We start from the raw sequence: 72,089 nt of genomic DNA, 5'->3' as shown, positions 1-72,089 counted from the left end.
CAAGTGAGAGCATAATTATTATAAGTATTCCAAGTTAGCAATGTTAATTATAGAAAACAAAAGTTTCAATTCGCAAAGTTGTGGTTTTGAAAAGTTGTTTTGTTATAATTAAGGGAGAGGAATTTATACTTCATTTCAAATCTAAAAGCTTAGATTGAGATTTTAATCAACTTTAGTCAAATATATATATATATATATATATATATATATATATATATATATATATATATATATATATATAAATGTTATGCTGGAATGGTTCAACATAAGGAAATTTTATATATGGAAAGGTTAATTGCGTTCTCAAAATTGGTTATGGTTACGGCATACCTCTTCATAATCAAAATTATGAGAACATGGCAAATAAAAAATATTGTAGCAAAAGATTGATCAAGTATCATGTCTTTATGTTAGACATTATGAATCATATCCCATATGCTTCGAGTATAGGATCGATTGCATATGCTATAATATTCTCGTGTTCTAAATTTTCCAAAAGCCCAGGAATTAAGAGGGAAAAATAAATAGAATCGGATATGACTAAAATTTGTTAAACAACTGTTAAGGACAATCTAAAGTTCGCCAAAGATTGGTCGCTTATGGACAGTTGGAAGTAGAGTAATGGAAGGACCATATTGACATTATTATGAATAGATAGGAGTCTATTAATAATGAGTTGTTATGTGGAAAATATGAAATGTTTCCATATTGGAAGTTGAAGAATAGACGAGAAATTCAGAACCTTTTATGCAAGAAGGATGTTCAAAGGAATGTACTTTGAATTTGAGACTTCATTTCCATGGAATTGTCTTGTAACAATCTCCAAAGGAATATTTTGTAATATCATCGGTCAAGTCTCTGTGACTGTCACAACTAGGAATTTTGATGCCTTGTAAACATTGAACAATGATAACAAATGTGAACCAACAATGTGAAAGCATGTAGGATTCTTATTCAATAACAACACAATTTCAATCAAACACTTCATACAAGCACTGCAAATGGTCAACAAAGAATTGGAAACCCCAGAAATCCCGGTTTAAGTCCATTATGGACTAGGATTTCCTTATTGGGTCCAATGGGCCGATAAGCTTCCAATTTCACTATCTTGGGCTTAGAACTCTTAAATGGGCTCTAATTGGACCCACTTCCATATATTTTAAATATTTTGGGCCATATTGGGCCTAGAATGAAATAAAATACCTAAATGGACCTTATTGGGCCATAACTAAGCAAATTTAGCCCTAATAGGTCATAAAAATCATATTTATATTTATTTGGGCCAAAAATCACCTAACTTAACCATAAAATGGGCTTAATCATTCAAAGCCCAAAAAATTTTCTCTTTCCCTCTCCATTTTCAGCCCAAGCCCACAAAGAAAGGAAGAGTTGACATTGTGGTGCCAACTCATTTTTACCTAATGGACTTCCATGCAAGCTCTCATACTTCCATGCAACAATCCCATCACTCTCTCTCTCTCTCTCTTCTTCTCCCTTTCTTCCTCTCGGCTGAATCCAAACAAACACACACCCACACTTCACTCAAAAATTCTCTCAAGAAGCTCTCTCCAAATTTTCGAGATCTAAGAGGTTTTCAAAGAGTTTCTTCCACAAAAATCATCATTCAAGGTAAGTTGGTGCTTAAATCTATGATCTAACTCACTTCTTTTCATCAAAAATCACCTCTTAATCCATTCAAATTCATGATCTTGCATCTTAGAACCCACTAAGTTCGAGATCCATCCAAGGAACTTGCTAGGAGCGAAAATAGCACCAAACTTCTCCCAATCTTCTTCAAAACCGAAACCACAACTCAAGGTGAGCTTCATACCCCTTTCTTTTCGGTTTTTAAGAGTTTTATGGGGGAGAATACAATAAATGTGTATATCTATGTGTATGTGTATGCTAAGTGTGATTTGATGCATGTATGTGTGTGATTTCATGTGTTTTGTGATGAATATGTTACCAAAAAGGGTGTAAACCCGAGATCTAAGACATGAGAAAGGAAACAAACATAACATAAGCTATTTTACACTAAACAAGTCAAGAATAATAGCTTATAAGGTCATGATGAACATATTCTAACATAAAACCCATTTTTGGGCTTAAATTGTCAAAAATACAAAATTTGGGGTACAAATCGACAATTCACGGTTTCTTGAGGGTCAAAAGGGTCAAAACAGTTTCTATAATCATTTTTCTGAACATTTGAAATTTCAAGGGACTTAAAATGTAAATTTTTAGCTTAATGGGCTAATTTTGGGCTTTTCGGCCCAATAAGCCTCAAAATGCAAAAAATGATAAATATTAGGGGCTGAAATGAAACTTTATGTTAAACAGGGGGTAATTAGCATGAAAAAATCATTTTATGGGTCAAAAATGCTTTTCACTATCAAAAGGGACCAAAATGTAAAGTTTTTAGATTTTGGGCCAAAACTGTAAAAGTTGTGAAAAATGGGGTTCTAACCGAGAAACACTATTCTGGAGGGGCTGAAGTTGTCAACAAAATAAATTTTGGGTTAAAATCGTGTTTTCATCAAATAAATGATAGAAAAGTGTCAAGAAAAGGTTTTAAGGACTAAAAATGAAATTCTTTTATATAAAAGGACCAAAAGTGTTATTTCTATAAAAGAAGGGTAGTGAAAAGGTCAAATTCCACTTTTAAACAAATTAATTCATTAATACAAAATACAAGATCCACGGCTACTGACAAAACGGAAAACAAATACACTCTCTCAACAACAAATATCCTTACAAACGAAGTGATTCGGTCTCGAATCAATACAAAACAACTAGCGTTAAACCAAACCATCTAAATAAATACGCGATAACTACGATGAGCAAACTGACAAACTTTGGGTTTGGAAGTTTCAAATCATGCTTGTTGGGCCTTGCTAGCCCATTAACATGATCTTTGGGCCCAAAGGGAATATGCTTATGTGCTATCGGGCCTCCTGTGACCCGATTGCATGTAAAAGGACTTTCAATAGCTCTAATATGCTATTGGCCCTAGTGGCCCATTACTATTGCTAGTGAGGTCAAGAAATCAAATGCGAGTTGGGCCAACGTGCCTTTCGCATTCCCGACAGCCTAAATAACTCACAGAATATAAAGGGACTTCGTACTCCCCTTTTTCCTCGTTCGTTAGGCTTACGAGTAATCAAGGTAAACAGATTCAGGGCGTTAATCAAAAGTAATCATGGTTGTTGGATTTAGTGAGTAGTGACGGACGACGCCTCTAAGGATCATTCGAAACCTGTAGTTATAAACTAGACATTTCCAAATGCATGATTATAACGACTCACAAACCCTAATAAATCCAAAGCCACTCGAGAAATCAATAATCAAATGTCGTGATGGTATAACAAATTGGGAATTCACTGTGTTTTATGTAACGGGAAAACATCGGGTTCTCCTGCGAAGTTCAACATTTTCACTTGTGAGATCATTACAGAAGTTCAACAATTATACATGTTTTGAAAATCAACAAGCATATATTCACGGATCTTCACACTTTTTATAAACAATGATCTTTTCAGAAAATATCGGATTTTCTGGGTTTTACAAACTACACCAAATCATTTTACCACAACATTGCTTATGAACTCACCAACATTTCATATGTTGACGTTTTTCAAAATTAACTTGTATTCTTAGGTAACAGGTAAACCGGAGTATAAGTACCAAGTAATGCCAGGGTGTTTTGCTTATGATATCTATCAAACAGTTTATGTTATGAAATTGTAATGTGTAAAACAATGTACTGGATGTAAACAATATCAGTTGTATCATTTCGATGCTTGGTGATGATTTATGTTATGATTCATGTATATTCATTTTGATGGTATTCAATTTAAGTCACAAGAGCCCTCGGACGTTTCCGCCGTCTGGTTTGGGGGTGTGACAGTGACTTTTGGTACCTAGACATTACAAAGGAATCATTGCATGATAGTTTAGAATCTAACACTTTCTAGCAGTGACAAGAATTTTTGGAATTCTTACACTTGCACTGAGGATTTAGAATTGTGAAATGAGCATCACTGAAATGTTTTTCAATTGATCTATATCACATATTAAGGACCATAGACAAACATAGTGTGCGTGCTTGGTGCATGGCGTAACTATTGTTTAGACAAAGGTAGTGTGCATGCTTGGAGCATGGCATAGCTATTGTTTTAATTCAAGTATTAAGTTGATTATTCGAAACATTATACAATGAATAATGAGTAATCAATATGACTCAAAAGTTTTTGGGCCATATAGGATTAGTATTATTCTTGTGTTTCACTTTGCATGTTTTGACTACCCGAATAACTAGGTTATTCAAACCATCCACAGTCGATCATACTTTGGAAGTAGGTATTGAGGCAAGACTGTCATGAATGGGTCTGTAGTTTGTCTAGGACAAAGTGGCTGCAGTGTTCATGGGTACTCCTAGAATAAGATTCGAGTATTGGATTCAACCCATGCTCATTTGAATCACTTCATGGATTTTATCACGAGTGATCATGAGACGATAATATCTTATATTCTTCAAACGAAGACGTGTGAGTTTTAGTTGTGAGTCGGTTGCACATTGACATATGTAAACGCACCAATAACTTGGATGTTATAAAACATATCGTTGTGTGTAATTTGATGAGTATGTACAAGCGAGCATTTAGGTCGAATTGTATCCGTTCCTTTTATCCCATGTGGATAAAAGTGATATGTGTGGGCCCCTCAATGATTTAGTGATGTCATCAGGCCTAGACTGATTTGATTTGTTCAATTAGTCCATCGTCATAAATCATAAATCGGGAAACAACAGATGGACAGAGAGAATGATTAAAACCCATGTCTCATTCCATATGATATCTAGAATGAAGGAATATATGATCCCTTATCTAATGGACACATCATTGACTAGATCAGAGTTCGACAGCGGCTGTTGAGAGCTACGATTGCTAGTCGGGTTGGAGTCATGCTTGAAATAATAGTTATTAGACTTATCCAAGTGGGAGACTGTTGGATTAGTTGTCTAAGCCCATAATTATTATTGGTATGTACTTGACCCGAGAGTAACATGGTCCATTTGTGTTGCATGGCATCGGAACAATTTGGATAGACTTTTGTAAGAAGATGATATTTATGATTTATTAATATATTATAAGTTCTAATATATTAATATGAAATCATATTATTTAATTAGTATTGATCAATAATTAGTTTGGAATTAAGTTTGTGATTAAATTAGAATTATTAAATAAATGGGGATTAATTTGGGAAATCATTCATTCTTATATAGTGGGCTTATTATTCATAGTTCTTCATGTTGGGCTAAACCCATGTAGTAACCCATGGATACTCCATGGAGGTTAAAACCCATGGATCATGAAAAATATGGAAAGTCATGAGTTACATGGTGTAACCCTAATGTGCACACTATATAAGAGGCTTCATAGCTCATGAAATTGGCACTAAGGAGTGACTAGTGATAGACACATGAGGGCTAGCCGATTTTGAGTGTAGATATTCTTCTCATAAGTTATTCTAATTGTTGGTGGTGTTGTGTGAACCATTTGAGGTGCAACACTTTGGGAACTAAGCTCTTAAAGCTCCAAGGCTTCCAACTACAAGAAAAGGTATGTCATCCAACTTGTTTTATTACCCAAGTATTAAGCTTTTGTATGCTAGTTAGGGTAATACCTTGGAAAGTTCAAGTTTGCATGTATAATAGAGAAAAAAAAATAGATCTACGGTATTTAGGGTTGCATGTACACCTTAGGAGTGTTAGAATGCTCAAAACCCAACATTTCGATTGCATGGTTTGGTGATCAGGTTTATGAGCTGCTGCTTAAGAGTTATGATAGATTGCTTAGGAATATATAAAACATAGTTTTCATTTGTAATTGCATTGTAAGGAAAAGTTTTCTGCATTTTGTAAATAAAATTTTGATTTTGTTACCTTACAATGGCATTTGTGAAAATGATGTTTGTGTATATTCTAGCAATGTTCAATATGGATTTGATTCTTTTGTTTGTGGTAGTGTCATAATTTACCAAATAAGGAAAGATTCTCATTACCCAAGTTTCAATTGGATAGAAACTTCGAATAATGCAACTTGTATTGAATGATGGGTGAGAATTTTAATCTTTCGGAAATTAAGACTAATTCCTTATTCGCATGTATATGTGAGTCAAGTAAAGGACTAGGTGATCAGGTACACTTGGTTGTACGCTGGTCAGGTCCACCACAAAGAACAATAAGACTATTCATTATGATTTACTAAAGTTTAGTAAATATGGTTAGGCTTACAGGTTTAAGTGTAATTCTAAATTATTGAAAAGTTTTCAATGTATAGAATAACGAATGAGAAGAATCAAATTAGGCAGAAAGATAAAAGTTTCTCTAAAAATGGGAGAGCATGTAAGTATTGTGTTTTATGATTATCTTAGTGATTATGAAACCATATCACAATTGATTCTCTAAGGACATTCTTGGTGCATCGTGAATTGTTGAAATGGTTAAATCAAACAAATGAATCATACTTCGTTCCAAAATCAAATCCTAGAGTTGTGCTCCAAGATTGTAACTTGAGTGACATAATCTTAAGAAAGGTTTATAACACTTATGAAATGCAGAGTATAATGTTTCTTGCTCTTATACATTTGCAATTGGTAAGTTGTGATGTTTTGGATAAGACAAAGACCAACCAAGACCAATTGTGTGAAGTGTTTGTCTTGATAAGAAACCACACTAACTCTTGAATATTTGTTTGTCAAGTAGTATTCCTTGACTATGTGAATCTTATATGTCAAGAGGTCAGTGGGAGTCTTAAGATTCTTGAATAGTTTCAAGTACTAATCAAAAGTAAAACTGTTAGTTATCACTAGCACACGACTTGAGGTTTATAACCTATCGTGTTGACATATTCTTGTTTATGTGCCATTCCGGTCAAATTTGAATATGCATGTGAGTTATATGAGTTAACATTTGAATGCATAGGGCAAAGCACCTTAATCAATGGAAAGTACATTGATATGTAAGGGTGAGATGCTAAACAACTTGGAAGACATGGTAGGCCCTTGTGCTACTAGATGGCAAGAAATTAAGATTAAGCAAGTTCAGTCCATATGAGTATGGATTTGTCATAAACCTTATCTTTGGATAGTGGTTGGGAATGACAGATTTATATGGACAAGATCATATACACCATAAGAATCTAAGTTTCATAAGGTTTCTCTCCGACTCATGAAAATGATGGTGAGGAAACGCTTTCATTAAGTAGATTTTAAAGGATTAGAGTTAGCAGTTGTGATGGTTGCATTCTCAAATTTGTTTATGATTAAGGCATCCCTTTTCATAGTTAGAATTGTGAGAAATGGGAAGGAGTTTGAACATTCGGGACTTATTCGTTTAAGTTCTGAAAGGTTCAAACACACACTTGTGCTAGTTAATCTGAAAGTTGTATGAGCTTGAGAAGTCTGAAAAAGAATTATCAAAGCACAAAGTATCAGAAATCTGAACTTTAGTAAGAAAGTCAATAAGTATTGATTTCTAGAAGTCCAACTGATTTATGGGTACATGTCAAAGCTAGTGGGAGCATAAGTGTTATGCTGGTAAGGATATAATTATCATGTTAGTGGGAGCATGATTATTATGGTAAATGTTGCGAGTTAGCAATGTTAATTATAGAAAACAAAGTTTCAATTTGCAAAGTTGCAGGGGTTTGACAAGTTGTTTTTCTATAATTAAGGGAGAGGAATTCATACTTCATTTCGATTCTAAAAGCTTAAATTGAGATTTTAATCAACTTTAGTCAAAGATATATATGAATGATATGTTGAAAAGATTTGACATAAGGAAATTCTATATGTATAGCAAGAGACTGGTAAAGTATCAGGCCTTTATGTAAGACATTGTGTATCGTATCCCATATGCTTCGGGTATAGGATTGACTACATATGCTATAATATTAATCCGTTCTAATTTTCCAAATGTCTAGGGCATTAAGAGGGAAAAGGGATTAGAACGAGATATGACTAAAATGGTTAAGCAATTTTCGAGGACAATCTAAGGTTTACCAAAAGATTGGTTGTTTATGGACAGCTGGAAGTATAATATAAGTTTTGGAAGGTCCATATTGACAGGTTCTGAGAAGAGGTAACTCTTGTTTAGAAGTGCCAGTCATATGGAATTATGGAAATGTTCCATAAGTGGAAGTTAATTGTAAAATCTGTGTAAGATTAGAAACCATAATGCAAGAAGGATATTCAAAGGAATGTACTTTGAATATGAGACTTCACTTTCATGGAATTGGTTCAGTAACCGATGTCCAAAGGGAATACTTTGTAATATAATTTGTGACCTTTGTGCATTGACATTACTAAAGCAATATTGCATGTAAGTTTAGAATCTAACAGATTATAGTAAAAGGCAAGAATTTGGTATTCTTACACTTACTATAAGGTTTTGGAATTGTGAAACGAGAGTCATTTCAAATGTTTACAATTGATCTATTTCACAAAGATAGGACCATAGGCAAACATAGTGTACATGCTTAGAGCATGGGATATCTATTGTTTTAATTCAAGTGTAAAGTTGATAATTTGAAACATTATACAATGAATAATGAGTAATTAATATGGTGATTAAATAATAGGTGTTTATTTACTCTCACAAGTTTTGGGGCCATATAGGACTGGTATTATTCTTGTGTTTCACTTTGCATGTTTTGACATCCAGACTAATAAGATTATTCAAATTATCCACAGTCGATCATACTTTGGGAGTAGGTATGAGGCTAGACTGTCATGAGTTGGCTTGTAGATGTCTAAGGTGTTAGACATAGCAAAATCTGCTACACCATTCATGAGTGCTTGTGAAATAAGTATTTAAGCATTAGATCAACCCGCACTCACCTGAATCACTTCATGGAATTTATCACGAGTGATTGTGAGATGATAATATCATATAATCTTCAAACCAAGATATATTAGTTGTTGACTACGAATTGGTTGTGCATTGATGATACGAAAACGCATCAATAACTTGATGTTATAAAACGTATCGTTGTGCATGATTCAACGAGTAGTTAGTACAAGCATATAATGTCGAAATTTATGTGTTCCTTTTATACCAAGAGGATTAAAAGCGATATTTTGGGCCCCTCGATGATTTTGTTTTGAGTTATGTGTCGGGCCCAGTCAGAACTAAATCTATGTGTTCAATTATGTTCTATGTCAAACATATCGGAAATCGAGAAACAAACTGCTGGACAACAAGTATGACATTGTTCCATGTATTTGCCTGACTGATATATTGTAGAACAGAGGATATATGATCACTTATCTAAGGACAGTCACTGACTAGGTCAGAGTTCGACAATGGCTTTTAAAAGCTTACGATTGCTAATCAGTTCTTGAACTCGTATCTGTAGTTATAGTTATTAGACTTATCCAAGTGGGAGACTGTTGGATTAGGTGTCTAAGCCCATAACTATAACCGGTATGTACTTGAGCCGACAGTAGCATGGTCCTTTTGGGTTGCCTTCACCAGTGCAATTTGATAGGATGGACTTTTGAGAATAAGGCTATTTATGATTTATTAATATATTATAAGTATAATATATTAATTAAGGAATCATATTATTTAATTAGTATTGGTCAAGAATTAATTTAGAATTAATTTAGTGATCAAAAGAGACTAATTAAATATATGGGGATTGATTATGTAAATCAACCATTCTTATAGTGTAGGCCAATGATCCATTAGGATGGGCTAAATAGCTCATGGATAGTCCATGGTGCTTTAACCCTAGGAGCCTAAGGGATATGGAAGGTCATGGAGCTTTAGGTTTTCATGGATGAAACCCTAACCTTTGCAACACTATATAAAGAACCCCTAGAGCCAAAATTGTTGCCTAATTTATTCTTAGAGAGTGAGAAACGATTTTATGCAAGATAACTTATTCTCTCAAGCCTCCTCTTGCATATGGTGTTTGTGACACATTAGAGGCATCATACTTGAGGTGCTAAATCTTTCAAAGGCCAAGAACTACAAGTCCTAATAAGAGGTAAGTTATCTAACTAGTTGAATTGTTCAATTTGTCATATTATATGCTAGTTTTAGGCTTAATGTTTTGGAAACAATATTATATGTATAATTAGAGAAAACATAGATCCAAGGCATTTAGGGTTCTATGTGCACCATAGGATGTTGTAGTATACTAAAATCCAATAGGAACCTCATTGTTCTTCTCTGTTGAGCATGTTTGCTCTAGTAGTGATCCTAACAAATGGTATACTGCTACGATCGTACCTCGGGTGATGTGGTAGGTGCAGGTGGCACAATCCCCAATAATTCTTAGTCCAGTGATATTGATCATGAAGCCTTGTATCGAATGTCTTCCTGATGGCCCCAGGTAGGGCTGTACGTGGGTTAATTTGGGTTGGTTTTGGACCCAAACCCAACCCAACCCAACCTATAAATGGTCGGTTTCTAGTTTTCAGAACCCAATAGGAACGGTTTTTGGTCGGCTCGATTTCATGGGTTCTGAGGTCGGTTTGGGTGGTTTTTCGGTTTCTTGGGTTCAACCCATACATTCACGGGTTTTGGGTTTAAACCTGTGAGTTTTGGGTTTTAACCCATTTTCCATAAATGAAGCAACAAGTTAAATACTTCAAAAAACACCAAATTTAACTTAAATACTTAAAAAAACATGAGTCTTACAATGAATAGTCTATTACAAGTTACAACCAAAGCCCGAAATAGTCTATTACATGCCAAAAAACAATCAAGTATGGATCCGTTTCTCGGGTTAAATGGGTCGGTTTCTTGGGGAGGTTTGTCGGTTTTAAGTATGGGTTGGTTTCTTGGGTTGGATGGGTCGGTTTCTGGGTAAAAACCAAAGCCAAACCTAATTTTTCGGTTTTTAAAAAATTCAAACCTTAACTGTCGGTTTTGCTTCGGTTTCGGTTTCGTCTGTTTTTGTCGGTTTCTCGGTTTCTTGGTTTAGGTTTGCTCACCCCTAGCCCCAAGTCAGGTGAGCGTTCCCTGAGAGTAAAGCAGTATGAAAAAGGATTGGATCTATTGAACAATCATTGAAGGGGAGGCCAAGAGCAGAACTTGGGTTTGAAGTGGGATTGTTGGGGTGAAAACCCACTCCTATATCGATAAAAGGAGAAACTAAATGCTAGAACATGAGGCAATTTCTAATCCCTTCTATCACCAATTGGTTTTAGATTTGATTTTGGAAATTCCTGTTTAGGTGGTATTCGCTATGAGTGGGTCGTTGTTGCAGTTGAGTGTTTCAATTGACTAGGTTGGTTGTTAGAATCATTTGGGTTCTTGATGGTCCCCCAAGTTCGTTACGGATGTCTTGATTATACGAAGTGGTTGGCAGGATCGGGTAGATTGTGTTAGTGCAGTTAAAGTTCGAACTGAATCAGATTTTGACGATGAAATCTAGTGTAAGTGGGGGGACTTGTAATATCTAGTCTGCATGAATTATTTTCTTAAGTTAATCATTTTAAAATTTGGAATTTTGTATGGCCACGGCGTTGAAGGGTTTTGAGCATTCTAACACCCCTATGGTGTACATGTAACCCTAGAAACCTTGGATCTATGTTTTACTAAGATACATGCAAATTTGATTTTTCAAGGTTCTTAAGCTAACTAGCATGGCATGGGGAACTTGAAACATAAAAGCTAGTAGAAGAACATACCTTTCTTGTTGCTTGGATTCCTTAAGAACTTTGTGAGCCTAGCACCCCAAATGTGATGCCTGAAATGTTTCCCACAACACCACAACTCTTGGAATAACTTTGAGAGAAGCACACTGTCACTCAAAATCGGCTAGCCCTCCTTGTTCTTCACTTAGTGCCGATTTTGGTAGCCTATAGGGTCTTTATATAGTGGGTCACAAGTAGGGTTACACCATGTAAACCCTAATTGACATGGCTTTTCATTTCCTCCATGATCCATGGGTTTTAACCTCCATGGACTATCCATGGAGCACCATATGGGTTTTAGCCCAATCCAATAAACCATGGATCATTAGCCTACTATATAAGAATGGATGATTTACACAATCAACCCCATATATTTAATTAGTCTCTTTTTTATCACAAAATTAATTCCAAATTAATTCTTGATCAATGCTAATTAAATAATATGATTTCATATTAATATATTATAACTTATAATATATTAACAAATCATAAGTGTCCTTCTTCTCATTTTGTCTATCCAATTATCATGATCGTATGCAACCCAAATGGACCATGCCAACCGGGTTAAGTACATACAAGAAATAGTTATAGACTTAGACAACTTGTCCAACAGGCGTCACATTGGGTGGGTCACGGCGTGGCATTGGACGAGGAAAAACACGCATCTGTGCAACACCACGATGTGGTATATAGTAGGCCACAACATGGTGGCTTTTTGGGCCAAAACCCTAATTTCAAGATTGGGGCCTTATTTAAGGGCATTAACTCGATGGGTTTCTCATTTTGGCTGCCTCCACTATCTGAAGTCGAATACCCTCCAAACCCTAGCCTACATATGTATGTTTTGAGTGTGTGTGTGTGTGTGTGTGTGAAGCAATTCTTGTAAAGGATGAAGAAATAAGGAGCTCATTTTGGTGCTTGGTTGCTTGGTTCCAACATAGATCTTGCATCTTCACTTCGTTCCTGACCATTAGGAGGTATAAAATCTCAGCCTTTTTCATTAAAGCATGCTAGATCTAGGTTTTTGCCCAGTTTTCTCAATGTTGGGCTGAGTAGAATGCTTGGAATCCATAAAATTAGTAACTTTATGGATTATTAAGGTCCCTTAGTGGACATATGTTCCAGATCTGAAGTTTGATGTTATTTTGTGCTTCATGCATGTGATCTTTAGAGGTATTTCTCCATTTTGTCCTACGTTTGAGTATTATACTTGCATTCGTCATACAAGACTGGAAAGCTCCAATCTTTCTGAAGTATTAGGCCTTAGGAAAAGGTACTTGAGAGCTTGAAGGAATGGCTTAACAAGTTTGGAGCTAAATATGTTAAATTGCTAGAACCTAGTTCCCACGATGTGGCATTTTGGAGGCCACGACATAGCAACTGGGGAGGCTGCCCGACTGTTTTTTCTTTTTGTGCCCATGACGTGCCTATGGGTGGCCACAACGTGGAGTCTAGCTGAGGTTGACCTTGACATTGATTCTTGACCTTTTCCACGGTTGACTTTTGTTTAATTTTGCGGTTTTAGGGTGTAGACTAAGAGGGTACTTCTTTATTGTTGGTTGATGTTTCATTATACCTGTCTACCTGGTGTGTGAAATTTTGTGTGTTAGTTGTTATTCGCAAGGTGAGTCTTCTCACTATACTTTCCTTTGTGGTAGTATATGTTGACCATAAGGGTCCTATCTATTGATTATTGTTGTATAAGAACCGATTTGTTGATAACTCTTGGACTGTTGTGAGTCCATGGAACTGTTGATAGTCTTCAGGGTTGCTGATAACTCGAGAGGTGTGTTGTTAATCCACATAACGTGTTGTTAGTGTAACATCCGATATATCAAGGTAAAATTTTCATTTTCAAAACCAATCCAAAAACCATAAATGTTTACAAAACATAGTTTCCAAAAGTTATAATTGTGAATCAAAGTATCCTAAAATTAGATATCATAAAATACGAAAGATATGCATGATCAAGCCTTCGTCTTGCTCCTGTCCTCTAAAGTACCTGAAACCATAACAATCAAACTGTAAGCTAAAGCTTAGTGAGTTCCCCCAAAGTACCACACACATCCATAAAGATAACAACATGCATAAATGAGCCTTCAGCCTTACTGGACTGCCTCATAGGGCCTACAGCCTATTTGGACTGCTCTTCGGGCCTTCGGCCTAACTGGACCGCCTCGCAGGGCCTTCAGTCTATCCGGACCACCATGGGTATCGTGACCTTCAATACAAAGTAGGACCGCCTCAACCCAACAATCCATAACATGTCGACCTATAGAATAACAATCAATAACCAACAAGTACAAGTTATCATACAGATCTACCAGTCTATCATATAACCAGCATAACATCAATCCATTATACAGGGATACATAATCAAGTAGGTAGACATCGATTCCTTCGATCCAAAAGTACACTCAAACTACTATTCAAATTACCCAAAATGCCCCTAAGTCAAACTTGATCAAATTCCTAGTCAAATTCAAGGTTAAAAGTCAAAGGAGGTCAACACAGACTGAGTACGTTTGGCGTACTCAATTACTATGCTTAGCGTAAATGATCCCTTCCAGATTATGGGACTCTAGCCTGGACACTCAGCATACCACTAGGTACGACCAGCGTACTCGACGAGTTTCATTTTCCTTCATTAAGTGCATGGATGTGGACACTAAGCATACTTCATCAAATATTATGAAAATGATTATTATTGTACTCAGCACCATCATCACGCTGAAAGATTTTGATTTTTGACAATGTATGTTTTTTACGACCATTATTCACATATATTGTATGTTTTGGACAATGTGTGTTTTTGACCACCACCACCATCACGCTGAAAGATTTTGATTTTGATTGGATTTTAATTTTGATTTTTGATGCAACAAACAACATTTTTCTATGATTGATTTTGGAACATACATTGTGTGGATTTGATGGTTTGAAAAAGAAAATTTTTTATTAGTGTTTGTTGGGATGTTACATTAGAGTTACAAGATTATGAAAATGATTATTATTGTACTCACCACCATCATCATGCTGAAAGATTTTGATGACACGATTAAAATGATTTGTAACATTAGCTCGGAAGAGCACAACTTTGTCAAAGACCTCTGATTGTTGCTTTGAGAGGATAAACCCATAGATAGTGTGAGAATTGATCAAGAAACAAAACATAGTATTTATAACCAAAATTACTAAGAATCAAGGATGTCCAAACATCATAGTGCACAATTTCAAAAGCAAAAGACACAATTATATTGGATAAACTGAAAGGTAGACGAATATGTTTTCCCAACTGACATGACTAACATAAGCTATGACTTTTATTGTAACACCCGTTTTCCGAATTTCATCAATTAAAGACTAAAGGATTTCAAAGATAAGGTTTTGAGGAAAAACTTTTAGCCATGGTGTGGTAGGATGTGGGTCATGGTGTGGCAATGTCATTTAAATGTGGAACGCGTCTAAATGTTGACCACGGCATAGTCAGGTATATGTTACGGCATGGTGGTGGTTATTTCCTAAACCCTATATTTTGGGCTTGGGCCCTATTTAAGAAACATGTTGGCTAGGGCTTCATCCCATTTCAGCCTCCCTCTCTCCAAAAGAAAACCTTTCCCCCTTCTTAGAGTGCTTTGTGAGAATCTTGGTATTTTGGAGAATTATGGTGGAAGATCAAAGTATTAAAGGTGCCGAGTCTTGCCATTTCTTCACACCTCTCAAACCTTCTTTCTCTCTCTACACACACACACACTCTCTCTCTCTCTCTCTCTCTCTCTCTCTCTCTAAGCTCCCTAACCCCCCTAAAATCCTAGGTAAACCCCCTAGCACCCGAAGGAATCCCCGAGGCTCCCGGAGTCCCGAGAAAAGAGCCTTTCGGCTCGGGAACGTTGCTCCAGTGAAGCCCGATTTTTGCGAAAAACCCGCTGTAAGTGAGCTACGCCTACGCTATTTTTAATATAGCTTCTAATTAATTATAGTAACATTATTAGCACCTTAAAATAATTATTTGGGCTATTATTATGAGTTATATTGAGTGTTATTTAACTCTTATATAATAGTAATAATAGCTAGACTATTAATTAGTCGCGGTTAACGTTAGAGTAAACTCTGGTGGTAATGATACTAGGTTTCGTCAAGGGATAATTATTTTAAGAGTAACAAAGTGCTGTCCGAGTGTCGACTCACCACCTTACCAGGCGAGTGCATAGTTACTTTCATCTTACACATAGATATGAAGTATTTTATATAAATTACGTGCTATGTGTGCATATTATCTGAATACTTGATGTCTATGCTGGATGAACGATTTTATACATGTTTTAAATGATTTAAACTGTATATGTATTTTATATCTACGATAATGTTGGGGTAAAACATGGGTAGATGTAATAGATGGAATATGGGTTGGATGATGAGTTGAGAGGTGTTATAGACCACGAGGTGAGGGTGAGAGGTGGACGATGTGAGAAGCCTTTTCCCAAACGATGGGCTCGTCATTCAGCAGAGTATGGATGACAACCACGGAATATTCTAGACAATCCAATGGAACACTAGCAGGCTCGCAACCTGTAGGTGTTGTGAATGATGTGTTCACCCGGTGTACTCTAAACCTAGGTGATCATGCAGACTTGATGCCTAAACCCTGGTGATCATGCAGACTTGATGCCTAAACCCCGGTGATCATGCAGACTTGATGCCTAAACCTTGGTGATCAAGCAAACTTGATGCCTAAACCCTGGCGACTATGCAAACTTAGTGCCCGTTGTGTAAACCGTGGCAACGATGGACTTCGTGCCGATTCCTTAGGACGATCCTTAGGAATGAGTGAATGAGAAGTAGCTGATTCTTAGGGTAGATCCTTAAGAATAAAGAAGATAATGGGGTTGGGTAATTTGGTTAATTGCATGATTGTTTAAACATAATAATTATATTATTGTGGGTTGAAAACCCTATGTACTCACCAGGTTTCCCAACCTGACCCACTCAGTTTATTTATATCACAGGTGTCGATATGAAGTGACATTACACTGAGAGATTAAGGAGATATAGATCACTAGTGTAAATGAATGTAAGTTTTGTTTATACTTATGTTTCTGTATTGACGATGACATCCCAAACGTTTTAAAATGAATAAAATACGTTTCTTCGAAAAGGTTTTGATAACGTATTTATCGTGTTTTCTGGGAACAAATTCCACACCATTTTTATGAAAAGAAGTACTCTGATTTTTAACAAAGCATAAACAAAATCGGTCTTTTCTAGCCGTGGAAAATGGGGATGTCACAGATTGCATGGCGGATGAGATCTGGTACTAGTTAACGATGTAGAGTCAGTAGCAATGATGGTTGAGAGCTAATAGCAATGTAGTGGCAAATTGTCAGTGAATGATATGTATGGTTATTATGTATGATGTATGCATGTTGATAGGAGAGTTGGAAAATTGGCGCTAGACCCGAAGACTTGTTTGTATGTATTGTATGTATGGTGGAATATGTGGCATATTGGGGAAATCACTAAGAGTTATGCTTATAGTTGTAGATTAAATTTTTTGTAGGTTGTTTATGGAAATAGCTCGGTGGAACTATACACACACATCGAAGATATTGGTTTCTGTTGTTTTGTAATTCAACTCCGTTAATCATATGGTTTTAAAACAATTGGATGTTACATCATGTTTTAAAGTTAGAGGTTTTTAATTGTTCAACCTAATATAAATGAAAATCTCTTTTGAAATATGGGGTATTACAAGTTGGTATCAAAGCCTTAGTTTGAGGGATTTGGGCATGCCCTACGGTGTGTCTGAACTCAAACTGGGGGCTATGATATTTTCTAAAGTAAGCTTTTGAAAAAGAATACTTTTATTTAAATATACCTAAGGAAATAGTTGGGTCAGAAATATGAGCTCGTTCTTTTTTCCATGTTCTTGTTTGATTGTTGTCTTTCGATTGCGAGCATGGTTACTTGATCTAACTTCAATTTATTAAAAATGGATGCAATATGTATGGTCAGTCGAAGCTTAGGAAGTAAGTGATTCCCAATATAGCCATATGGTTATGCATTTGTGTTATGGATTGATATGCATGCTAGATTATAGGCTAAGGATTTGTTCAGGAATTACATGCTAGACTTTCCTGATTGTATAGATACCTTGTAAGCCGTATTTGTGTTGATTGTAGTATTTGTTATGGAATCTTTGACTGATACTATTGAATTGTTGATCGAATGCGTTAAGGGTTATACATGATTAGAATCTGATAGCCTTAGAATTCCTTATCCAGCCTTATTACATGTTCCTTGTCTGGTTGTGGTTTTAGGGTAGAGACACTAAATCAAATGTATATTATAATCTAGAATTATGTACGGTTGTATATTCCTGAGGCATTTCAGTGATATTAGTGGAGAATCTGTTTGACTTGCAGATATGTGGGAAAGGAAGAATCCTAGATAGAGTCTATGAAGTATAGTATTATGCATATGGCTAAACGTATGCATGTGTTCCAGGAGTTTAGTGGAGTGATGTGAAGTGACTTGGGAGTCTTGGAACAATCCTTGGTGCAGGAATGCATAGGTGTGGAATATAGTATTGGGCTCATACTACTGAAAGCACTGGATCCATACTTGAGTCAAGGAAGTGTTACAAGAATACCAAGGAACTTGTAGGTGTATATGCACAATGTGGGTTGGCACTGTGCATTGATTTTGATATGTTCCTATTATCTTTCAATATGGTGGCTATTCGTGATGGAGGTTATGGTCTGATTGAGAAGGCTATTCGCAACATTATCGCTGCATATGCTTTGAGGTTCATGCTAGAGGATTTGTCTGGTATGATCAGGTCATTCAGGGAAGAGTTGATTTTGGTGAGGGCTGAGCGCTTTGGGATTCTACGGGTCGAATTGGAGGCCAATCGGCCATGGGCTCGTGAGGTCACCTTCAGGGAGGTTGATGCTTGTGGGTATCCTCAGTCCATGGGAAGGAGGAAGCCTACCATCAATATACATTTGATCGCTAATGTAGAGAGTGCCTTTTTTGCCAGCTTTTTTCCAACGGAGGCCAAGGTCAGATTTGCAGTGTGTCTTCTATGCAATAGAGTTAGGGATTAGTGATGTGAGGTTGTTTGGGACCTAGAACTAGGTGCGGTCAAGTCTATAACCTGGAAGGATTTTGTTACTAGATTCAAGAGAGAGTTTATGTTGGAGATATAGGTTCATCAATTAGCTCGGGAATATTGGCACTTGAGTAGACTAGAGAGTCGATGGCTAAGATCACCGTCAAGTTCAGATAGAGAGTGATTCTTTGCCCACAATATGCAACGAAAGAGGGGATGGGAATGATTTGATACCTGATATATTGAGGACGGGGATTGTTGAGTTTGTAAGCATTTGTAGTTGCAAGACTCTCCAATTTGGTGGAGGTAGCAAGGGACAGAGAGCTGGAGTTGGAAACCCAATAACAGAAACATAAAAAAGAATCGTATATTAAAATAAGAAGTCAAGAAGACCAAAGTAACCAATGATCGGCTAGGATACCAAGGGATTCACAAATTTTATGGCAGGTGTGGTTTGGCACATGGGTTATTTTTCATACACAAGTTTTTAGGTGTTTCAGACGCAGCCTGGAGGGTCACTACATCCGGGAGACTATAGTCAGAGAGAGTCAAGAGTATGTTTCATCTGCAATCAGCCAGGCTATGTTAAAGTTGATTGTCCCTAGAGGATGGATGGGATGGTTTTGGATCCAGCACCTTTATCATGGCAGTTACCGGATGGACGACATGGGACAGCTGGAGTCCTGAAGGCCATGGATTGAGTTATCAGTTTTCTTTAGTATGGGTAGGTGCAACATTTGTTGGTGTCATCATTACTTTTCCATTTGTATTTTAATGTTGATTGTAGACGGTTTTTATTTTTATTTATCTTTGGTTATATATTAATAATTAATCTTGGTAGGATTTCTTATTGTTGTGGGGTTATAGGTGTGAGTTAAACTTTTTGGCCATTGATTGACTGATTGGACCTTCCTTAAGCCTTGTGAGTGATAGGTTAAACTTTTTGGCCATAAATTGAGTGATTGGACCATCCTTAAGCCTCTTAAGTGATAGGTGTGGTTGTTAGGAACCAGCTAGTGTAGTCATATTGATTAGTTGGTGTAGTCATATTGATTAGTCTGGAGCTTTGATTGATTAAGCAGACATCAGACTGTAGTTAATTCCAAGTGGAGAAGAGTTGATTTATCATAAGGAAATATTTCAAGGCTATATGTTGTGCTGAGGTTTTGTAGATTTAAGGATAGAGGGTAGCAGATTCATATTGTTGTCAAGGATGAAGCTTGTGTGAGGAATATTGTTCAGCAGACAGTTGTGGTTAAAGAAGAATTTGCCAATGATTTAGTGTCATCTCGTCTAGAAAATTAGAAGCATTGATGGCTGCGTGGGATAAGGTTAGTGATTAGGCTCGGTTTGAGGATTGTGTTGAAAGCCTTTATGTATGTTCTTGTTTGACGAAGACCTTGGGTTTCGAAACATGATCTAAACACCTGATAAGGTCTATTGGACTAGGGGTTTGTTTTGTGTTGGTGTCTACTAGGTTATATTTGTAGTAATTGCATGAAAGACCATGGGTGGACCATGACATGAAATACTACATTTGGACTATAGAAACAGAAGTGATTGTAAGACAATGGGTGGACCATAGCATTCGCATGGGTTGAAATAGACCCGTTGGCTAAAATAGGGCATTGGATTGAAACAGGCTCGTTGGGTTGAAATAGACTTGTTGACTGGAATGGGTCGTTAGGTTGAAACATAGATGTTACTGTTATGTATATTTTTTCTATGTTTAGACGAGAGAGTTGTTAGAGCATAGTGGGTGTGTAGACTAGTTTAGTCTTTATGTGATTAGTTACTCGTTTGGGGTGTCGCTCTTTCGTCTGTATGTAAAGTTTGGTAAGACGACATAAGACCGGGAAATCTAGGATCTATCGAATTGGTAAGATATTAGTCAGCATGGTTGATGTTGGGATGGCTTTGTCTGCTAGGAAGTCAACCAATATCTAAGAGTCTTCAATCTTATGATTAGGAAATTAGTTCCTATCGATGTTTGTTTGTTATTTGTGGTGTGTAAAGTGTTCGCCTCATCTTTGGGTCGTGTGTTTCTCGCTAAGTATTGACTTGGAATTTGTTTCTGAAGGTGGTCATCTTTTTAGAGTATTGCTCTAGTGCTACAGTAAATGTGATTTCGATTGTTGGACTCTTTATGCAAGAATATAGTGTGTGCCTATTCATGGAGGCCTTAAGAACATTAATGGAAAACTTTAGAAAGGGGAGGTATGTCGGCTCATGGAGAAAGGAGTGGGCTCGAAAAACCCACAAGAGGATCGTAGGGTGTTTTGGAGTAATTTATAACGATAATATTTCGAGAACGAAATCTAATTTAAGTGGGGGAGAGTTGTAACACCCATTTTACGAATTTGGTCAGTTAAATATGTAAGGATCTCAAGGAAAAGGTTTGGGGGGAAAACTTTAGCCTCTGTGCAGTAGGATGTGAGCAGCAGCATGGTCACGTCATTTAAATGAGGAACGTGTTTGAATGTTAACCACGACGTGGTCAGGTATATGCCACGGTGTGGTGGCGGCAGTTTCCTAAACCCTAGAGTTCAGGCCTTAGGCCTTATTTAAGTAACATGTTAGTTAGGGTTTCACCCCATTTCATCCCCCATCTCTCTAGAAGAAAACCCTAGCCCCTCTTTGAGTGCTTTTTGAGAATCTTGTTATTTTGGAGCATTTGGGTTAAAGGATCAAAGTGTTGTGGTGCAAGCAAATTAAATCTAGAGATTGTGCAACCTTCTCTTCAGTTCTAGACCTTTGTAAGTATCAAAGATCCTTTCTTTCTTGAACTCCATGCACAGATCTATATTTTGTTGGTTATTGATAGTTTTTTGGTCCCATATCTTATGATTTCTTGGAGTTTGGAGAACTCATGTGTAACATCTACTAGTTAGGTATTGCTCTCAGGATTAATTATTTTCAATCTTTGAAAATTTTAAGGGTTTTGGTTGACCACGGCGTGGTGATGGAGAATCACCATGATGCGGCTACGTAATTCAATGAGGCACGCATTTTAATATGACCATGGCATGGTAATGTATTGGCCACCTCGCGGTGGAAGATGGGTTCAAACCAAGGTCTCGGGCCTTGGGCTATATTTAGCAACCTATGATTAGGGATTTCTTTCAACTTCAGCCTAAATCCCTTTGAGAGAAACCCTAGTATGTGTGTATTCTTGGTGATTTAGTGTGTGTTCTTGGCTTTTCAAGGATCTTTGAAGAAGAAGAAGAAGAAGAAGAAGGTGATCAAAGCTAGTTTTTGGAGTTGTTATTGAAGGGTTGTTTCTACAAGCATTCTTAGGCTCTAGAAGGTATAAAGTTTATACATTTTTACCTTATGAGTTATTTATTATGTTTTAGAGTCCGTTTTTGGTTGTTAGAAGTGAATCCTTGGAGTTTTAAGCAACTCTAGGGCCTTGGATGGAAATCATAGTAATTTTTGGACCTTAGGGTCCCATAAAGTTAGGAACTTGCTCAATAATCAGCCATGCATAGATCTCTTACGTTATTTGGGTCCCTTTTGTGCTAGGGTTTGAAATCTAGGTTCCTAGAGGTTTGGAAATGGATAAGTTGGAAACTTTATCCATGCATGGGCTTAATCGATCCAAATCTGAGATTTAGATCACTGGAAATAAGGGTTAAGAGCTTAATGAGTTAAGCTGAAATGGGTGATACCACGGCACGGCAGAAACCTTTCCATGGTGTAGTGGACGCTGAGTCTTGCGACTGTTTTGTCTAGTGTTTCCACGACGCGATCATGGGTTGGCGACAACGCGGTGACTCGATGGTTAACTTTTACTGTTGACTTTTGGCTAAGTTTGACTTTAGGTCAAACTATAGGGTTTAGGTCATAGATTGAGGTTTAACCCTTATTTAATGTTCAAGAGGGTGTTGTACCTGTATTTGCGTGTAATGAGCTATAGAGATTTTTGTTTCATCTGTGAGGTGAGTTTTTCACTATACTTTATACTACAATATAGATCCTCTATATGTTAGGATGTTGATATGTTGTAGTGATCTATTAGACATGTAGATTGTTAATAATTGCATGTGACTGTTTGTTTGGTTATTGTTTGTTATTGGTATATGTCAACATATTATGGGTGGGTTGAGGGTGGTCCAGCTTTGTGCTGAAGGCCAAGATACCCGGGCGGTCTTTTTGATGCTTTAGGCCCAAAGGAAGCGGTCCAGCTTAATGTTGTAGGCTCAGGAGGCGGACCAACCACGTGCTAAAGGTCATGGTGTGAATGCATTGTATGTGTATTGTTGTGTGGGGTATTTTAGGAAAGTCACTAAGCTTTGGCTTACAATTATGTTTTTAAATGTTTCAGGTACCTCAGATGATTGTGGCAAGGCAAAGGCATGACTATGCACACTATCCACTAGATTTCATGATTTTGAGAGATGTTATGTTATGATACTTTGATTTTATTTCCATATTGAGAAACAATTACTTTTATGATGTTAATCCTTTATGAAAATGGCTTTTATCTCCTTTGGAAAAATTGAAAATTTTTCCTTGGTTTTTAGGATATCTCATCTTGTGGATATTATTGGCTAAGCTTAGCTCTGGACCATTGTCATGCTAGAAAGTGAGGTTCTTGAACCCTTTCCAAACCATGCTTGCCTTGATGGTCATTTTAAGTCCATTTGAGAGTTAGGGTTTAAGTTTTCGACTTTTCTTGGTAGTGTAATTGATAAAGTTAAGACCTTTATACATTAATTCTCTTAAAAGCTTCATATATGACCTTTTGGGCTTTGGGCGTTAAGCGTAAGCTCTTAACAAAGAAAGAAATTCTGATCAAGACCACGGAACAGTGAGTAGCTGACCACAACATGGTCAAAAAGTTGCATTGCGTCTGCTTTGTCTGGACTTGGCCACGATGCTGTCGAGGACTTACCACGACGTGGTGCCCATTGACTTTGTTAACTGTTGACCATTGACTTTGACCAGTTTGATCTTGGGTCAAACTGGAAGGATTAAAGTTGTAGACTAAGGTTTGACCTTTATTTGGTGCTAGACGATTCATTGGTCTGGTCAGCGCAAGGAGTTAAGGGTGTAGCTGGTCTTATTCGGTTATGTGATTCAGGTGAGTCTTCTCCTTATACCACGTGTGACATTGTATATCCTTTATATGATAGGATATAGGTACTGTTAGAGTACAAGTATGCTAGTTGACTAGGATAACTCCTTTTCATGTATGAGCAGTATGGGGCACTTGGTGTCATGGTATGCTAGACTAGTAGGGTCTTTCCTGTGGATTTTATGATATTGTTAGGTGTCATGATTGGTTAGGGTTTTGATAGTATTGTTTGATCGTTGAGTGGATACCCTAGGGTTCGTATGTAGTTTAAATTAGATAGACTGGGAACTCTTGGTCTAAATCCTTATTGCATGGTTCTTGTTTGATTTATTGTTTTCTAGTAGGATCATATGTTCGATTATCTACCTGATCCCCGACTACATATGACTATGTGTTCGTAAGGTGGTCGTCAATATTAGCATCATCCCCGATATGATTATTGTTCCGGCTATAGGATGATGATTGCAGGGTGGTTGAGAGCCAATATTAGTTAACGGCTGAGAGACGTTAGTTGTGGTAGTTGAGAGCCAGTAGTAGTGTAGTGGCAGAGTGTCAGTGAATGATGTGTATGGTTATTATGTATGATGTATGCATGTTGAGAGGAGAGTTGGCAGATCAGCGCTAAAGTCGACAACTTCTTTATATGCATTGTATGTATGATGGAATATGTGGTATAATGGGGAACTCACTAAGATCTATGCTTAAGGTTGTGGATTAAATGTCTTGCAGTTTGTTCTTGGAAAGAGCTCGGCGGGAATGTACATATGCATCAAAGATATTGGTTTCCGTTGTTTTGTAATTCAACTATGTTAATCATATGGTTTTCAAACAACTGGATGTTACATCATGTTTTGAAGTTAAAGGTTTTTAATTGTTCAACCTAATTTAAATGGAAATCTCTTTTGAAATATGGTGTGTTACATTTATTGTCTTTATAAGGAATTAAATTTTGTGAAACTAAATGATTAAAGGCATCTTGACCGCGACGACCAAGACGATGATGCCAAGTGGTGGATTTCGCTGAGAAAAGGCTTGAGGTGTAGGAAACATGACAGGGTACAAGTCGTCATGGATATCACATCCGAGGAGAATTTGCTTGGTTTGAAAAAATCAATCATAGAAAAACCATAAGCATCAAGTTCAACAAAACAAAGATTATCACGAATAAACTTACAAATGAAAATAAATTTTTTTGATGATTTGAGGTGTGTTGATATTTTTTAGAATAAGAGGACGATATGAATTATTATTGGAAAGGAACGTGTGGCTGGAATCACTTACAAAAATTTTAGAGCCATTACCAACCAAAACTTTAGGCAAATTATAGCTTTTATCGTTAATGAAATGGAGTATACATGCATTAGAATGAAGATGCGAGGTTGCAATCGTATCCATTACCCAACCGTCTTGAGAAGGATTATTAAGTGACATAACATTGAACATTTCCGAAAGGACAATGGGTTGAGGAGGACTTGAATTTGATGCATGTTGGAACCAGGTCCAAGGAGGAGCATCGCCAGTTTGTTGGGCAAAAAAGCCTATTGAGTAGTGGCAAGATGTTGGATTGAAAGCTGATGTTGAGTTGGATGAAGTAGATGGAACGAGGAAGCACACTAGTGTCCTTGGGTCGACTGCCAATGTTGTTGAGTAGGACTTGGAAGAAGCATGTGACCTAATGATTTTAGATGGTACCATCCGAAGCGATAACTTGGTGGGGTTTGAAGAGTTGGTGTCGGCGATTGAGACCAACGACCACCACCATGATCGTCGCCATGACCTCCGTTTTGTCCCCTGTTACTGCCACCATGATTGTTATACCACCTCGATTGGAGTAAGTGTTGTTTTTTTGTTCAGTGACAAAGACGGTAGGGGAAGAGGGCTTGCAACGGTTGGAGAAGATTGATTTGAAAATTGATGTTCTTCGAGAAGTAACACGGACCTTGTTTCAAGGAAGGACGAAAGAGGCCGACTACGATGGATAATGCTTGCAACATGGTCAAAGTTTCTATTGGGGTCGTTAACAACATACATTACAAGATTCTTTTCAAACACTTGCTTCTTCATTGGAGCGGAAAAGAGTTTCAATATCTTGTCACATCCATGCAGTAGAACACGGTTTTTTTTTTTTTAAAAAAACATCTGAAGAAAAGACTCATATATGGTTTCATACATCCACATCTGGACAAATGATTGAGTCTATGCGCTTACATAATTTTTTATCATCTCGTGGCTCAAGATGGACACCGAAACTTTTGCAATGGGTATCAAAAATTTTGATGCCATGCATTATAATTGAGTTTTTCTGTCAGGAATGATGGGGATGGAAGCTTTGATATTTGTTGTGCCATAGGGTTTCTCTGAAGATGTTCTAGAAGATGGGGAGTCGGCCATGAGTACGTTTTAATCAAGAAAAGAATAAGGGAGAAGGAAGATGCAGGAAGCAGCAAACAAAGAAGAAGGGAATCAAGCTTGTGGGTGAGAAAAATAAAATAGCTCTGATACCAAGTTATTTGGTATAGTTCCATATGGATTCCTTCTTATTAAAAGGTCTGATACCAAGTTATTTGGTATAGTTCCATATCGATTCCTTCTTACTAAATCACAGATTATATAGTACAAATACAAGAATAAGGCCACATACAACCAAATATACCGGACCTATAATACAATCTAATAAACATATGCACACTGACTGAGATGTATAACTTATATCCTGCATTGTATCCGCTGTATGCACACTTTTATTTTGTTCTCATTTGTATCCAATATATGCACACTTCCATGCTTTAATAAAACGAGTTCTATTTTGTACACATGCTGGCAGGTGCTCATTTTAGCAAATAAACAAACGTATTATGCTTCTCAAATCTTCAATACAAATAAAGGCTTCAGATTTCTTAGAGCGCTTAAAAAGCTGAGAGTTGTTTCTCAATATAGATCCTTGTAAAGTCATGAATAAATTTGAAAAAATATATGTTCCCACAAACGGAAGTTAACAACCACTTGTAAAACCAGGGAGACAAAGTCAAACTAAATAATTAAATAATTGAAAAAAATATTCTTTGTCAACAATTATGTATAACAAACATGTTTAAATGGTGATTCCAGCATAATAGCATTAATATGATTGTAAGAAATGAAATGAAATGAAATTGAAATTGAAATACAATACAAATCCCATATTACTTGTGTTGAATACTTGAATCACACAAAACATCACACAAATTTTTTTACCTGAAATCACACTGGTTCTTGACGGAAAGCAAGACTTTTGAGGAAAGTAACAACTGGTACTCGATCGTACTGATACTGATACTACATACCATACCAGAACAACTATAAACATTTAACATAAAATCACAAATATTCTATGAAGAATCGTCATCTCCATTTGAAATTTATAACAGAGCTCGTTTTTTTTTTTTTTAATTTGCTCGGCTTCTAATAACATCAAGCCCAACCTCGGTAGGATCGGTTGCTTGCAATTCAATCTGAATGCCATCAAGCTCTCTCTTGAACCTGTCCTTTGAGCTTGCATAAATCATCTTGCTCCTCACTCTTGCAGTATCCGGTGACCTTCCAATTTCAATTTCAATTTCATGCCACATTTTACACAAGTATTAAATTATGCGACAAACCCAATATTACCAAAAAAATAAAACATTTATTTTATGCAGTTTTGCGGTTTAACCCCTATAAATTTATTTTTTCCAACCAAACCATAAACTTTCAAATATCTGTTCTGAATTAACCATTTTGACCTGTTATATAAGGTTCACAGCTAATTTTCCAAACTAAACATTTTCAACTGTCATATCAAGTCAATATGGTTAAATTGGAAAATGTCTTGAATGAAACTTTTAAGGTTTGATTAACTGCAAAATTGCCCCCAAAACATAATAGATTATTCTGTAACTTCCCTGTATTAAACTTCAGAAATAATAAATCATCGATTGGGGGGTTTAACCCCTATAAATTTATTTTTTCCAACCAAACCATAAACTTTCAAATATCTGTTCTGAATTAACCATTTTGACCTGTTATATAAGGTTCACAGCTAATTTTCCAAACTAAACATTTTCAACTGTCATATCAAGTCAATATGGTTAAATTGGAAAATGTCTTGAATGAAACTTTTAAGGTTTGATTAACTGCAAAATTGCCCCCAAAACATAATAGATTATTCTGTAACTTCCCTGTATTAAACTTCAGAAATAATAAATCATCGATTGGGGGGTTATTGTTACCATTATAATATATTAAAGGGAAAAAAACAGATTTGATGGGGCAATTTTGTGGTATATAACAACTAATATTTTATTTTTTCCAACCAAACCATAAAAGTTTCTAACATTTTCCAATTTAACCATTTTAACCTATTATATTAGGTTTGACTGGCGTTTTTTTTTTTCACAAATCAACCATATTTTATTTTTTTAAATCAAACCAAGGAAGTTTCCAACATTTTCCAATTTAACCATTTTCACCTTATTATAATAGATTTCACCATTTCTCCTTAAATCAGGTCAAAATGGTTATGTTGTAAAAATATTTGACACTTTTATAGTTTAACTGGAAAAAATTAAGCATATGTTGTCAAAATAAACCACAGAGTTGCCAAACATAATAATGTTTTTTCTGTAACTTACCCTGCGTTTAATTTCAAACAAAAATATAGACACCACTAAAACGTTATTGGTACCATTATAGTTTATTAGAGAGAAAATTACAAAAAGAAAAAAAAAAACATTTTATTCTGGGCAGTTTTGCCGTTTAACTACTAATATTATCTATTTTTCCACGCAAACAATAAAAGTTTTGGACATTTTCCAAAATATAACCATTTTTATAATAGGTTTCATTGATGTTTTCCAAATAATCCATACTGATTTGGTCAAAATAGTTAAACTGGAAAAATGTCTGAAATTTTTATGGTTTGATTGGAAAAAGAAAAAGTATAAGTGGATAACTCATAAAAATTATGCAAATATAATGGTTTTTTCTGCAATTGACCCTAGGTTAAGTTTCAAACAATGACAAAGAAACCATTGAAGGGTTATTAGTACCATGCGATGAAGAAGATCCTGCTTTTTGGGACATTTTCTGCAGTCATGAAATCAAAATCAAAGACAGCATATCGGCATTCATCAGCAGGGAGACATGCTGCAAAATCATCATAAGTTTCTGCTGGTTCTCCAAGCTTTTCAACCATCACCTGCTTTTGTTTCTCTTCAATCTTATAAATGATGAAACGGAAGGTCCTTTTTGCCTTCAAGTCCATAAACTTTAGCTTGCAGTCATCATGCACAGCCATCCCTGATGCTGCATTGGCCTATCAATCCACCACCACAACAATATTAGCATGGCATTATAAAGTTCTAAAAGAGAAACTGAAAGTAATGCTTATTTGATATATAAAAATTGCATCACAAAGGACTCTTGTTCTAGTTATATCAGATAATGTATAGCTAATTAGATTTCTTAAAGCTGCCCCACAGAGTCTCTCTCCGGACCATAGTTTCAACCAACCATATCTTAAAGTTGACAAAAGGGCCCTGCCAGTTCACCAACCCATAAGATCTAATCATCTAAGTGATACACAACTTGTCAAAAGATAAACTAATTCCACCCACCACAAAATAACAATTAGCGCCTCTGCGATCCACATTACTTCACCAGCACTTCGTAGTTCGTATCAAACAATAAACTAACTAAAGTTTGGTAACAAATCACTTAAAAGCAGCCTATAATTTCATTGTTTATATTCAAAATCTCGAATCAGATACCTCACGGATCTCGACCTTATCTTAATTGCGATAAATTTCTAAAACCCCGTATAGACAAAAGGAAGATCGCGACCGATTCATTGAGCAACTTCTGAGTGATCCGTGTACGCATCTGACAATTTGGAGCTTCGATCTAGCTCAAAGTCAACTTATGAGTTTAAGCATGATAATGAACATTAAATCACAAATAATCGAAAATCAATCACCGGGAACAAAGATCAACACTATCAACATCAAACGAATTAACAAAATCAGCTAAATCGCATACAGATCGCAGTAAATATCTCAAATCAAACAAAGCCACAAACAATCGCAGCATGCGAATAAAATAGTCAACAAAGTCTGTTTCTGTGTGCGTATCATAGAGTGAGAAAGAGACGTAACCATGATTTCAGGCGAAGGAGAGTGATGAACAAAAACGATCGAGAAAATTTAGGGCTCCGATTCAGAAATTTTAGGGTGTTTTGCAACGACCGAGAAAGACGTGTCTGCTTGCCTTCAATTTGGGGATTTTTCGGAGGCCTCTCTCATTTTAACAAGTTCGAATTTTAGAGACCCCCCTGACGTTTTACCAATTTGCACTTTAAACCCTAACAGAGCAATGATGGTGTTCAATATATTTTATGTGCTCGTTTGAATGTCAATATAAAAAAAGACATAAGTTATAATAAAACCTTATAAACTAATTCTTTAAAAACTATTTGTTGGTGTAGCATTTACAATGTCTTTACTATGAGGTCCCCTTTTGCAATCAATGAATCAACTAACTTTTTTAATATTATCAAATCAATATTCGTCATTTGAAATAAAAAAACATAAGAAAAAAATGCTAAAGTCTTTGTCATGATGTGTTAACTGAATCGCATTATAGATGTTATAGACTAATTGTCTGTCACTAGCATATACAACATATATGATTTATGACTGGTACAGATATTAACTAAGGATATCTAATATGTTTTTTAAACTAATGAATTATCAAGCATTAAATAAACGTTGAGTTCTCATAAACATGGTAGATTTAAAATATAATAAAAAAGAAAAAGACACTTGCCCCTTTCCAAGGTAAACAAATGCAGACACAAAAGGGCTGTTTTGATAATTTAAAAAGATTAAGGTTCAAGTTTAGTAATGTTTTTTTGTTGAAGGAAAATATTGAAAACTTTTGAAAAGTAAAGGGCTTGTTTCAAAGCTTTCCCTTTTAGTTTCTCTCTCTCTCTCTCTCTCTCTCTCTGCCTCTACTATTCACATTCTGCGTTATATGTCCGCAACGTATTAAAAAGCACATCAAAACCAATCCTTGTATGACACGTGTCTTCTATCTCGTTTGATTTATCGCCACGAGATTGGAACAAATCTGTGATGGGAATGTACAACTACTGTAGGCAATCGTACAACAAGGTGATAATAAACACAAAAAAAGATTTAAAAAAACGCAGTTTTATTTTAAGCATCTTATCATATTTTAACAAACACTAATTTCAAAAGAACACTATCCAATATTTTTTTTTAATTAAAGTATAGCGTATCATATTTTCCTTGCCCATAATTTCATAAAAAAATCATACAAATTGAAATTTGTAGTGAAATTAGTAGTTTTTTCTGGTTCCGGTTGACTGTTTTTATTTCTGGAAAAGACGTATCGACATCTTTATTTTATTTTTGTTGTACTATACCTATAGACGTCTAAAAGTAAAATTGTTATTTTGAAAGTCAAATGTCAAATACATACTTTATATACATTCTATCTTCCCAAAAGTTTAATTGTCGTTTTTTGTTATTGTATAGTTATAACATTTTGTAAAAAATAAATTGATAAAATATGTAGCCTTTAAAAAACAGTATATAAATAAAAATTCTACAGTACGAAACAAATGGGTCCATAGCTCAGTGGTAGAGCATTTGACTGCAGATCAAGAGGTCACCGGTTCGAACCCGGTTGGGCCCTTTTTTTGCAGAATCTTTGTCTTTTTCTCAAATAACAAATATTCAGATTATTTATTTTTTATATTCAATTTCAAAAATTAGCAAGAATGTCTTCTTATATTGATTTTTTTTATTATTAAAACTCAAACATTTCCGATTAGCAACCAAAAGAAATATCTGAATATTGATTTTATCTTGTAGAAATCATAATGTATAATCTAGAAATTTATAGATGTCCATCAAATGTTTGAAAAATAAGTTAATTGCGTGAAGGATAATCAAGATTTTCAATAATAAGGGATGGTGATGTGCAAATAAATAATTTTGGCTTCAACGTCTGCTAAATATCTTTGGGGTTTGCAAAATCTAAAGAAACTTTCATCTAACAAATATAAGTATTTGCATTTGCTTGTAACCACAACTCCATTTGTAATTGCATGCAACAAAATCTTTTCGAATGTTTGATAGGTTCATATTAAATAGAAACTATTATATATAAACCATCGAATTTATAATAAAACGTTGTATTTCATATGGTAAGAATTTATAGAAATTTAATAAACCCACTACATTGTATCAAAAAAAACAAGTATATATTACTTGAGAAAATTACATAGATGGTCCATGTGGTTAGGGGTTACTTTCACGTTTGGTCCCTAAAAAGTTTTTTTTAACTCGGACCATCCCAAGACTTTATTTTGTTATCCACCTAGTCCCTAAATTAACTTTTCGTCTATTTTGCTGTTAAACCATGGTGAAAGACATATCTACCCTTACTTTTATATTTAATATACAATTATTCTTGAAAATAAAACTTATCCCACCCTAAATATACCCCACAGGACCACACTCCATAAAATACAATCGATCAATCATGGCATCATATCCCTCTATCAGCACCTCCCTTCCGCCTACTATTATTGGCCGCCAGAGGCACCGACCAAACTCTCCGTAACTGGCCATATCATCACCACCAAACCCCATTCCCACTGCCCTATCCCTAATCTCGTCACCATCTTCTTCCTTTTAAATTCTAGAAACACCCTAATCTTTTCCTCCCTCTCGTTTCTCTCGCAAGTTCTCATTTTTTGTTTCTCTCTCTTGTTCTTATTTTCACGATTGCTCTATGCGAAGCATCAGATCACAATGTTCCAAATAGATAAAGTGGGTATTTTAATTTGGTCAAATACACGAAGAGTTCTTTGCAAATTACTTAGCTGAAGAGACTAGGATTGAAGATAAAGAGGGTCTTTTAATATAATCAAATCGACCGTGAAGCATTCTAACAATAGCACTATGTAACCTTATTTCATAGGTGCTAGATTCACAGAGCTCTAATGTCACCAAACTGTCTAATGTCAGTCTTGAGCATGCTCGGATAACGCGTCATCTGAGCCTGCTCGGAAGCAAACTTCGGGCAGAACATCGTCCTCTCAGTGAACATACGGGTGATCTCCGTCACCAACTCTGTACCCTGTCTCAACTCCAAGAACTCCTGAGCTAGCCGCTCACGCTCGACTCGTGGAATGTAGCAGGAGCAAAACATCTCCCTAAACTGATCCCAAGAAACTGCAGCTCTCTGCTCATCCGAATAAGACCATGTCACCAACCTCCACCAATCTGCATAAATAACCGGGAACCAACTCCCTACTAAACCTTTGGGGTTATGACTTCCTTAACACGTGTATGGGTCTTGTGCTTTCAGTAGTACGGGCCCATACTACCTTCCACACCTACCTATATTTGTTTCAAGTATCATCATAACGCCCTAGTATACACATGCATGGTGTCCACTCAACCCTTGCTCCTAGGAAGGGATAATTGTTTCAAAACTGACCTACCGACCTCCTACAACTCACCCATGAAACTTCCACCAACCCTACAGCACTAGTGTATGTTAGCCATACATAACGTTGGACCCTATAGACTTTCGAATATCCGATCCAACCCTAAGCCCCCAATCAAACAAGAACATAACATAAGGTCAAATCAAACATTCTCAGGCTATAAGATCTTAATTATGTATAACTGTGATGCAGACACTAATCAACTACAGTAATGATGTCAATCTCATATAAAGGAAACCTTGGGCTAGCGGGTATCACATAATCAGGCAATTATATCATGCAATCTCCTGAAGATCTCTATCCTAGTACTAGCATGTTGTTCTAACATATCACATAATCAAATAATTGTATGGTATTTTGGGGTCTACTTACTGGCTCCGGCTGACAGTACACATCACATCCCCTTTATTTATTTTAAAATTCACTTGAAAATCTTTTCCTTGATTTGAGACTGGATTCACACGAGTGTTCCTCCAATTCACTCAAACCAAGGTTCTGATACCAACTTGTAACATCCATAAAATTCGAGCCAATTTAAAACTTTTTAAATCATATAAAACCATTCAGTTATTACAATTTGTTTTCAAAATAGTTTAAACATCAGAGTTCCCAGAAATCATAATCATCAATCGAGGAAGTGTACGGTCACGCCTTCGCCTTCCTGTGGTCATCTGATGAACCTGAAACAATAAACTGAAACTGTAAGATCGGAGGCTTAGTGAGTTACCCCCAAAATACCAACCTCAACATTACCATAACCATATCCTATAACAAACACAGAACAACCATGTATCTCCGGTCTATAGTGTGACTGGTCCACCCGCACCGGGCCTTCAGTCCACCTGGTCTACTCTCTGAGTCTACATTCTGACTGGACCGCCCGCACCGGGCCTTCAGTATATCTGACCAACTCTCCAAGCCTCGACACATCTAGACCACCCTCTCGGGGCCTTCAGCGTATCCGGACCGCTCGTCAGGCCTTCGGCCTGACTATATGCCCTCCCGGGTCTGCAGTCTATCTTGTCCGCCCTGGGTATGTTGGCCTACAGCACAAAGCAGGACCCGCCTCAACCCAACCCCAATCAAACAACCATGTGCACATATAACAGATAATTACATAACAGTCTATAGACAAACAAACCGATCTAGCGGATCATATAGCGTAGCAACATCCTAACCAGGATACCGACCTAACCGGTCACTAACATAGCATCATCCTATATACCAGGATACCGATCTAACCCGGTCACTAAACATAATACCATCCTAACTACCAGGATACAGATCTAACAGATCAATAAACATATCAAATAAAACTAGTATACAGTCCGATAAAGGGTCGTCCTTGGTGCCTTAGACCCTGTTGATATAGTGAGGATAACTCACCTCGCAAGTAGTGTTGCTGCACCGAAAACCTCTGATCGTTGTCTCACCGGAAAACCCGAACTATCACATAATAAATTTCGAGTCAAAAAACAGCATAACAGTCTTGGCTAAAGGATCCACTCAATCCATCATGTCCATTCTCTTTTATTGGGCCAAGGCCTAATTCCAAGTGAATAACCTTGAAAGTCTTTATGCAAGGCCAATTATTGGCCTAATTTACTAAATTCCATGCTCCACTATCACCAAAACTGGTCTAAAACATATCTACTCAGAAAGTCCAGCAAGGCCCAAACCCTACTAGCCCAAACCCAAAGCCAAATCACCAAAAGTCCACAGAAGGTGTACGTTGGGCGTATCCCAAAGCTACGTGGGGCATACACGAGTCTCGCATTGACTAGAAAATGGGGTCATTGACTTAGTACGTTGGGCGTACGCAGGGTTTCACCAAAACCTTAATAAGTGCTTAATGGCTTAAGCACTTAAGCCCAAACTCCAGATCCATTGACCAAATATGCCTAGGACTCATAAAGTCTTGAACTTTATCACTTTGGACGTCCAGAAAGCTCTTAATCCAAGGTCTTAATCCATTAAGACCCTTCTACTTCATGCATGGGACATCTTAATCCATTGGAACCTCATTTTTATCACTTAAGTCCTCTTCAAGGTCCAGAAAGGAAAGCTTATCTCGTCCAAAATGCATCATGCACCATATTGGGGTTTTTGGGACAAGAAATGGTTCCATAATGCTAGAAAGGCTAGATCTATGACCTACAAGCATAAAGTTTAAAGCTTTTTACCTTCTGGATCTTCTAGGGCACAACACAACTTCAGATCCACAAACCAATCTCCTTCTTCAACTATTTGTTGCAATGGCTTCACCTTCAAGAGCTCAAAATACCCACCAACTCACTCTCACACATAAGAACTAGGGTTTGGGGACGTTTCTGTAAGATGGAGACTGAGAAGGAGGAGAGAAAATGAGCCATAAGGATGTTTATATAGCCCCCAACCCGATATATTAGGGTTTCCTTTTGCTATGAGTACGCCCAACGTACACAAGTGTACGCCCAGCGTACCCTTATGTACGCGCAGCGTACTCCTCCTGGTCCCAAAATTACAATTTAGCCCTTAGGCTCTTCATGGCTTTACCCTTCCATCCCCAGGGACTACAAATGACAAAACTTGGGATGTTACAAATTCATTGTTAAGTGTCATGATTTCAAGAGGATGTGGAGGTGGGTCGTGAATGGAGATAATGGTGTGAAGAGCAGCCATAGGAGGAGATTGGATTTTAAAACTAGTTTACAGAAGTTGACACCCAATCGTTTGTAACACCGTGAAATTTCAAAACATTTTTTTTCAATTTTAAAACATACTTTTAATCAATAAGTAATACAAAACATGAGGTTTCCACTATTATTACTTCAAAACATTTCCCAAGATCTCAGAACATAAACATCTTAAGTGTGTACGAATCATGTCGGCGCCTTCCCGCGATCATCACTGGTACCTAAAACACATACACAAACAATGTAAGCATAAATGCTTAGTGAGTTCCCCAAAATACCACATACAGCACATACGCCTTTCCAGGCCATAACTCTATAGGATCTTCCGATCCAAGTGTCTCAGGGGATTTCCATCCCATAACTTTGTTGACCTTTCGGTCCATACTCTGTTGACCTTTCGGTCCATATCATCCTGACCTTCCGGTCCACATCATCATAATCATATCATAACATATCACATATACATCATGCATCACATATTCATCATACACATAAAACCTGTCGATTATTACTTCCCTGACTTAGTTTGACTAATACCCTTAAATTAACGTAAGTCAACTCTGGTCAACGTTGGTCAACGGTCAACTCTTGACCCAACTCGGCGAATTCAGACGTGAACTCCAATTCCTTAAATCCCATCTGACTCACCGAGTCACTCACCCAACTCGGGTGGTCACCAACTGACATGAGTCACGGATCAACCCGGTCCGACTCGTCGAGTCTACTCATGGACTCGGCGAGTCCATTCCATACTCAACAAAAATGACCTTCTGAGGTCAGATCTGTTCCTCTAATCCATAGATCTGTCCTTCCCAAGCTCAATAACCACGTAAAGTCCGAACCTTGACACTCATGCAACGTCCATATGACTCTATTTGATGAAATAGTTTATAAAATGACATTCTAGATTCATTTCCTACATGGAATAACATAAAGCATGATTGATAATGCTCCATGGACCTCTAGAGGTCCAGATCCAGAGTCTAACACCCAAAGGGGCAACTTATATATAATTACAAGCAATAAAGGGGGGTTGGGAAAACCCTAGATTCAAGGTAATTAACAATTACACGAGATTAAGCACAGATTGATACCTCTATCAGCTCCATTTGACCAAAAGATAGTAGATCTAAGCTCCTCAATCCTCCTAGCATGCCCTCCTTCCTTATTTATTGCTAAAATACTCAAGAAATGATTAATTAGCCTTCCTCTTGCTCCACAAACGATCTCTCTACCCTCTAGGGTTTCTCATGGGTGAAGTGGCTGCAAATGACGGCCATAAGGGCCCTTAAATAGGGCTCGGGCCCTGAGATTTAGGGTTTCTCATAACAATGCGGACTCGTCAAGTCCACCCATCGACTCGTCGAGTCCCTTCATTAATCCAGTCAACCAATCGCGATCCTACTCGACGAGTCTAGGCATCGACTCGTCGAGTCCCTCCTCATGACTTCAAGAGAAATACTCAAATTAACATGCCTGGAAATCCGGATGTTACAATTCTCCCCCACTTAAAATAGATTTTGCCCTCGAAATCGCTCCTCAACCACATAGATAGAAATCCAACACTCATAAAGCACCACTGAGAGGCTCTCCCATCAAGCGTTATCTTTCTCCCTGCATACCTAAATCCGCCCAAGTATTCCAAATTTGGAACGGAACCGGCTCCTCTGCCGCTAAAATAACCCTTTCCATCCTTCCCGAACGAGAATCCTTGTGGCCTGGCCCGCAGCCAGACCGCCCACTCACGCTATCACCATGATATTCGCCCTTCTAACATCAAACTTTGATAACTCACTGCTCCTCTAATTCTCTCAAGACAAAATCCGGTAATCGACTACCGATCACTCATACCAACTTACCAAAACAGTTCGAATCACGCCCCAATGAACGAAAGGTTTTACATCCAACCAGGGCTTATCCACTGAACCACTATCAGAATCCATCCGAATCAATAACTTTCAACATCCTGTCCTCTGACACAAGAGGACCATGCCCGCTTAGAAGTCCTCCATCTAAAATCATAAGCCTCAGCTGCAACCCTCATATCCCTATTTAACACTGAGCACCAGGTCTGATCTTGACCCGACAGTTGACCTCCAGGGTCACCCATTGCATCATCCCAACCGTCTCCATGGTTTACTTCTTACTATCACCATATCGGCCCAATGCGACACCCAAGTAACGAAGTTCGCTCAACCCTAAGTGAATGCTACCTTCCCCAACTGGAGATCGAATCGACCCCGACCTCTGCCTTTTGATACTCATTACTCAAGCAAATTGCGGTACCTCCTGTACTCGAGTACTGACCCACATAGGTTTAAGACGTCAGATGACAGACAATACTCCTCATCATGAGACCCACCTCAGAGTCCAAAATCTCATCTCGCCTATCCCACGTACCCCCAGAGCCAAACTCAAACTTGAGAGTTTGGTCCGACCTAGAGTTGGAACCACTCATCCCAACGAAGCACTTAACTCCGAGCTCATTTCCTGCAACTCATGCATACCTCCCTCATCCCATTCCTTCAGATTGTGATAACCACACTTACTCAGATCATAATGAATCCTTATCATTGAGGAGACCCCGATCTTGCCCTTGGTCCGACCACCAGGTTCCCAAAAACTCATAAATTAGGGCCACCCCATGCCTAAGATTTACATAACAGCATGGACTCATCGAGTCCACCCATCGACTCGTCGAGTCCCTTCATTAATCCAGTCAACCAATCGCGATCCTACTCGACAAGTCTAGGCATCGACTTGTCGAGTCCCTCCTCATGACTTCAAAAGAAATACTCAAATTAACATGCCTAGAAATCCGGATGTTACATCGTTGTTGTTGGATAACTTTGGAATGGGTTGGTTTTCGATCACATTGGAGCCGAAGGTGAAGTAAATCACAGAGGGAGGGAAAGAGATTGATCGGAGATATGAGAGGAGCCAAATTGAAGGCATGTCGCTATGGCGCCACCAAGGGGATTCTAGGTTATAGAATGTGAGGGTATATTTTGGGGTAGGATATGATTTATTTGGTTTTTGTCCTTTTAAGAATAATTATATATTAAATATAAAAGTAAGGGTAGATATGTCTTTTCATTGTAGTTTAACATCAAAATAGATGACAAGTTAGTTTAGGGACCGGGTGGGTAACAAATACTCCCTTCGTCCCAATTTTATTGTCCACCTTACTATTTTAGTTTGTCTCAAAATTATTGTCCACTACCAAAAGTAGATATACACTTTTACCATATTACCCCTAACATTTAATAAAATAAACTTGAATAATTACAAATGCACATTTCCCATTGTTTTTAGAAAAGGGCAAGAGGGTCATTTTACTCAAAAAGACAAAACTAATGATAGTTTTTCTTAATGTGTGTGTGTTTTATCTGTGGACAATAATTTTGGGCAGGGTCGGCCCAAGGGCAGAGCAAACTGGGCCACTGCCCAGGGCAGCAATATTGGACAGGGCATCATATTTTTTCCAACTCTTAAAGGTATATGTCACTCAGCCCATAATTTTATCCCTAAAAGTAGTCGAACAGGAAGGGTACCTGATCCGAAAAGTGAAACTAGAAAGAAGCGGCAATATTCCTCGACTAGCTAAAATACTCATGCCTCTTTGAAGAAGACGAGGAGACTAACCGACTGGAAGAACTACCGAGAAGTCATTGAGGTTTTCTGAATCTATCTTTTATATACCGAGGAGTCAGGGATCGAACATTTTCTTCCAAGCAAAAAACACGCATGCTAATTTCATGTTATTTCTTTCATAAAGAGGGGAAGGTATTTTGATGCTTTCTTTCATAAGGAGGGGAGGTATTCTGGTTCATTCTTTGGACTTTCAAACTGAGGGTCAAGGATTAGGTTTGTTTTTTACACTTTTTTTTTTTGCAAACAACACCGAAAGTCGCATCTTTTTTGTTTCTTTGCTTAATTTTCTGACTGATATATGTGTTTCAGTTTTCAGTTATCAGAAATAAGTTTACTTCGGTCAAGCTTTGTCCTCGAATCTCGTTATTCTTTCAAACTTTTGCCCATCTTTCTAGAGTTTTATTGTTCTAGCATAAGTGATTACTCAAAAATTGTTAAATTGCATTCTAATTTTTATGGAGAGAGCCAAAGAAAGGGAGAATTTTCATTTTTTACTTGAAAATTGAAGGTCGAACCTCCTAAGTTCTTCAACCTGCAGTTGGATTTTTTGCCCTTTGCTTGTAAGTGAATTTACCCAATGAGAATATGACCAAGCTTGCCCTTTGGTTGGAAAGACGAAGCTACCCTTTTGTGTTAATCCAACTTTTTTTTTTGGCTTTCACTTTGTATCTCACTTTAATGATGTGGTGGTACTGAAATGAAACTATTTATAAGTAATTCATATCGTTATATCATGCATGTATTAGTTGTTAAACATGGGGCATCATTAAGTCTTTTTGCCCGGGGCATTAAAAACCTTTGGACCGGCCCTGATTTTGGGATGGAGGGAGTATAAGTTTTAGGAATCGTCCGAGTTAAAAATACTTTTTAGGGACCAAACGTGCAAGTAACCCCTAACCACAGAGACCATCCTTGTAATTTTCCCTATATTACTTTGAAACTAGTCAAACTAATAAATATGACTTTCAATAATAGCTTTATTATGTAATGTTTGTTATAAATCCGAATATATCATTGAAACCGTATTGTTTTTATCTTCAATAATGATTTAAGTTTGTATCAATTCAACATACATCAAACATGATATATTTTCACTTTCAAAATCTGTTTTTCTTTATATAATTATAAAATAAAATAAAATAATTTTATATTGTCATAGATTATATTTTTTTTTTCGTTGATCATATTATTTGAACTAAGGTTGTAGAACTTGTTACTCGGTACCTGTTCGGCCAACTACCGAGTAGCGAGTACCCGGGAGTACTCGGGAGTACTCATAAGTTTATTGAAATTATAACTGATGAGATATGGTCCACTGGCGTGGCCTAGACTGCTCTAGCGCGCCAGCCTGGCCTGGCGCGCTCCTGCCAGCCTTGCCTGGTGCTCCCTTGCCAGCCTTGCTGGGGACTCCCTTGCCAGCCCTGCTGGGGACTTTCCTGCCAGCTCGGCCAGGCGCTTCCTCGCCTGGCACTCCCTTGCCATCCTCTCCTGGTGCGCGCCCGTCAGCCCCGCCCGGCGCCTCCGGGCGGCCTTGCCCAACTCCTTACTAGTTGGGCCTGAATGGGGCTTGGCCCAAGGCCTGACCTAATTATCCCCTATATAATGAACAATACCTCCTCCTCCTAGAAGAGGACTCTCCTCCAAGTGGTTCAGCCACCACTAGACTTCCCCATGGCTCAGCCGCCACTATACTCCGGCCGGGTGGCTCAGCCGCCACCCGTCGCCGTCAGCCACCACCAGCACCAAGATGGTTCTCTCCAGCTATGGAGGACCATCTCAGATCTTCTAGCTGATCTAACTTGACCGTCAGAGCCCGCTCTCGGGGCACAGTCCCTGGGCGGCTCTAACGGGTTTGCACTGTGATGTCAGATCTCCGCCGCAACAGAAGACTAGAAGACTCGCCGGAGTTCGATGTTCCATCATTTGGCGCCATCCCGGACCCGAGCAAGTAGCAAAAGCCTCGGTTTCAAGCTCGTTTTTCCTAGATCTGTTCAGATCTGTTGAGTTCCACATCAGGTTTTCTCAGATATGTCCATTCTTATCCCTCATTTGATCAGATCCGTTCAAATCTGATTAGTTATCTTTTACAACTCTTGGTCTGATGTGTTTTCATTCAGATCCATAGATCTACTTCGTTTTTAGCTCAGATCTCTGGATCTACTTAGTGCTTTTGTTCAGATCTATGGATTTGCTTTGTTTCTTAGACCAGATCTTTGGATCTGTTCTAGTTTTGGTTCATTCAAAGATTTTTCGAGTTTACAAAGGCATTTTAGATCAGTTTTGTTTTTCCTTTCAGTGACCCATTCAGTAAGTTGGGGAGAAAGGAAATTTTTACAAGTTTATCCTTTTATCAAGTTCATATTATTAGAAAATGGTTTTTTAGTTAAGATTTTTAGTGTATAGCCTTAATCCCAACAACATTTGTTTGTAAACAAATCTGGGATGTTTGTTCATTTAAAAAAAAAAAAAAGAAATCAAATTCTTTCCCGTTGTTCATACTTTTGGTGTTTAACTTCAAAAGCTTAGAAAAGAAAGCAAAAATTTCTCAGATGTGTTTGTTGTTCAAATTTTGATAGTCTGTTGAACAAGTTGTAAACAAAAGGAAAAGAAAAAAGAAAAGGGGAGGGGGTTTATGAGAAGAAACCTCATCAGATCAGTTTTTTGTTTACATCTTGGGTTTTTTTCAGAAAGTTAGAGAAGAAAGGAAGTTTTCAGTGAGTTTTAACTCATCTTTTGTTCATACATCATTTGGAAATTCTTCTCTTGCTGTGCATTCTCGTGTAGACCCCTTACCCACTGTAACAACCATTTATAGATTCAGCTATATGATTTGTACATTTTATAAAACCTTCAAAAAAAGATGAGGGGAGATGGAAGTACTCAGTGTATACTTTAAGCCATAAGACTCTCATATGTCTTGTTTATGCTTTGGGGTTTTTTTTTAAAAAATGTAGAGATGAACCGATGCATTCAATGAAAAAAAAAAAGAAAAAAAATTAGGTGTAGGGGTGATGCAAAAAGTAACCAACGAAAAAGGAAAGAAAAAAGAGATAGTATACAAAAGGATGACTCCTTTTCACATCAACACAAAGAAAAAGCAAAATGCTCGTTGTCGACCAAAAAGGGCAGGGGAAGTAATTAGCTATACAACCTATTCCATTCATCTTTTTGTCATACATACGCTTTATGGGCCCCACACAGTTCATACAACACTCAACAATGGGAAGAAAAGTACAAGGCCTACAATGGGGTCCACCTTGGTCCAGCTCTCCCTCGGAAGTCGAACGTAGACCAGCACGCATTGAGCAACAACCCATCGCCGGCAGTAACCCCGACAATCGACGGTCATATCTAGCTAGTCAACCATCTTCGGCTCCGATGAAGCATTTCCAACAGCGCCCCCAGATAATGATTGATGGCCCCCTGGTCCTCTCGTTTTGTCACCAGCAATCGAAGCTTCAGCCTTGCCGGCCATCATCACGAGGCATCCCTAATAACAAATCCCATATCGGGAACCAAAGCCACATCAGGACCCAAACTACTCGTAGACCTCCAGAAATAACAACTAACGCGCCACCCGCCTCCGCTCTGATCTCCTCCAACAAATGACGAAGCACTTTCGAGATATTGCTTGTTCTAATGAAGCACCATAGCAATCGCAGCCCCACCACTCTTGATTTTTCGCTGCCAACAGAACCAAACCCACCGAGCAACCACCAATCGCTCTGCCAACGATCACAACCTTGTCGATCTCCCTCCAATACAAGCGACACCACTTGACCATCGCTACCCTAACCGGTTAAATTGTCAGCTCCATACTTGATTAATTACCCTGCACCCGTCGAACCCTGGTGAGTAATTACTAGGAGCTCTGATCACCGGACGATCTCAAATCGCCAGCCAATCATCGTTGAGATCACCACCCCACGACTAGCAGAATATCGCCGGAAGCCGCATGATTGCCCCGATTTCCTTCAGCGGTGGCCGATTTCCTCCTTCTGGGTATTTTCTCAAACCAAAGCTTGAAAGTGAAGAGCATCGGGACATTTTTACTTGATGCATTTCATACACAAAGTAGAATTCGGGCCTGCGACTTCTAAACCCTAACGGGCTGTATTGTAGTGTTTGAGCTATAACAATTAATTTGGGCTCCTCATACATTTTATCTAGGTTGCCTATAAAACAATTAAAGTAGCCCAAATTCCGCAAGCAACTCCAACAATCCCATATTGGGCGGGCTACCTCATTGTTGGGCCCACAACTCGAACATGGATTATCATTTTGCAGTTGGATCGTTTAATGAATAAATGGGTTGCATGACTTAAGTTGGGCTCCTTGTTATATTGGTTATCAACAATAATAAATTAGACCAATATTACAAGACAAAAGTCATCAATTAGCAAATACACGTCAGAATATGTTCGCTCCTCTAAAAAAAATATTAAAAAAAAATTGAAGCTCACGCGCTCCAACCAGCTTGACGCTCTCATCAAAAAAAATGGGGGAGGGAGAAGAGTAGTACATTGCTACTACTAGTTGTGAAGTGTTTCGAGATAGCCATTAGTAATTGCGTTGTGCGGTCATCAGTAGCCGTGTTGACCAACCCTGGGAAGTCGATAATCAACCCTCACATTCATGTTGACCGGCCCTCGCTAGTCTCGCTGCTTAGCCCTCAGCAGTTGCGCTGTCTGGCTCTCAGCGGTTGCACAGCCTGACTCTCAGTAGTGATGCGACCCAACTCAGCAGCTGCAAGGCCTAGCCATCAATAGTTACGTTGTTGGACTAGTAGTCGCGCCAACCAGTTTTGGTTAGTACTCAGGTCGCCTAGCTCTTTCCAATAGCTATGTATCTCGCCTTTCAGCGGCTATACATCCGTCTCCGCCTCCTCTAAGAAAAGGGGGGGGGGGGGAATAGTGTTGGTACAACACTATGTAGAAGTGATTTTTATTACCAAGGGGAAGAGTTGAAGTACATAAAAAGCTGACACCATGAATGATGGTGTATCCCCGAGGTGATGTTGGTATTCCGGATGGAAAGAGTAGCCGCGTGGTCCGACTCCGGTAGTATTGTTGCCCAACTCTCAACAGTCGTGTTACTCACCTATCGCTAGCAGCTCGTTGCCCGGGCCTCAACGGCCCTGTTGGCCAGTTCCCGACGGCGGTCTCGCTACGCACCACTTGACGGTAGCTACACTATCAAACTCTAAGTAGCACCGCCGCATAGCTCTCTGCAAATAGCCAAGACAGCGAGGCATCATTTATTAGTACGACTAGCGATGCAGCAAAGCATCAGGTACCATTCCGCTTTAACCCAGACTGGTCACACGAGCTAGATACATAGATTGTAGGGTGCTACGCCCAATCACACGAGGTTCAGTACCCTCGCCCCGAGTCGTCTGGCTTCTCAGCCCGACTCCATTATAGCGGCAAGCTCCGCATGTGAGGTTCAGTACTCTCGCCCCGAGTCGCCTGGCTTCTCAGCCCGACTCCACTATAGCGGCACGCTCCGCATGCGAGGTTCAGTACCCTCTCCTCGAGTCGCCTGGCTTCTCAGCCCGACTCCATTATAGCGGTAAGCTCTGCATGCGAGGTTCAGTACCCTCACCTCGAGTCGCCTGGATTCTCAGCCCGACTCCACTATAGCGGCACGCTCCGCATGCGAGGTTTAGTACCCTCGCCTCGAGTCGCCTGGCTTCTCAGCCCGACTCCATTATAGCGGCAAGCTCTGCATGTGAGGTTCAGTACCCCCGCTTCGAGTCGCCTGGCTTCTCAGCCCGACTCCATTATAGCGGCAAGCTCCGCATGCGAGGTTCAGTACCCTCGCCTCGAGTCGCCTGGCTTCTCAGCCCGAATCCATTATAGCGGCAAGCTCCACATGCGAGGTTCAGTACCCTCGCCTCGAGTCGCCTGGCTTCTCAGCCCGACTCCATTATAGCGGCAAGCTCCGCATGCGAGGTTCAGCACCCTCGCCTCGAGTCGTCTGGCTTCCCAGCCCGACTCCATTATAGCGGCAAGCTCCGCATGCGAGGTTCAATACCCTTGCCTCGAGTCGCCTGGCTTCTCAGCCCGACTCCAGTATAGCAACATGGCGACCATTCCACACGATGCCCTTCCGCGTGACTTGACTACGATCACTGGAAGCCAAGCCCAATCCATCTCGCGTAATGCTCTCCTGCGTAACACCTCCATGATCATGGGCTGCTAAGCCCAAGCTATTCTCCTAAGTCACGCATCACAAGCTTCTCCCACACCATGACCTTGGTGCTTCCTCTCTCACAGCCATCATGATTCTCCTGTGCTTGGACGATCGATGGAGCGTTACCCACATTACAACCTGCTATAGTGAGGATACTCTCCAGCAAGAAGGTCATCCCGACAGCGGCCCTACTACTTACGACCCCACGGCACCTCTGTCTCCTGGCTCTCGGAAACAGTCCCGCTGTGTAACCCTACATGTAGCCTCGTCGCGTACCCCACAGCATCTCTGTTTCCTGGATCTTGGAAACACTCTCGCTGTGTAACCCCACCTGTAGCCTTGTCGCGTACCCTGCAGCATCTCTGCTACCTGGCTCTTAGAAACAGTCTCACTGCATGTTTCCTACCTATAGCCTCACTACCTGTTCCTCAAGAATTCTGTTGTCTGGCTATCAACAATAGTCTTACTACGTGACCCTCGCTAGCAACCTAGTCGCCCAGCTCTCGGAATCTATTCCTCGCCTCCTCTAAGAAAGGGGGGGAATAGGGTTGGTACGCCGCAATGCAGACTATGTAGATGGTTACTGGTGACATCCCATCTCACATGGCTACCACAACAATCACGTCGGATAACAGTCTCAGGGACTGAATGGCAAGCTTACACTTCTTAGCTACCCCGATCCGATATTCCACCGACATTAGTGTCGCGTGACACCCTTTAGCAGCCTCGGTCCACATGATCGCAGCAACAGTTACGTTGCATCTCACTGACCGGCTTGCACTCCTCTCAATGAAGGAGTATCAAGTCAGCTCAAGCAGCGTTTGGCTCATCGCATAACCCCACGGCTCTCGTGGGTGAGGTTCGGTCATTTCTTTTACTCTTTAATGTATTTGGTGCTTTATCTAGTCCGATCCGATTGTCAGCAACCCAATCGCATCAGACTAGGGGGACTTGACGACGCACAGTTTATATGACTATGTCTAGTCCGATGTCATTGGCCTCATACCAATAACACCATACTGGGGGGGACTTGATGATATATGGTCCATTAGCATGGCCTAGACTGCTCCAGCGCGCCAGCCTGGCCTGGCGTGCTCCTGCCAGTCCTGCCGGGGACTCCCTTGCTAGCCTCGCTGGGGACTCTCCTGTTGGTTTATACGGCTTAGTCCAGTCCGATGTCATTGGTCGCGTACCAATACCATCAGACTAGGGGGACTTGATGAGCTATGGTCCACTGGCGTGGCCTAGACTACTCTAGCGCGCTAGCCTGGCCTGGCGCGCTCCTGCCAGCCTTGCATGGCGCTCCCTTGCCAGCCTTGCTGGGGACTCCCTTGCCAGCCCTGTTGGGGACTCTCCTGCCGGCTCGACCAGGCGCTCCCTTGCCATCCTCTCCTGGTGCGCGCCCCCAGCCCTGCCTGGGGCGCGCCCACCAGCCCCGCCCGGGGCCTCCGGGCAGCCTTGCCCAACTCCTTACTAGTTGGGCCTGAATGGGGCTTGGCCCAAGGCCTGACCTAATTGTCCCCTATATAATGAACAATACCTCCTACTAGAAGAGGACTCTCCTCCAAGTGGTTCAGCCACCACTAGACTTCCCCATGGCTCAGCTGTCACTATACTCCGGCCGGGTGGCTCAGCCGCCACCCGCCGCCGTCAGCCACCACCAGCACCAAGATGGTTCTCTCCAGCTATGGAGGACCATCTCAGATCTTCTAGCTGATCTAACTTGACCGTCGGAGCCCGCTCCCGGGGCACAGTCCCTGGGGCGGCTCTAACGGGTTTGCACTGTGATGTCAGATCTCCGCCGTAGCAGAAGACTAGAAGACTCGCCGGAGTTCGATGTTCCATCAATAACAAAATTAGATACATCTGAATACACAAAAGCTAAAAAAACACATAATGGTCTCATTTCGTGAATAATTACTAAAAATTTAAGATATATATGTAGTAATAATCACATGTATATGTTAAATAATAAATCATTAATTATATTATACATATCAATCACCGAGTTGACCGCGTTTACAACACTACTCGGTTCAGTAAGGGGCTAATCAGGGAGTACTCGGGATTCTGTAACTTGCCTCAGTAAGGAGGCGAGTAGGGAGTACTCAAAGGAGTAATCAGCCAACTCGGCGAGTTTTACAACATTGGTTTGAACTTTAAATTTCTACAAAAGTTTGAATCCATAATTTTTTATTCATATATATATATATATATATATATATATATATATATATATATATATATATATATATATATATATATATATATATATATATATATATATATATATATATATAACTTTGTCTCTGTGAGACAAAGTCACTTAGCTAAGGGTGCTTCTGGACATGCATAAGGTATAAGCTTAATAATTAGCTCTAATTTCAAGATTGACTCGTAACTTTGTATGATCAATCATTTACAGCCCTCTTTTTTGTAAAATCAAAACTATTACTTTCACCTCCTCTACCTTCAACTTTGTAAAAGTATCACTTTTAACCTTTTGTTTTTTCGACTTTTGTGTTTATCTCTTGTCCCCCGTACTATATATATAATATGATTTTGGGATAATGACTTAAAAGGGTAATATATTTTTTGATTTGTACACATTTGGTCATTGAATTTTTTTCGTCCACATTTACCCCTTCAACTTGTTAAACTGTACACATTCAGTTCTAATGATCGGTTACTCTAGGTTAGCGGAAAAAAATGACTTAATAGGGTAATATATTTCTCATTTTGTACACATTTAGTCATTAATATTTTTGTACACATTTAGCCCTTGATATTTTTTTGTTTCAAAGTAAGTCATTTTTGTTTTTGTACACATTCAGTACTTATGAATGTTTTCCTTAGGTTTTTCTCACGACATCTTACGTGAGACAGTCATTAATGAAGTGTGTGGGGTTGTTTATGTTTATGTGTAACGTCTCATTTTTCACAACCAAAAATTTTCATTTTTAAATAAGGCAAAACTCCTTATTTATAAATACATTATTAACAAAAAACGTTTATTCCAAAATACATTTATCGAAAATCAGAGTAATATAAGAAACGCGGAATCCTCAATATTGTTGATGAGTGTGTACAGTCATGCATTCTCATTCCCACGACCAACAATAGAACCCGAAAACATAAAAAACTAGGTAAACATACAGTTTAGTGAGTTTCCCCCAAAATGTCTGATACAACAAACGTATTATCATGCATAACGGACCCACAATCATCAAATTGGAATACTTGGGCCAATCAGTCATCGGACTGGAATGTCAACATGCAACAGGTCCAATCAGTCATCGAACAGGAATACTCAGTGTTTGTTGGCATGTCGCCTTAACCCAACCGCTCTTCTCGAGTCTCCGTGCCTACAACTTATAGTCGGCCCGCACCAAGTATATTGGCCTACAACATATAACAAGCCCACCTCAACCTATCACACCACCATATGGCTATCCCACATAAGATGTCGTGAGAAAACCTTAAGAAATCAATCATAAGTACTGAATGAATACAAAAACAAAAATGACTTATTTTGCAACAAAAAAAAATATTAAGGACTAAATGTGTACAAAAATATTAAGGACTAAATGGGTACAAAATGAGAAATATATTACCATGCTAAGTCATTTTTACTGGCTAACCCGCAGTAGTCGGTCATAAGGACTAAATGTGTACAATTTAACAAGGTGAAGGGGTAAATGTGGACAAAAAAACTCAATGACTAAATGTGTACAAATCGAAAATGTTAACCTGAGTAACGGGTCATAAGAACTAAATGTGTACAAGTTAACAAGTTGAAGGGGTAAATGTGGACAAAAAAAATTCAATGACTAAATGTGTAAAAATCGAAAAATATATTACCTTTTTAAGTCATTATCCCTATGATTTTCTTTTATCTACTTAGTAAAATGCATTTTCCACCCTCTCTTTGTTTTTTTAAATGTTACTTTCATCCTTCTACTTAAAACTTTGTAAAATGTTAGTGGTTTAATCAATTCTTATTCTTAATACACAGCAAAAACACATAAAATCCCAAGGCAAAACATGATACCTTATATATTGTATGGTTTACTCTAACATCATAAATCACCAACTTCAACATTTATCTCATTATAAAACATAACTAAAATTCAGAATTTAACTAATTTTATCCACATAAAATATTAATCCTTACATTAACCAATAAAACAATTTCACACCCATAATTTTGTTTCCGATCAATATGTTAATAATTCCATAATATCGATTCAAAAGTGTATAGCTATTTTATTTCATAGCATTTGCAATGTTTAAGTGTGCAGCCTAGTTATAAACATAAAACATATCATGTGCGTAGCAAAACAACCATTTAAATAAATCTTATACATCAACAACAATCACAAATGTTAACAAAATTCGCCAATAAAAAATAATACATAAAAATAACCGCATCTAGCCAATATAAGTTCGACCAAAATTCAATTATTCAAAAGAAAAAAAATGAAATCCAAAAACTAACAACCGTTACTTCCTAAGGAGCAACAAAAACCTTGGACTGCCAAGAGAACTCCTCGGACTGCAACAAATCCTTCCTTAATTTCTTCAAATAAACCTCCAAAACAAACGTATGTTCATCCACACTCTCACACGTCATTGCATCTGAAGCTATTTTTACAGCTGCTGTTTGTGATAACTGAAAGTTTTCAGCAACACGTTGTAATTTTCTTGCAACATCTTCTTTTCCAATCATTACAAGACAACCCAACAAAGATTTAAGCTCACGTGCTGCTCCAGCTGTCAGGGACATGCCTTTTAGATGTTCCACTAATGCCATTTCCTCATCAGGACTGCATACCATGTAACACAATTTTATTTTATTTTTTTATTTTTAAATTGGGACACAACAAGAAAATATAAATTATTAAAAAGAGAAAAGAGTTTTTTCTCTTGCAACTTTGGTCCTTATTTGAGGCTTTTATAACACTTTTTGGTCCTTGTTCCAGATATGTGCTCTGTACTTTTGGGACCAAATTTGCAAAAATCAGTTGATACACAGGGACCGAAATTGCAAAAAACAGCTATAATCAGGGACTAAAAATGTAATTTACTCAAAAAAGTTGAATACAAAGTACCTGCCAGCACGGATTTTTCCCTTTTTCTTTTGGCGTCTTTGCCCTCTTTTGCTAGTGCTACTCGAAATCATGGAAGCAGCGGAATCTTTTCTTGACCTGGACATGGATCAGAATGTTTAGGATGCAAAAAGTGAGGACAAATTGGTCATTTTTACACATCTGTCACCTACAGACCTAAACCTTGACAAAATGGTACCAGATGGATCAAAAAAGCAACAAAAATATCTTTCAGGACCAGATCCAAAACAACCAGTATACCACAGGGACCAAAAATGTAATTTACTCTATTATATTTGATTAAGGGGATGTTTCTTTTTTTTTTCCTCCATAAAGTTTTTTATGAAAAAGTGGCTGGATAAAGTGTTTTCTAGACTGAATAATCTGTCTGAATGAAACGAAATGACCATTTTACCCCTGCATTCCAAAAAACTAATTTCACAACATTCATCAATTTTAACATGAGATGAGTTGGAAAGAAGGGCAAATAAGTAAAAAAGCAAACAGATAGTTCATACCCGGTGGTGTAAGCACTCATTCCACTAAAACTGCTACTAGCTTCCGAAACAGCATCATCATCCAATTCATTCACCGACCGCTCCTCCGCCTGAATCTTGGCGGCAAGCACCAACCGCCGCTGCCGGACCGCCAAATACCGTGCCAAATACTTCCCCACTTTCTCCGCCCCTTCTTCATACTCAGCCACCAACGTGGCGGCACAGTCAACCGCTCCGGTCGCCACATCAGCAACCAACTCCTCCCTCCTATCCATCAAAGCAACTCTCAAAGCCTCCTCCCATTCCCTTGCACTAATCAACAAATTTATCCCACTTTTAAAATCTCCAATATAATCCAACGCGATTTTCGCAGCCTCACTCGGTTTCCCAATCGTTTGAAGCTCTTCACACAGTTCGTTTGCCAAAAGGGTAATCTCATCTTTTTTTAGTTTTAAAAGCCCCGCAACAGTAAGTACCCCAGTCCAGTTGTAAGAAGCCCGGTAGGCTTTCAAAGCTTTTTGTAGATTACAGCAACATAGATATGTTGTTGCAGCATCTTCGAATGATTTTATATTTGTTAAATAATCTCCCCATGCTTCAAGAACTTGGTTTCTTTTAATGGGGTCTGTTACTAATTGAAGTGCATGAGGAAAAAGTTGAGGGTTGTTTATTATGAGATTAATAAAATCTTGAAAGTAAGAATCGCCTGCATGAAAAATGTGTTGGAGTGCCTTTTCGTGTCTTTGAAGTCTGAGGTCGATTTTGTATCTCATTATGCCACCTGGCAAGAGTTCTAGTTCTTGAAGAAAGGGTAAGAATTCCTTTGGGTCTTGTTGTGAGTTTAATGCAACAATAGCTGCAAGGTTTAAGTCATAAAGACCTAAAGCAGCTTCGAAAAGGGACTCGCTTTCTGATAGCCATAACAGATGTTTTAAAGATTCTTCAGAAGAGGGGTAGTTTTGTCTTTTTGGGTCGGTGGAATCTGATAGTTCCATCTCACGGATCTTTTTGACCCGCTCCAAAGCTTCTTCAAGAAATGGTGGATCACTTTTTGCCAAAGTTGTTAAAATGCAAAGCTCTCTTTCTGGGGTTTCTGGTACTTTGGACTCTAGAGCTTTTCTGATAGCCAAAAGGACGGAATTGACCTTGTTATTGCTATCGACATTTCTTGATTCCTTAGCATTTGCCTCATTTGTTATGTAGCTTTTGTATAAAGTCTCCATGACATTTTCGTTCTTTAATGAACAGACAAATTCGGTAATGTAGTTTAAATTGTCTGCCTGGATGACAAACTCGGTTGCCAATTTTACAAAATTCTCCCAGCCTCCATGGTCAACAATAACATTAAAGTCAATCCTGTGTCGCCTTACCATGTGTAGGGAATCCCTAAAACGGTCTTGGACCAAAGCATTCACAATCGATTCCAACACCAATTTTCTTGGATAAATGCTTTCTAAGTTTCCACGGGTTGTTTGTATTATAACAGAAGATTCATCTCCATGAACAACTCCTAAGATCTTGGAACCCTTTTCCCATATTTGTATAAACTTCTTTCCTTCTTCATCTTTTCTTCTGGTAATAACAGGTACAAAGTTCCCATATTTGACTTCCGTTTGACCAAGAACAATATCACGAATGTCAATAACGAATAAAAAGTCTTGTTTGGTCAAAAGGATCAAATGTGTCATCTCTTGATTTTGGGAATTTGAGTACAACGAGAAGCTGTGACAGTTGTTAGATATAACATTTTGATTCACATGCAGCTTACTGTTGTTATCAAGCCCGAATAACAAAAAAGACTCCAATACCCCAAAATCTCCAATTGAGGCCACACTCATCCAGGGGCAAGATTGGGAAAACCGCAAATGGTTGTTCTCCTGAAGAGACAAACCTGATGTGTACTCAAAAACATTCCCACCATTTAACTGAATAAATGCTGAACGTTTTTTAACAGGGTTAGAAGCAATGGCAATCACATTTCTCTCAAGAGAAAATATGTTGCTATTTTTAGCATCCCAACCTGAGCATGCCACTGAACCATGAATATGATCCTCAGAGCACATAATTTCAAGTTCCAAAAGGTTGCCATTAGGAGCTACACCAAGAAGCACATGTGAATCCAACCATGTTAGATGAAGAAAGGGTGTAGGATTTTCAAGAATGGTCAACTCAACACGAAAGACTTTCCCTTCAAGATCTTGCCACGTGTCAATGTCAGGAAGCTCCACTACAGACAAACTCCCATCTGATAAAGATGCTGCCAAACGATTCTTAAAAGACCAAAATGCCATTTCTCTAACAGAAGAAGGGAATTCAAGCTCAAAGAGACACATAGGGGGAGGAAATAGGGATATGGAAAGTGGTGTTACTAGAATCTTTGATCCATCAATAACTAAGGCTACTGAATTATCAGTAACTGCTGTAATCCAGATGAAATTGTAAACCATGATCATGCCTTTCAGATTCCAAGATATTAACCGAAGAGGGTTTACTGGGTCCCACATGAATTTAACCCCATCATGCCTTGAATGACTAATTTCTTGTTTTAAGTACCAATGATTGTTGCTAAAAGACCATATCTTGATGGAGTCATGGGATTCCTTTCTAACAATGGCTGCAAGAAGATCAGAATTACAGTTCCATTTTAGATTCTTGACAGTTGTCATGGAGTCTATTCCACTGTTTACACTGAATGAACTTCTTTTTAACCCATTTCTTTCAAAGAAAACTATAGATGGGGACTTGTTTTCTTCTTTCTGATCACAAACAGTGGCAATTTTGGCGCCAGATGGCATCCATTCCACAATTTCTCCCATGAAAGACTTGGGTTCTGAAACAGAATGCAAGTTACCCGTTTCCCTTTCCCAGATTTTAAGCTTCTTATGTGAAGAATTGTTGCTTGAGGTTATTGTAGCAAAGAATTTCCCATCACCTCGCCAGGTGGCAGAGCATTCTGAATCAAGGATCCGATCACCTGAGACTGACTTTAGATGTTTTAATAATCTATCAAGTCATATGTTGCAAAAAGGATTAATTCAAGAAAATATGGTAAGGAATCCTTACGTGTGTCAGCATCTTCAATAGGATCCTCGAGTGTTATCTCATATAACAAGTCCCAGTCATGAGTCATAACCAGCATTTGGGCTAAACCAGTGATTATACAAAGCAAATCTCCATCTGGACTTGGTGAGAGGGACTTAACTCCACCTTCCACTTTGCCAACAACTTCTGTTACATTATCATCCACATTATATAGTAATAACACCCCACTTGAAGTTCCAATAATGAGTGCTTCTTTCTCCATGAGATACTCCAAGGAAGTAATAGAGTCGTCAGGATCTAGATCAATGGCCTCAACCAGTGGATTTGATGATGGTTTGCCCCATGATTCTTCGATCTGCAATATTTCATAACATTTTAGAGTTGGTAAAGAAGATTGATTGTTCTATTTTGCATCGATGGAAAAGAGAACATAGATTTGTACATAATTCATGTGTTATATGTAGCATTTGATACTCAATGTCTATAGTAACCCGAAACAAGATCTGAGAACACGAGGTTCCCCACATAAACTGACAGTTAGTGTCAAACCTACTGGCATTACTATGTAACTCCTAACTTCAATGTTTTCATTTTATTAGAATCGAGATTTAACCGAGTGTTCATCGAAGTATTCCATCTACAACGTCTGGAAACAGAACAAATCATCTTGCAGAACCCCTGGATGAATTCATTTCCGTAGCTAACTATCTTCTCAACAGTTTTTAGAGTCTATACACTTTAATTGTATTCACACATAACGAACAACTGGAAAGACTTGTCCTAAAGAGTAGAAATTTCTCACTTACCTGAGAAGATGGAAGATGAGTGGTATAAATGAAGTTAGCAGAAGACGCAAAGAAGAACCGATTTTGTTCGATATCGAAAGCGGTGCAGCGAATCACTTCATTTTCTGACTGTAACTGGAGGTTAGATGACAGTTCCCATGACAGCTTCAGATTCTTCATCTTCGTTCCAAAATCACTACAACCTTCAAGCAGTTATCATCAACAGACAAATACAATTTGAATTTAGTGGGAAGAGAGATGAAATCTGCCTTGGGGATTAAAGGTGCCCTAGATTCTGTTGGGGGCGTTTAAAGGGTTTAAGGCTGCGTAGAACGAGGGTTTACCCGTTTTTCATCGGCATGGAAAAAAAAAATTATTTAGATTTTATTTTTATTTGTTATAAACAATGGTCAGGTTCTTTGGTGGGTTGAAATTGGTTGTTAAGAGTTGCGATTAAAAATAATTCTTATTATGTGATCCATCTTAAGCAAGAGCAATATTAAGGCATTTCCAATACCCATTACTAGCTTCATGGTCTAGATGGTCATTAACCATGACCGTGCACACTATTTCGGTGTCTCGTTGTGGGTCGTGGTCGTGGACCATTGTTGTGTCTTCCATGAATGAAAACGATGAATCAGACTTCATCCTTCTTCTTCTCTCTCAAACCTAGCCTTCTTATTCTTCTTCTCCATCACTCTCTCTTCTTTCTTCTCTTCTTCATTGTGAAGAGTACTCTATGGAATAGGGATGACTCGTGGTGGTTGATATGGAAGCTCTCAACGACCATTGTCATGGACAGTATTGCACATGGTCTTAGAGGATTTTAAATTTTAACCCAACTAATCCTATTTTTTATTTTTGTTATATAGTGGAATCTCAAAATTACTTTTATATAATTAAAAACCGAACATCAGTATCACAAGAAGTCAAGAAGCAATGAAATCTCATTGAATATCACAGCTTCATTTATTCCTCTTGAATCAGACAGAGCATCATGGCACCCTTGATATTTTTTGTGATATTTATGTCTTTTGTTATACATGATCATGATTTTTTTTTATGTTTTATTTCTAATTTTTATGGATTATATCAATAAGAATTGCAGTTCATGTTTAAAAATATAAAGTTAATTTCACCATTAATGTGTTAATCAACATCAAGTTGTAAGTTTTTTTCCATGTTTAGTGAAAGGAGTTTGTAATTTATATATTAAATATTTAGTTCAATACATATCGATGGAAGACAAAAGAGCAACAAACTGCGTCGCTAGCCTTTTCTGGATGGCAAAACTAATTCTTTTGAAAACATATGTGGAACTAGGGTATATAACATTAAAATGCATGACCCATTGAACTCGGTTGAGGAGCTTGACTGACTCTGGTGCGAGAAAACCAAATACATCAAATGCAAAAGGTACAAACACATGTTGATTTTCTAACATGCATTCTCGTGCTTTGTCACTTTGCACGTCGTGGCTTTCAAAACGACATGCCCTGCTATGAAACCTCCATTCCTCAAACCGACGAGAGGAGAGACCCCAGTAAAATCCACACAGGCGTGCTTCCCTCCTACCCATCCAAAGACCAAAAATGTCAGTCGGCCTGAGTATGGACCTTCCATCCTGCGGGTCCGTCAAAAAGTTCACCGACGCAGCGACGCTTCTTTCTTCACAAAAATACCAGCACGCTGACAAGCATCAAAGAGAACATCCCTAACCATATCATGTCAGTACTTGAAACTAGGGAGCTCTCTACAATGAATCACATGCTCCCTAAAAGTGCCCAAACATGCCTTGCGGCAAACTGGGCATATCTCGTTGATGGGGAATAAAGGAATCATGAGGCGATAATGAATGATAGTTCAGTACTCCACAAGAGACATATGTTACCCGAGGTCATCAATAGGGATAGTTAGCAGAAAATCCTAAGCATGAGGTGCACGAAGACACTAAAAAACTATTTTCTGTCTAACAGTCATGTCGAAGTCGACTTCCATATTTTTGACGATTTTGCTAAAAATGACACACGCCAATGCTTTTTGGGATTTAAGGGGCGGTGTCCTTATTAGTGAAATCGCTACAGTCGAATCCTGGAATCGTATCGCGAAGACGAGTCAAGGCACATAAGTAATCAGAGTCCATACCACATATGTCACTGTCACGTAAGATGTGATCTTGTAATGTCCAAGATTGGGTTCTCGAGGCTACAAATGCGTAGGAGGAAACCTCGTATGATGAGTATAAACCCAAACCACCGAAACGAATAGGTAAGGAAGTCAGACGCCGCTGGATGTCTTCAAAGAAGCGACCTCCACATACTATGTAACGCTCGTAGATCCGGGCTAGTCAATTTAGAGACAATAGACGTCAAAAATGAATTTTTGATGAAATATTATTTAGAATGAATAATATTAACTAAGTTATAGTATATGTTACAAGGTTTCCGTGTATATAAAGAACGCCGAAATCCGAGTTATAACGAAGAAGTTATGACTTGTCGAAGTTTGGCGACAGAACCGGCACGACACAGCGCGACGTAAACAGTGAATTTACGTTAGAGCGATATTTAGCCTTAGCGATCTAAACGAAAGTTGTAGAGTTCGTTAAACCGCGAGCGTGCATAAAAAGAACGTCCAAATCTGACTTCGTATGAGGAAGTTATGATTTTTCTAAGTTTCGGCTTAGCAGTATGCAGCCCGAATACTCGATTTGAGATTGATCGGTTTTTAGCCGAAACAATCTAAACGAGAATCGAAGATCTCGTCAATTTTAGTGAAACGATAAAAAGATAGGCGAAACGGACGTCGGATGAAGAAGTTATGAATTTATAACGGAGTTTTTCTTTTCCGGCCTACTAAAATAATATAATAAAAATAAAGTCAAAATTAGCCGACGGAGTCTAAACGAAAGTTGTAGAGCGTAGTCTCACCTACGCGGGGATATAAAGAATGTCGAAAACGGAGTTCGTATGAGGAAGATATGAATTTTTAAAGTTTATTAAATATTTTCGATATTTATTTTAAATATAAAATAACCGATATTATCCATGGGGGGAGTCAGCGAGCTAATCCACATTACGCCCAGCGTACTCTATGTACGCCCAACGTAATTTCAATTTACGCCCAGCGTAAATCAAAGTTCCAGCCCCCTATAAAAAGGATGTCGAGGGCAGTCGATTCTTTTGCTCATTTCTTCTCTTTCTCTCGCGTTTTTGCATCGTTTTTTCGTGCAAGAATTATCCCGAAGCCCCGGTATCATTCCCGAGACCCAAAGCAAGTCCCGAAGCCCCGAATATCCTGAGAAGTGAAATTCCCGAGCCGAAGCTCTGCCCGCGAGGAGCCCAGTTTTTGTGAAGATCTACCGAAGAATACTACTTCTACAAGTCGTAGTGTTGTCCGATCATCTTCTAATCAAGTGAGTGTATAGTTACTTTCTTCTAACACATAAATATTAAGTATTTGCTAAGAACTACGTGATGTGTGTTTATATATTGTTTTTTATATGTGTGAGTGTGTGGTCACTTTCTTCTAACACATAAATATTAAGTATTTTCTATGAAATACGTGCTACGTGTATAATATATTGTTGTTTATTTGAGATGATTGTGGAATGGATGAATTATATAAGTTTTAATGAGTTAAACTATATATGTATTTTGTATCTAAAAATATGTTGGGTAGAACATGAGTAGATGAGGTTGTTGGTAGGTGATAAAATATGGGTTGGACCATGAGATAAAAGAATAAAGATATAAACTTGTTTTAGATCTGGATGTATGGATCAGATCAGGAGGTTAGTTTTAGATCCGAGAGTATAGATCAGATCAAGAGGTTAGTTTTAGATCCGAGAGTATGGATCAGATCAAGAGGTTAGTTTTAGATCCGAGAGTATGGATCAGATCAAGAGGTTAGTTTTAGATCTGGGAGTACGGATTATTTATTTTTGAATTACGTGTTCATTTGATAAGGCATCATGTGTATAGTCCCTTTTAGGAACGTGATTTTAATACGAGAATTGATTAAAGTATGAAATATACATATGTATGTGAAGTATTTGTTATTGTCTGAAATACACGTTAGATATATTTGATGATATACAACGTACGAATCAGATATGGTTCAATATGTGTTAAGATGTGTGTGTGTGTGTGTGTGTGTATATATATATATATATATATATATATATGATATTATTACTTAAAACTTTGTGTTAAGTATACACTAGTTAGCTTTTTCCTAAACGAAGATAGTATCGGAAATTGATTATAAGTATTATAGGTTTGCCTAGTGATGGGTTAAGACTTAAATGGGATGTTTAGTTCAATTAGGTTTGGACATTGGGTAGTCTCTTATTAAGAGTACGTGTGTTGCGATATTGACGATCGGTGGAGTATGTCCTACGTATAGAAGTACATTTTATGTACGAAGTCCTTTTTAAAGCTCTGTGTCTTGGGTGTTGCTTGTGCCAGGGTACTATTATGTTCTCGGGTACGAGTCTTTCGCATACCAGAGTACTATAATGTGCCAGAAGTACTATCATGTACAAAGTCTTTTTGACAATTTTGTGTGTCGGTTACGGGAGTACTCTAGTAGTATTTCCCCATACTTTTATTTTGAGAGAGCTTTGGAGTCAGCGTTTCTTTTATGAAGTGATCGACCGAGCTTCATATGTCAGCGTTTTCTTTCACGAAGTAATTAAGGGAACTTCGTAGACTGCCTAATAAAGTGCGTCGGTAATAGATCAGTGTTAGGTATGTCTGGTGTTATATTGTTGGATAGGGTGCGTCTGGGGATGAAATACCTCATGTATTCAGGCCACTGCTAGGCAAAGTTTGATGCTTGGATAGGTAGAGTCTGGGGGTATAATACCTCATGATAGTCGGACCACACCTAGGCATTGTTATCTAGATAACTACCCCTGACTTAACTGTCATGTGGTTCTTTCTTTTACGAACGAAGGTTCGTGGTGAAACTTAATCCATTCCCTTCATTTGATGTCTTTATTGATCCTCGTTTGTTGCCAGGGAATTTCCGAAGCAGCTTCGTCAGTTTGTTGTTCATATCGATTCCTTAGGCTAGATCTCGTAAGATCATAGTATAGGGTCAGTACTGGGGGATCGACGGGATGGGATATATTGTTTTAGAAAATATAATTTATATGTGTTTATAATATTAGTGATTTTGCAGGATCGAGATATACTTTATTATCACGTTGTTTGAACTAAGAGCTTTCATACTTTGTGTTCCTTAGGTGATTGGGTTCACCAGGGATATTCGAACTAAGTGTTCGTTAGATATTTGAACTTAGTGTTCATCAGGAATATTTGAAGTAAGTGTTCATTAAGTGTTTGTGAACTAGGTGTTCATTGGGTAATATTGGAACTAAGTGTTCATTAGGTGTTCTTGAACTAGGTGTTCATTAATTATTGTGAATTGCGTGTTCACCAGAGGTAATCTAAGAACCTTGGCAGCACTAAACCTTGTGCCAGTTCCTTAGGGTAATCCTTAGGAATGAATGGGAGAAGGGTAATTGGTTCTTAGGATAAATCTTTAAGAAATAAATGGAGATAATGGGGGTGGGTATTTGAATTGATTGTTTGATAACTAAATATAATAATTATATTATTGTGGGTTGAAAACCCTATATGCTCACCAGGCTCCCAAGCCTGACCCACTCAGTTTTCTTTGCATTACACGTAATGACACAAGAGTATAAGTTGGTCGACTTGACGAGAGATTTTGGATTATAGGCCAGTAGTTATGAATAACTGTTGTAAGGTCTATTTTGTTCTGTTTATGCTTTTGGTCTGTATTGAACATGACATCCCGAGATTTTGTTATATAATGAAAATACATTTCTTTAAAGAAATGTTTTGATAATTTTCATCATATTTTGTTTTGGGAACAAATTTCGCAACTGTTTTCTTTAAAAGATTACTCTGATTTTAAAAACAAAGCATAAACAAACCGGTCTTTTCTGGCCGTGAAATTGAGGATGTCACATACTACCATATCCTCGATAGACCCGCGCAATCCTTTGTCAAAGAACAAAGTTGCCTTTTCTATGTAACGTCCCACAAATTAAGACTAAAAATTTTGATTTTTAAATTAATAAAACCATTATCCAAAACAATATCATAGAAACCATGGTGAATCAAAGAGTATCGATAACATCCAAATACATCATAGTAATATAAAATGCAGAACAATGTGGTATGTGCACTACAATCATCCTGGACTCCTGTCCTTCGAAGCAGAAGTACCTGAAACATAAAGTGAAAACTGTAAGGACAAAATTTAGTGACTTCCCAAAATACAACATACCATACATATAAAACATATAATGGGCCCCGCCCGCCATTGGGCCCCATCCGACATCGATCCCCGCTCAGTAAAAAGATATGTCAATCATCAGGCCTCGCTTGGCAACGGGCCCCGCCCGATATACATATAACATATAACACATGCATAAAAATCACAAAGATAAATAACATACAATAAAATCACCAGGCCTCGTTCGGTAATGATATAAACACATAACGCATGCAAGAGCCACGCAAACAACTAGCATCCTAAACATTACAAACCATGGATCGACATTGGTGCCTTCGACCCGCTAAACATAGTGAGGAAACTCACCTCAAGCCGTTAAATCTCTCAGATAAGCCGTCGTGACACATGTTTTCCACTTAACGATAAGCTTATGGTACTAAACCGATATTGACGCCATCACATCCATAGACTGAAGACTCGCGACCAACACCACAAGGACCTAAAGATACCCAACCATATGTCCACCGACTTGCAGGGAACCAAACAACATCAATCGCAATTGTTATCCGAACACAACATATACCATACCCTTCCATCATGCACAATTCTTTTCATAGCACGTACTGATATCAACGCAAAACTAGACGAACCTCAATCGTTGACAGAAACATCCGCATGAACGGTCTATACAAGATCCCACACCTCGATTGAAACCGAACTGATTCCACCAATACATAACTAGTTCGAGAAAACTCCCAAGGTGATCTATAAAGGTTGCTAAAACCTGGGTCTGCTATGCACCAAAATTCCACACCACAACTAAGGGTAAACATACCCAGAAACTAAATAAAATATAAAGCATACTGAACTTGACGATAGGTTGACGCATCCATTGAACTTCAACTGACACAGCTTAAAACTTTCGAAGAACCTCCTTTTTTGATGATGAACGAAAAGACCAACAATCGAGAATTCATTGACAATTAACCCAATAACCTAATACACTACTTGCACAAAACCCTTGTGAGACTAAACACACCAAACTCTGAAGCAGAATTACCAATCCATACTACCCACCATAGAACAGGGATAGCAATCTATACAACGAGTTTAGGAATTCCCTTAGCACTCGATGCTCATCCTGAGCATCCCAGTGTCTCTTGATCAATTCGGAGACATTCTGAAAGGAACCATTGTTACAACAAACTTCTTTATCCAACATCTTCTTGCCGCAAATAAGACTCTTGCATTCCTGAACACATACATCTAATGATAACTTGCTAGGCACCTTCGTCCTGACCAAATTCCTGAAAAAAAGTTCTGCATACCCAAATCGCAAATCCCTAAGACCCATTCTTTTGAAATCATAAACTCAAACATAGCAATGATCCTTCAACCATAATAGCCGATTCCCCCTACTTAGGGTTCGAACTACCATCAAATGATGTTGCAGACATACCACATCTCAAACCGGTATTCCAGATAAGGACTAAGCGAACACAAGTTATCTCAGATCTCAGATGGAAACCTCGAAAACCTTCCAATCATAACCGCCTATAATATTAGAATCTCATGCAGATGCACAAACAATAATTTTTTTCCACTCATGACACCAATTCTCCATCTAGAAAAAAATGAACTACCACACACCTCGCCTAATTCCCAGCACACAATTCATCGCAAGCATTACCCATAATTATAAGAAGCATCATTCTCATAGTCAGGATACATCAGACACAACAAAAGTTGCTCTTACTAATTCACTTCCCTTGGTTCCTACAACAATCAACTAGCACCTGTCCTAATTACTTTCAAGAAAGCAGACCCATTATCTCATCTCAAGGTAACTGTAACGCCCCGTTTATTTAAAAAAAAATTATTAATAAATGTAAGTCTCAGACTAATTGGTGAAGAATTTTGGTAGTTGGGGGCTGTTTAGTAAGTTACGGAATTATTTTGAGAAGAATTTTAGAAGCAAGGGTATGTTTGGTAATTATTGTACCTAAATTGTAATGAATTTTATTGTAAGGGGCTAAAGGGGTAAATTATGGAGTTAAATTGAAAAAGATTTGGGAGGAAGGACTAGTATTGGCATAATGGTTGAATGTTTGGATGGGACACGGGTTAAGACCCGGTGCTCATTCTTTCCCGCTTCATGAATAAAAGCTGAGTACCCTAACCCTAATTTATGCTCAGCCGTCACTTTTCCTTCCTCCATTGTCCAGTCGCTACCACAAGAAGCTACCGCATGCGCCATCTCTCCCTTCCGCCACTGCTTTATCACCACCCTACCTCCTCGCTTCTCCGATCAGCCAAATCACCGACGAACCATGGTGCCTTCTCGTCACTGTCGAAGACGGAGACCATAGCGTGACGCTGTTTTTCAGTCGGTAGCGTTAGGAGGCGGATCATAGCCACCATCTCCGGCCATTAGAGCCCACATCCGCCGCCATGACGAGCGTTGTTGCTGCTCCTTCTCTGCCGCTTTTTTTCTTCGGTTTCGTTATTATTCCTCTGCCGACGACGACAAGGCCGCTGCTACCTCCCTCATTTCCTGTTGCGTCGTCACAGGTCCGATGCCACCGCCTGGGCAATGCGTGGCTGCTCCGGTCACCGTTTGCCACTCGAGAGGGGTCGAGTTCATGTTTCACGTGGGTTTGTTTGGGTGCATTTATGCTTCAAGTTCGTGTGCTGTGTTGCTACATGATTGGAAGCCAAAAGATACCACTGCCACCACCATGAGGTGATGGTTGCCATCGCAGTGTGCCACCAAGTGGGTGGCTAGGGTTGTTTTGTAATCAGCTAGGGCGTATGAGTGTTATTTTGGTGATGTGTGATTGGGTTTGTTGGCCGGAAAATCAAGATCAACTACTGCCACCACCGTGAGGTGGTGGCTGCCGCCACGAGCCACCGCCGGCCACCATAGTGTGGTTGTGTGTGTGTTAGTTAGTTAGTGTGTGTTTATCCTTGAGTAAAGCATTGTAATTGTAATTTCCAAAAGATTAATGAAAAGAAACTCAAACCACCATCGTAAGGTGGTGGCCGCCGCTGTGAGCCGCCATTGACCACCACTACCCGAGTTGGTAGTGGGTGGTGCCCCGTTAGCAAACCCTAATGGGCTTAGAGATTGGTTTTGGGCCTATTGGGCCATGTTTGGGTGGAAAACCCTAATTACGAGTATTGGGCCTTAGACTTATTGGGCCACTTGTGGGCCATTGCGATTGGATTGTAAATGAAGCCCAAATTATTCCATGCCATTTATCTAGTAGAGTAAAGGACTTAATGGACCAAGTCCTTAATGGGCTAATTGAGAAAATCCTAATATTTGATAAATTATCAGGACGCACACGAGAATTATTTAATAAGTGAAATATTAAGTAATAATCATTGGCAGAAATTAATCTAAGCAATAATGGACTTAATGGATTAAGTCCTTAGTGGGTTAAGCCCTTAATGGGTTAAGTGAGAAACACTTAACCCTAATTGTCATTTCATGTGAAACCCTAATGTCACATGGGCCTTGAGTTGGACTTTTCATTTGGGTAATTGGTGATTTGGCCAATAATGGGCTATCCAAAAATGATTATGGACTAGAATATTTAGTTGGGCTTTAGGGTAAGGCCACTGAAGGATTGGGCCCAATTTGGAAAATTAGGCCATATGTTGGGCTTTGATCCCTAGTTGACTTTGGGCCTATGGTTTGGACCTTAGGCTTGGGTAAGCCAAGCTTGGGGTAATGTAGTAATTATCCAAAGTATGAAATTATAGTTATGTAGTGGAACCCAATTATTAATTGGGTGTTATTTTGATGTTGACAGATCGGGAATCTGTCATCTAGCAGCTAGGGTCGAGTCTACGGGACTTCAACAGTGTGAGGTGAGTTTCCTTCCAGTAGGAACGGGTCTACAACCACAATGTCGACCCGTTTAGTTAGCAGTAGTTCCGGACTACAGTCTGATGCAGTAGTTCATAATGTTTGGTGTCTTTGTGATACATACATGGTATGAGTTATGTGTTCCGGACTATGGTCTGATGCAGTATGCAGCATATGTGTTCATATTATATGTTATGATTATGTTATGCTATGTTCAGTTAGTTCCGGACCTCGGTCCAATGCAGTAGTTAGAGTGCTTGATGTCTTTGTGCATGTTTTGTGTTATGTGTTCCGGACTCTGGTCCGATGCAGTATGCAGTGTATGTGTTCATGCTAGTTGATATGTTTATGCTATGTTCAGTCAGTTTCCGGACTTTGGTCTAATGCAGGGGACAGGGTCTCAGTCAGTTCTGAACTTCGGTCCGATGCAGTTAGTTCCGGACTTCGGTCCGATGCAAGGGACTGGATCCCAGTCAGTTCCGGACTTCGGTCCGACGCAGTTAGTTCCATACTTCGGTCTGATGCAGGGGACGGGGTCCCAGTCAGTTCCGGACTTCGGTCCGATGCAGTTTCGGACTTCGGTCCGATGCAGTGGGCAAGGCCCAATATGTGTTTATATGTTATTGTATGGTATGTGGTAGTTTGGGGGAGCTCACTAAGCTTCGTGCTTACAGTTTCAGTTTTGGTTTCAGGTACTCAGTTTTCAAAAGAGGAGCTTGGGAAGATTGCAGTGCACACACCATTTGTTTAACCTGGGATGTTTATAATCTGATATACTTGACAATTGTTATTATATTTTGAGATACATTGCTTATGATTTTTATATGAGGTTTATCGACTATGGTTTTTCTTATTTAATTAAACGAAATTTTCAGACTGTGTTTTTGGGATGTTTCAGTAATTGTATCATAGAACCCTTTTGTGTATTCCTATGTTGCCATACCCGTCGACAAAGAAAATCACAATCTTCTAGACTTGTATCAGGACTACAACCTATATTTGAAAATCACATGTATACTCTCTCTTCCATCTGATCACGGAAAGTTGGAAGTATATAACCTCTGTCAATGAAAGTGACATCCTAATCCATCTGCCAATCACTTAATCTCCAGATGCAATCCCCGGTCCATTCTTTACAACTGCTCCCTTCTTGAATCTCGCGACTCAATTGTCACTACTTGAGTAAGGCCCTCTAGTCCTCGGAACCAACTACCCTTCATGTTTATGCACCATTGAATCCCAACAGACATGGCCACTGAGGCTCAAACAATCACCTGACCCATCCTCAACCTGGACGATCATACCCGATAAACTGATAAAGGCGGATATAAACTGCAACGAATCATGGTGCCAAACCATGCCATATTCCCTAACCAGTTCCTTAGAATCCCCCAAAACTTTCCTCGAGTCGAGTATGGATCATGTGCTTCCAGTAGTATGAGCCCAATACTACCTTCCACACCTATTCATACTCTCCTCAAGAATCATCTCGGGTCCTCTAAGTAACCACTATTGTCCACATTCGCCCTATCCATTCTTATACACCCGTTCTTAACGAATACCCATCACTAAACAGCGCAGGCCAGCCCACTATAACACATCCTAGGCTCTCTTAGGTTGTAGACCTCACCTTGTCATCAGCTGTTGAAGAACTCTCAATAATGTCAATTAGTTACTTCATGAATACAATCACATACATCAACACTTAGATGATCCTCCGAGTAAAAGACTCATCCTTACAACGGTTAGACTCAAACGAGTTGCACAGCAGGGTCAAATCCATCACTCTGATATTATCTAACCTATACAACATTTGACTTAACATGGTCACTTAATAGTTAACTCACACCATCATGAGTCCCACAAAGCACAGAGCGAGCAACATTTATGCAGTAACACTCCAAATCACAGCTACACAAAGGACATCTCATTCTTGCTTCCTACCAAGAAAGATTTCAAATATAATATAAAATGCAATTCCTTTTAGACTACAAGGCACCACATACTAGGCCAATCCATCCAGCAAACATTTTCGCAGCTGAGAGACGTGAAGTGTGCTATGGATTTAACTAAACAACTCATGCATATCTGTTAGGTGCATTTCATGCACTCATTTTGTAGTTTTACTCCATAAAAGTGCATTGCATTTAGGTTTAAACTCATGCATGTTGCATATTTTTCGGGATTTTTCATGATGCAATTCCATTCACACACTTTTGTAATATTTCAGGGACTTTTGAAGGTAGGATCTTAATTGAGGTGATGAATAAAAGATTTGGATGAAGTTTCAGGATTGTTGGAGCATCGAGGAAGGAGTTAGCAAAGAAATGAAGATTTCAGTTTTTCAAAGATTTACACGGCCGTGTAAATGTTTACACGGGCCGTGTAAATGAAGTCTCTCGAGCATTGTACTTTGAAAGCCTGGACAAATTTCGCAGTGTACTTTTTGCATTTACACAGTCGTGTAAATTTTTACACGCCCGTGTAAATGTGGTCACGGGTTTAAAACAGTTTTTCTTCTTTCTAAAAAGGGGCAACCGGTTCCAAAAAGAGGGGAGTCGTATTTTGGAGTTTTAGGAGGCGATTTTGGGAGCTTTAAGAAGACAATTGTTGCTTGAAAACACTTGGATTTCATTTTGATTTCAATTTGTAAGGTCTAACTCTTATTTTCTAGGTTTGTGTCTGTTCTAGTCATGAGTGGCTAGAAACTTAATTCTCCAACTTTATGTCTTGACATTTGGATGTGATTTCAATCATATGACTTGATGTTTACTTTCAATTTTCTATCTAGTGAATTTGATTTTGTCTCAATCAAATGTTTGATTCTAATTGTGATTCTTATTGTCCATTTGAATTAGGGTTATATCATTCAAGTTATCTAATTGCAAAATCCGTAATTGTTTTGTAAATTGGACTAGGTAACAAGCACTAATCTGATTTCTATTGAATGAAATTAGTGTAAATCTTTTCACACATTCTTATGCTCCTGAGCTTGTGAGGAGTATTGAGTGTTAAAGCAACCTTTCAATTTAATTCTAAGAGCTTGTTTAGATTAGGTTAGTAAGGTTAGGATTAATCAAAGAGCTTATTTTGTTTAATTATTATGGTGAATGGGAAGTGTTAGAGCATTTTAACACTTTCAAGTACTAACTTAGATAGAATAAAACAAAAATCTTGTCATCCATGGAATCACATTGTTAATTTGTCTTGCATAGAGTTGGAGTGCTCACAAATCCTGAATTTGTTTCATTTAATTGATCATTTACTTATTATTTTATTGTTTTGTTTAAATCATTGCATACCAACCCCCCATTTATGTGACCATTATTGTACCTTCTGCAAAAAGGTATAGACTAATTATTCCGTGTCTCTGTGGATCAACCCCACTTGCCATGTACTACCTTTTAGTGCAACATAGTGGTGTTCTTTTGGAGTATATCGTACCCCTTTATTTTTTGGGTTTGAAACGCCTAACAAGATCCAAGCGATAAGCAACTCGGCCCACCCGGGCCAAAACCTTGAAAAGGACCAATGCACCTGGGGAAACCACCACACTAATCCCCGCCATCAGGTGCATAAGGAATTTCCCCTAACATCCTCCAACTAGCTCACAAATACACTTACATATCGCCTAGACAAGATAATTCTTCGTGAAAGGTCTCACACTACAACGGTTGGACTAAAACAAGAGTTGCACAATAGGGTTAAAACCTAACCTTTTAAAATTATCTAGTCTCAATGTAACATCCATAAAATTCAAGCCAATTTAAAACTTTTTTCATACATTCAAAAAACATTATTTATTACAAAATGTTTTCAAAATAGTTTCATATCAGAGTATCCAAGAAATCAAAATCATAAAAATGCGAGGAGGTGCACGATCACGCCTTCACCTTCCCGCAATCATCTGAAGTACGTGAACAAAACCCAAAACTGTAAGCCCGAAGCTTAGTGAGTTCCCCCAAGATACCAACGACATACAAGAAAACCATATCATAGCAAATAAACGACATGCATATAGAGTCCATAGATCACTGGATTGCTCTCATCGGGACTGCAGTCTATCTGGCCCACTCTCAGAACCTTCAACATGTTTGGTCTGCCCACTTGGGACTTCAACCTATCTGGATCGTTCTCCGAGGCCTTCGGTCTGACTGGTATGCCCATAGGGTATCCAATCTATCTGGTCTGCCCTAGGTCTGTTGGCCTTCATCACAAAGCAAGTCTGCCTCAACCCAACCCTACATATACAATCAACACATATACATATATGGAACGCTAGCTAGCATATCCAAACATTCAAACTGAACTAACAGATCACTAATCATAGCATCATCCTATATACCAGGATACCGACCTAATAAGTCACTAAGCATATCATCATGCAATAAACCCGGATACAAATCTGAAAAGAGCCAACATTGTTGCCTTTAACACTGTTAGTATAGTGAGGACAACTCACCTCACAATGTCAAACGAAAATGAAATATTAAACTCCCGAAACACGGATCCAAACACCAACACCTATAACCACCAATGATCCACTTCCATAAATACCCAAATTACCAAAGTACCCTCATAAGTCAAACTGGTCAGCCCTTGGTCAAAGTCAAAGTCAACGGTAAAGGTCAACAGTCTATGTTGACCCAACTCGTCGAGTACAACCACTGACTCGTCGAGTTCCTTTCAAATTCAGGAAAACCTGATAAAACCTAAGTCAACTTGTCGAGTTGACAGGCAACTCATTGAGTCTATGCAATGCCCAGAAGATCGGGAAAACCCTAACCAACTCGTCGAGTCACATCATAACTCGTCGAGTTCATGCAGAATCCAGAAACCAGGAAAACTCGTCTTAACTCGTCGAGATGGTTATCCAACTCGTCGAGTTCCTTCAGCCATTTCTCATTTAGACGTTTTTAAGCTACCCTAAAGCTCCAAATTGTAGATCTAGCCTCCTTGGGCATAGTTACCACGTAAAGTTGCAAACTTTACATGCATGTAAGGCATTAAATGCCAAAACCAAGCTAAGGAAGAGGTTTAAGCCAAATAGAAGGGCCAATGCTTGATAAATTTGATAACTTTATGGCTATGAGGGATTAGAGGAGCCCATATATGAAGTTACAAATTTAGATCATGCTCAATACCAAAAATAACCCACAAATATGTTAGAAATGGCCTTAAACCCTTGAATGAGGAGATCTAACACTAGAATTGTCAAGGTAACAACTTGTTACCTTCAAATGGAAGCCAAGACGGAATAGGTACTGGATCTACAAGCTTCTCCTTGATCCAAGCTCTCGAGTCTTCAAGTTTCTTTCACTAAAACCACCTTCCAAGCTTTTACACACACAAAATGAGGAGTAATACACGATTAGGATTTTCTGAGGTCGAGGGGGAGATAATAGTGGCAGAGGGTGGCTAATGAGCCTTTAAATATGGTGCAAAACCCTGGAAATTAGGGTTTCATATTACAACTCCAACTCGTCGAGTTGGGTCTTCCAACTCGTCGAGTAGGTCCTAAAGTTCACGCGGTCTGACTAATCTCTACACTACGAGTTGGGGCCTCCAACTCATCGAGTAGGCTTCCTTAATTGCATGAAAATCCCTAAAATCTCATTCCTGGAAATCGGGATGTTACACTAAAAAATATGTAACCTATTATATTCACTAACTAGTTAGCTGAAGCTAATGGGAACTCCTAAAGCACAAAGCAAGCAACATTCGGGCATCGAGTAATCGGAACAAGCATAACCTAAACATGCCATCCTATCACTGACTGATCAGTACTATCATGCAACTCTACAAGCTCATATAGTAGGCATATAAAAGCATCTCTCCTATCATTTTATCATGCAAAACCTGAGTAGATCCTTAGCCCTAACTATCATGTGATTCACAAATTCAGAAATTCACAAATCAAAGCATATCATAAAACATGTATAGGTATCTTAGGAAAGCTTGCTTGATCTCGGTCGATTGCATGCACCACACCCTTTTTCTCTTATTAGAAAACCCTCTTATAAAACATTTATTTTTGAAATTTTTACCAAATCCTCAGTTTGAGTTCATACACACCCGGGAGTATGCCCGAATCCCTCAAACTAAGGCTCTGATACCAACTTGTAACGTCCCACAAATTAAAACTAAAAATTTCGATTTTTAAATTAATAAAACCATTATCCAAAACAACATCATAGAAACCATGGTGAATCAAAGAGTATCGATAACATCCAAATACATTAGAGTAATATAAAATGCAGAACGGTGTGGTGTGTACACTGCAATCATCCCAGGCTCCTCCCCTTCGAAATAGAAGTACCTAAAACATAAACTAAAAACCATAAGCACAAAGATTAGAGAGTTCCCCAAAATACCACATACCATACATATAAAACATATAATGGGCCCCTCCCATCATCGGGCCCCGCTCGGTAAACTGATATGTCAGTCATCAGGCCCCGCCTGGTATACATATAACATATAAACATATGCGTAAAAATCACAAAGATAAATAGCATACA

General features: G+C 38.6%; 2 protein-coding genes and 1 non-coding gene across 5 annotated transcripts; 1 reads left to right on the top strand and 2 right to left on the bottom strand.

The window, feature by feature from the left end:
- Nucleotides 1–27,033: 27,033 nt before the first annotated feature.
- LOC145068703 (actin-depolymerizing factor 2) lies at nt 27,034–30,216 on the bottom strand. The gene is made up of 3 exons (XM_079015704.1): nt 30,077–30,216; nt 28,973–29,238; nt 27,034–27,482 (listed from the first exon to the last, which is right to left on the bottom strand). Exons 1-3 carry the CDS (start codon nt 30,077–30,079, stop codon nt 27,332–27,334), a joined length of 420 nt encoding a protein of 139 aa, XP_078871830.1. The 5' UTR covers nt 30,080–30,216; the 3' UTR covers nt 27,034–27,331.
- Nucleotides 30,217–31,568: 1,352 nt separating this feature from the next.
- On the top strand, nt 31,569–31,640 carry TRNAC-GCA (transfer RNA cysteine (anticodon GCA)). Its single transcript has one exon. It is a non-coding gene; the product is annotated as a tRNA-Cys (tRNA).
- Nucleotides 31,641–50,318: 18,678 nt separating this feature from the next.
- On the bottom strand, nt 50,319–55,781 carry ABO1 (IKI3 family protein). Of its 3 annotated transcripts, none has more exons than XM_079012664.1 (5): nt 55,443–55,781; nt 54,658–54,991; nt 51,616–54,568; nt 51,101–51,196; nt 50,319–50,815 (listed from the first exon to the last, which is right to left on the bottom strand). In XM_079012664.1, the coding sequence occupies exons 1-5, from the start codon at nt 55,599–55,601 to the stop codon at nt 50,500–50,502; spliced, it is 3,858 nt and encodes a 1,285-aa protein (XP_078868790.1). In that variant the 5' UTR covers nt 55,602–55,781; the 3' UTR covers nt 50,319–50,499. The 3 variants fall into 3 exon arrangements, with proteins under 3 accessions (XP_078868790.1, XP_078868789.1, XP_078868791.1); XM_079012663.1 differs by having other exon boundaries at nt 51,616–54,574; nt 55,443–55,780; XM_079012665.1 differs by lacking the exon at nt 55,443–55,781 and having other exon boundaries at nt 51,616–54,578; nt 54,658–54,806.
- Between the last annotated feature and the right edge of the window lie 16,308 nt (nt 55,782–72,089).

The sequence above is a fragment of the Lactuca serriola genome, chromosome 8 (genome assembly GCF_051521515.1).
Source record: "Lactuca serriola cultivar US96UC23 chromosome 8, Lser_US96UC23_V15, whole genome shotgun sequence".
NCBI classification, from domain to species: Eukaryota; Viridiplantae; Streptophyta; class Magnoliopsida; order Asterales; family Asteraceae; genus Lactuca; species Lactuca serriola.
This window is presented reverse-complemented; position numbering and strand designations above follow the sequence as displayed.

Coding starts and splice junctions, on each gene's coding strand:
- LOC145068703 (XM_079015704.1), bottom strand. Junction 27,483..28,972: donor AGGATCTTCTTCATCGCATG/GTACTAATAACC, acceptor TGAAATTGGAAG/GTCACCGGATACTGCAAGAG.
- ABO1 (XM_079012663.1), bottom strand. CDS start 55,601: ATGAAGAATCTGAAGCTGTCATGGGAACTGTCATCTAACCTCCAGTTA. Junction 51,197..51,615: donor ATGAGTGCTTACACCACCGG/GTATGAACTATC, acceptor ATCCATGTCCAG/GTCAAGAAAAGATTCCGCTG. Junction 50,816..51,100: donor GGAAAAATCCGTGCTGGCAG/GTACTTTGTATT, acceptor CATGGTATGCAG/TCCTGATGAGGAAATGGCAT.